Source organism: Peromyscus eremicus, chromosome 12, assembly GCF_949786415.1.
Source record: "Peromyscus eremicus chromosome 12, PerEre_H2_v1, whole genome shotgun sequence".
Classification (NCBI taxonomy): Eukaryota; Metazoa; Chordata; class Mammalia; order Rodentia; family Cricetidae; genus Peromyscus; species Peromyscus eremicus.
Window position 1 is genome coordinate 38,707,171 of NC_081428.1, and position 72,089 is coordinate 38,779,259.

The following is a 72,089-nucleotide window of genomic DNA, read 5'->3' on the forward strand; positions in this document are numbered from 1 at the left end:
TGCAGTAGCTCCCTTTCTGCACGTACTCTGACTGCTCAAAGTTCAGCCAGATGTTTACTCTCTGGGGCCCCTCACCAACTTAGAGTTATGTGCAGTACGTGCTTGGCCAGCCAGCCCCCATGGTGGCTCAAGGACAAAGCCTGGGACTTGTGCTGGACTGCCCCCAAAGCAATAAATTGTAACCACCAACCAGTAAATTCAAAGGTTACATACCCTCACCCAATTAAAAGAGAACAGAGATAGAAATAAACCAATCCGAGTTGCACCCGTGCAAAACTCCCCCAACCCCCCTGAAGGGCTTGTGGATTTTGCCTTTAAAAAGCTAGCCACACAAAGAAAAAGCAAGTTCCTCCTGGCCTCACGTCTACGAGTGAGTGCTTTGGATCGAGCTTCCCTGCCCGCGGCTTGTAAACAAACAGAAATAAACCATGCTGTTGCATTCTGAACCTAAGGTCTGTGGTGAAGTCTTTGGGGTCCCTATCTGGGCATAACATTCAAGACCATGTATTTCTTCACTCTGTGAATGAAGCCATTACCATACAGTAAATGGAGTTATTGAAATTATCACTACAATGTGGAAGTCTATTACAGGGCCTGGGGCTTTGTTGTCTGGTTGCTAGGAGAACCACGGGAGCTTCTAGTTGTGGTTCATATTCAGCTTCTGGTACATTTCTACCCTCATCTGACCATCTCCTTTCAGAGATCTGAGAACAGAAAGGGAAGGAATGAGAGTGAGCACCTGAGCATGGAGACGAGTCCCCACAAGAATGTACAGAGAAGAAGAAACGCCACCAAGGAAGAACACTGAGAAGTGTGAATGGCTCGCCTGGTTGAGTAAGGGCAGGAACAGTATCATGTTCTACATCTGGATGATGGGTGCCACCAGTTGTTTGGTGCCCCAGTTCCCGTCCTGTCAGCAGGAGGACAGGATGGTAACGGAAAAAAAGGCATCTGCAGATGCTAAGTGACTGGAGTAGGCGGTTGGGATGACTGGATCTCAGGATGACTAGCGTCACATTCTAATTGTTCCTGGCATCATACTTGAGAGTATAACCTGCTTTATCACCCCCTCTATGTGAATAAAAAGACAAAAGGTATTTAAATAGACTTTCTGAAAATGTTTTTTAAAAAAGATTTTTAGGGAGCTACCTCCACATCTTCAGCAAATGTTTTTCTGCATCAGCTCTGTGAATCTGTCTATTATTGATCTTGTGATGTGCCTCTTTAGGCTATCTTCCTTTTTGAAGTAATTATTTAAAGATGTTTCATAGATATACTTAGTAAGAACTGATAATCAATATGCTATGTGTTATCCTGGATGTCTTAGGCAGTACTAAAATAATCTTTCTTACACAGAAATGAGCCTCGCAATAGTCAGGGTTCGCCTGAAAGAATCAAAAGGATGCAAACATGTGAGAGGGGATTTACTAAGGAAGTTGGTGTACATGATCACAAACCTAGAAGTCCATGTCATCTGCAAGGTGGAGAACCAGGGAAATCAGTATTGTGGCTTAGGCCAAGTCCAAAGGTTTTGGAACCAGGGCAATTACTAGTGTAAATTTCATTCCAAGGCTGAAGACACAAGAGTCTGCAGGCAGGGGGCCAAGTCCAAACAAGACTCAAGTCCAAAGGCTGAAAGAACAGGATATTCCGGCCCGAGAAGGGTAACGGGGTTTGGAGGCCAACAAAGGTTTTCTAGTGAGATCTGAGCTTGCTTTGCCCTGCAGAGCTGCATTAGAGGATTGCTTGACCATGTGCATGGTTACTAGGTGATTGGAAGGGTCTACACTTGGCTGAGCTAGGGGGAGGTCTTTTGCTCCACCCCTTGGCATTCCTATAAATAGCCCTTTAGAAGAGACAGGAGGGACTGGTAGATAATGATCCAGGCCCTCCCAAGGCTATCATATGTTTCTATCTGTTTCTGTCCCCTCTATTCTTCTATTTAAATCTCTTATCCTCACTCCTCAAGAGTACTCTGTTATAAAATGTGGGAGCTGGTTTCCCAGCTAGGCTCCCACAAGGGGACTTCCCTTTTCTCTCTGCCTGCTTGTGTTATCTGGAGCCTCAGATGATTGCATCATGCCTTCCTACAAGCTCATGCCAAATCTTATAGCTCAACTCAGTTACTCAACTCTGTTGTGGGTTCAGTCTATCTGAAACTCATCTTGGAAAAGGGAACTTAGTATTTGTTGCCCTGTCTGCCTTCTATTTATTTTCTGCCAATATATTTTGTAGTAAAAGTTGCCTGCCTCAGTGGATAGTAGCAACACTTAGCCGTTGCTTACATACATACTTGCTTGGTTTGAAGCTGCTTGAATTTCTTTTATTCTCTGTCCAGTTAATCATTAATGTCTTTAAAGTCATTAAAGTGCCTTTAAATGACACTTGAACTTACTCAGTATAATCTCATGCTGTTTCTGACAGAAGGAGCAATAAAAGTCAGATATGGTGGCTCACACTTGTGACCTCAGCACATGGGAGACTGAGGCATGAAGACTGCCAAATATCTGAGGCCAATCTAGAATCCATCGTGATTCCAGGTCAGCCTAGATTACATAACAAAAAAGAAGCAATACTGTTTTAGACACATTTCCTGCAATCAATTAGATTATTAAAATAGTCTACCCTATTCTCTTTTAAAAATGTGGCTACTATAAAATGAATCTTTTTTTTTGTTTTTTTGAGACAGGGTTTCTCTGTGTAATTTTGCGCCTTTCCTGGATCTTGCTCTGTAGACCAGGCTGGCCTTGAACTCCCAAAGATCTGCCTGCCTCTGCCTCCTGAGTGCTGGGATTAAAGGCGTGCGCCGCCGCCGCCGCCGCCGCCGCCGCCGCCGCCGCCGCCGCCACCACCACCACCACCACCACCTGGCTTATAAAATGAATCTTAACGTGTATCTTACACAGTATTTCTACTAGACAGCTCCAAGCTATCTCCTGATTAACTTCCAAGACTCTCTATTGCTTAAATTTTATTTTGTATATTTTATTAGACATAAATGTATTGTAATTTAATTATCCTAGGTGTTACTTTGGTATAAATGGTGTTATACAGCCATTTCCTCTAAATGAAAGCATTCCTTCCTGGAGAGGAAAAGAAGGTGTCTCAGACTTAGGGTATAAGTAAAACTAGCAAGTCCCAGGAAATGAATGAAACTTACGAAGTTCACAAAGTTCCTGAAAGTTACAACATTAACAAGGCCTGTCTAAGATTATGTATGCATATATGCAGTAACAGTTGGGAGAATGAAAGGGAGGATGGGAGGGAGAAAGAGAGCCAGAGCCAGAGAGAGAGAGAGAGAGAGAGAGAGAGAGAGAGAGAGAGAGAGAGAGAGAGAGAGAGAGAGAGAGAGAGAGAGAGAGCGCGAGAAGCTGGCCTCTGCAAGTCGTACAGAGAGCTCCTGGGATGTAGCCTCTGTACGTTAACACTTGTGTCAGGGTGGGCCTTTTGTTGATACAGCTGCCTTTCAGCCATTCATCCACCCTCAGTCGTGCTTCAGTTGATCTACAAAAACCACTCACAAAACAAAGCAACCTATTTGCTTTCTTGAATCCTGGACGTTGCTTATCCACTGAACATGTATTTATAATCACTTCCATTTTGACAAGCACGCAGTTGTGGACCAATAAACTCCCCGGTTCACTAAATTAGACATGGGTGGAAGAAAAGAGCCAGAGCCCAAGGACTTTGTCTAATCTTGCCTATTTTATGCAAGCCATTATCATATATTACTCTTAGAATGAGAAATTTTATTTACTTTTGGTTGTGAGCCCAGCCTTTAACAGCTGAGCCATCTCTCCAGCCCGAGAAATTGTACTTATCGATAACATTTCCTTCATAAGGTGAAGACTTTAGTTGCTCACAGAAGAAGTCTTTGATATGCTTCCAAGTAATGCAGAAGCATCTGGAATGTAAAATGACAATCTTGCAGGAAGGTTTAGGAAGACAGCCCAGCATTGGAGTCAAAACACTCTAGTGACTGAACTCCAGGGAGCAGACTTGAGCTAAGTGTTGGCCAGCTCCTGGGCCTAAATCTCTGTGTTTCCCTACAGGAAAAATGGCCACTAACACTTTCAAATACAAAGAACAGCACTGTTAACATCTCCTATGAAAACTCTCACACATTTATTAAGCAAAGTAAATATTCAGCAATATTTGTGGCCTTCTAGTGTATTTAAAGGGAAATATGCAGGAAGATGACAACCTGGCCTTTGGACACCAAAAGACAAAGCTTAAAATACAGTGCAGGTGACTGACATTTGGTATGATGGGAAATTTTGACTGGCAAAGCAAATGACTGAAATTTTAACTTTGTACCTTTTGTTTCTTTTATTAATTATTTGAAGATTTCATAACCTACTCTTTAATCCCCTTCCCCTGCACTTCTCTCAGATTCATCCTCACCCCATTTCCTACCATCCAACTTTGTGTCCTCATCAAAACTCCTTCAAACGCATCAAGTCCAATTCATGCTGCTTATATACTGTTGGTGTGTAGGCATCTACTGGAGCACGCTAGACCCACTAGGGGCCACACCTATAAAGAAAACTTTATATGATTCTTCTCTTCCTAGCGGCTATCAATTACCAATAGCTCCTCAGCTAGAGGCGGGACTTTATGCTCCCTTTGGCCCCCTCTGTGCCAGTATTTTGTTTGGCTTGAGCTGGCGTAAGTCGTGTGCAGGCTGTCACAACTTCTATGAGTTCATTTGTGCAATTGTCCTACCATGCCAGGAAAAGTTTCCTTGTAAGTCATGCATCACCTATGACACTTACATTCTTTCTTCTTCCTCTTCTGCAATGGTCCCTGAGCCTTGGGAGGGTGTGGCACAGAGGACAGAGCGTTCTGAATTCACTGACTCTCTGCACTAGACCAGGTATGGGCATCTGAGTTAATGGCCTTGTACTGCAGAAAGAAGCTTTGCAAACGCCACATACATACAATAAACACCACAAAAAAGGTTGACGCACGATCCTAGTTATCCTTATTAAATAAAATCCCGGAGTCAGATGTGGTGGAAGCTGACAGATCAGAAAGCAGAGCAGCAGCCACCAGAGACTTCATAACTCTTGGAAATTGAAATCTCAGACCGAATGGGCGCTCCTGTCTCTATGAATGAATCCTCAGACTGAATGGGGGCTGAGATCCTGTCTCCACCCACCTTATATTCCTGTCTCCACCTCTCTAGTGCTGGGATTAAAGGCGTGTGACACCACGGCCTGGTTCTGTTTCTCTTTTAGACTGCTTCAATCTCAGGTAGCTCAGGGTGGCCTTGATCTCCTGGTCTTCCTGCTTCCTCCTCCCAAGTGCTGGGTTTAAAGGTGTGTGCCCCCATGGTCTAGTGTGGCTAGCTCCACCCTCTGATCTCCAGGCAAGCTTTATTTGTCAGAACACAAACAAAATATCATACAACATGTGGTGACGAGTGGTATAGAGAGAAACTGTATGTCACCCTCTGGTGAGGTCCACCTACACAAGTGTGCACACATCCACATCTGAACATTTCACATTCATACAACAACACACACACGTTTTTGACAATATCCTATATATGTGTGTACATACATATATGTACACAGTGCACTGTTTATATTTACCCTACAAAATCTTCTCTTATTCCCCTCCCACTCCTCCCTTTGAATCCCCCTTTTTCCCCTTACCAACTAATTTCCCTTCTACACTATTGGCTTTTGTTCTAATCCACTGTGTTTAATTAAAATTGTTGGTATGAAAATGGGTAGGGAGTTGTTACCAGATTCTTGTATAACATTAGAGGGACCAGCCTTAATATTATACACCCCAGGGGCTCAGGAGAGAAACTACTAACGGTGAGGACTATTTTCGGGAAAATAGAATCCCAGCACACCAAGCTCATTAGTCCATTCACTTTAATTCACCATTCCGTCTCTAGCTTTTCAGTTATATAACCAAACAATCACAATCCTCCCCTCCAGCCAGTCACCAGGTCTGAATTCCTGCAAGGTCATAAAGGCAAGTAAGAGTTTCCTCAGGCAGTGATTGTCAGGCTTTCTTTTATGACCAGAAAATGGAGTGGTTAAGGGAGGAGGTCAGGTGAGAGCTAATATCAGTTAGTATATCAAAAAGGAAATTTCCGTGCTTAATCTATATTCCTAGGAGTGGTTAGATAAGAAGTTAGGGGTCTATAAAGTTAGTAAGGCTGTAAGAAAGGAGGGTCTGAGCTAAATTGTGTAAAGCAATTGTGTAAATTACTTAAGGTCCACCTGACCTAGGTGGTGTCTCCTTGTGGAATTTACCTTAAATGGGGAGACTAGCACATGGACTGTTATTTCTGTTAGTCCTTGAAAGTGGCTAAGGGAGATATCTGATTCCAGTGCTGAAAGGGGAGAAACAGATGAGCTGGGTGGAAGGAAGCCTTTCCTGAGGATGTTCTCCAAATACCTTGAATGTGTATGTCCAGAGAGTGACCAGTCTACACTGTTAGCCCTTCTTAGGGGAAAAATCAATTGGGAAAACTGTGAAGGCACACATGATTTTCATAACAGAAGACAGCTGAGATATAACAAGCCAAGTAACACCAAAAGCTCCTTGGAATTTGCCTTCCTCTGAAGGAATTCCTTGATCCCTTCAGGTAGTGACTTTGCCATAACCAGTTGAGTTCTTACAATATTTTCCTGCAGCCTGTAGCAGTTCCCATTTTCTTGTTTAGTTAAAAAAAAGGAGAATGTTTAATTTTCTCTAGGGCTGTGAATATGTAGATAAACTTAAATTTGGAGATGGCTTGAAAAATAATAAGTAATGTTTAATTAATATTGACATGTATCAATATTGTACCAATAATATATATATATATATATATATATATATATATATATATATATAATCAATAGTCTATATAGATGGCAGGCTGAGCATTATTTTAACCATCTAATAGGTATAGTTGCATATAATTAGAATATCTCTGTCCTAAAAAGGGAGTAGAGCAGTAACATAAAAAAAACTATCATTAGCTAATATGGCATAATATGGTCAAAAGTGTATGAATATTATGATTGTGACTTATCAAAAAGAAATGGTTAGTTTGGAACATTAACTCTATCTATTAATCTTTGGTTAGTGGTATTAATTTGGTTAACCTGTATTTTAAGGAGGCATAGCTAAAGAGTTACCTGAGTCATGAGCATCTGTGGGACCAAGGCTGCAGCTGTAGCTTACCTAGTTTAAATTTGTAATCAATGCAATATTAAACCATTAGCTATGAGAAAACAGCAATAACCTGTGTCAAGGTATACATAGCAAAGCTTACATACAGACCAATTGTCATAAGTACATAAAGAGAATGTCTGGTGGTACATACAATTCAGGATCATGGGCAGAACTTACAAAATTAATAACAGAGCATTTTTAAAGGGCAGTCCAGACCCTAAGCTGGAGAGTTCAGTTCAGAAAAAGGGGTACATGACAAAGGGGGCTGTAGAAATTTCTCATGGTTACTGGAAGTTGGTTCCTGATATGGGAGCGAAGCTGGGGCTCTTGAGGCCTGGGATGCAGGGGAAACCAGGAAGCATAGGCTGTTTCAGGCTCTGTGAGACACATACAGCAGGCTTTCTTGTCTGTGCTGGAGGGCATGATGCAGGGCTGAGCCGGACAGCACATTGGTATGGGCTGGAGGGTGGGTGCAGACGTGCAGCTAGACAGCATGTCTGTGGTCCAGAGAACGACAACCTGTAACTCTTTAGATGGTTAGAATTTCTGCTGGAAAAAAAAAAAATATGTATTAATGGTAGAACATGCAGCCGAGGAGTTTTAAAGAGGAAACTTTTTCTCTTAGGTGTACCTGTGAAATTAAATGCATGGTTAGCAGATGAGAGAAGGGGATACTAGGCCAGGGAGTTGGGTACCCAGTCTCAGGAAGAGTAATCTACCAAGCACACTCAAAAAGCAGTGGTGTTGCTTGGCGGAGGCTGTCCAGAGAAGAGGCAGTCTCTCCAGGAGAGTTGTAAAGGTGACCCCTGAAGTGCCGCCTACCGACAGACCTCACCAAAGGTACTACAGACCTGGAGGAATGCAGGCCTCTTTGTGGTGAGTAGTTGAATAACCCCCTTCCCTATTAAGAATCCTTCTTGCACCATGAGTCAGAACCAGTCTAAAGAGAATCAGCTTTTGATGGAAGTTACAGGACACAGGCTTAAGACGAAAGGCATTTCAGTCAGCTCCAGTCTGTTTACAGGCTTAGCGAAGGAAGCAACAGACTGTCTGAACCCCATAAGGCCTCCTAAAAAACGTAAGGAAAGATTTAGGAGACCCCTAAAAGCCGCCGACCTTATGAAGTTGATTTACCGGCAGACTATGATAAACAACAGAGATTCTAACCCCTCCCTTTTAGGGAGAACACTGCTGTTATTTCATTTGGGGTCTTACAAGGAGGTAACACAATATTATCACACTACCAGACCTCCTGAGAGTGTAAACCAGAGCTAATGAAGTTCACTATGTTCTCTGTAGCCGCAGCATCCCTACTACAAACAGTTGTGGGGTTTTTTGTTGTTGTTGTTGTTTTTTTTTTTGTTTGTTTGTTTTTGCTAAAACTAACTGGATCTAAAGGCTAACTTGAGCTGTAAACTTCTAAATCACTAACTAGGAGCTCTGCTCCAGCAGCCTTCCTTTAAATAATAATGCAAGCCTCACAGGCCTGACAGTACCGGTTGGTTTAAAAACTAATGGCAACTCCCAGCTCTCCTAAAATAGTGTTCTTTTCTCACTCTTTCCTCGTTATGGGTTGACTTTTAAGTTCTTAGTAATTTACAAAAATCTTGGCCAAGTACAAGAACTTCAGCTAACCCGTTGCAAAAAAAAAACAAAACAAAACAAAAACAAAAACAGGTCCTGGTGACGGGGTGCCCTACTAAGACTGTATGGATTCATCAGACCCCTGAAGATGTTTGGGGGGTGGAATCCTAAACATCTGCCTTCTCTCTGAACCTAACTATCTGCTATCTGTATCTCAGCTCACTTCCGCCTATGTCTCCACCCCCTCCCCTCATCCTGCCATTCTGGGCAGCTATCTGGCTATCTGATAAACCCCTGGCTGCAGCTGCAAAAAAAAAAAAAAAAAAAAGAAAAAGAAAAATACTCCTCCATTTTAGTTTGGATTTTTTACTGTACTTACCTTATGTCATAATACACCATAAAGGATTTTTTAAATTGTTACTCTCCTTATATACTAGATTTTTGAATAAGAATTCCTGTTTTGCCGGGCGGTGGTGGCGCACGCCTTTAATCCCAGCACTCGGGAGGCAGAGCCAGGCGGATCTCTGTGAGTTCGAGGCCAGCCTGGTCTACCAAGTGAGTTCCAGGAAAAGGCGCAAAGCTACACAGAGAAACCCTGTCTCGAAAAACCAAAAAAAAAAAAAAAAAATTCCTGTTTCTATATTAAAATAACTTCAGTACAAACAATATTTTTAAGGCTAAACCTGACAGGTATAAAACTTAAGTCCTAAGCTTATAAAGATAACTAACTTATAAATTGTTAGGAATAAGTTTACCTTAATTAAGGATAATTAAGAAATAAAACTTGTTGATTGATTGGCCGACCTGAACTGTAAACTGTTAAGGATAAGTTGTACCTAAGCTACAAGCTATTAGAGATCATTACTAGGATACAAATTAAAGCTTGATCATCTTATGAATGATCAAATTCTCTAATGTATACAAAATCATATTTATATGCATGCTAAGTATGCTATATTTTATATAATCAATTCATTACTTAGCCCCCTAACATTTAAAAAGTTTAAGCTTTGGACAAAACTGCCATACCCCTTATTGCCAGGGTTTTGTCCAAACTATGCTTTGAGATCATTTAGATTATATTTTCATTTACCAGGCTTAAAGATAATTTGCTTTACTATCCAATCTCAAGTAAAAGATAGCTCACCTAACAGATTTCAAAATGACCTTTTACTGTTCCTTTATTAAAAAAATTCACTTTACATTGGCTATTCTCAATAATCAATCACTTATTTCTCCTGATGAATTTAATACATAGATGTTTTTGGATGTAAAGTTTTTATAGGGATATAAAGGTTTAGATATAGGAAATGTTTAGAAAGTTTAAAAAAAACTTATGATATGAATTGCCATTTATTGGGATAGAAAAATATAACATATAAACATCTAGATATGTTATAAATGATACATAAATCTCAGTAAATAACCTAGAGATACTGAGGATGTATGCTTAAGTTAGATTTATGGATAAAGTTTTTATTTAGGTCTGATATATATATATATATATATATATATATATATATATATATATATATATATATATATATATATATATCAGATATTAGGTAGCTCCTCTGCTGTACAAGGTATAAAAACTGTCCTAGGAAATGTTGATCCTGACTTGACTAAAGAGATTAAGATTATTGTACAACCCCCTACAAAACAATTCAGATTCATGCAGGGCAGCACTTAAGGGAGCTAGCTGCTGGTGTGGATTCTACTGATATGGCCTTCTGGGCTCAGGAAACTAAATATTCCAAACCAACTAAACACTTGAAATACAGGGAAAGAAAATAATTGGCTTACTAGACATAAGCACGGATGTTTCTTGTATTTCAGGAAAAGATTGGCAAGTATAAACTTATGGCATATTCTGCCCATATGCCATCCCCTTTATACCTAACACTCTCTGAGGAAGAGACATGCTGTAACTAATGGGTGTATCATCAAGCTCTGCTATGGACTGACATCAACTCTAATGCTATAGATGGGTTTTAAACTAAAACGAAGTTGGGTAAATAAACCCAAGGCACAAATGAGCCCATTATTCCAAAAATTATAAATGACAGATGTGGCCTAAAGTATCAAAATTTATCCCAGGGGCCACTGTCTACTGTTGACCCCATTACTTGTAAATCTGATGCTCCTATCTGGGTTAAACAATGGCCTTTGAATACTGAAAGAATTGTAACTGCGACCTGTCTGGTGGAGGAGAGACTTAAAAATAGGACATATAAAGCTTCCCACCAACCCTTGAGTCACCCCCCAATATTTGTTGTTTAAGGAACATCAGGTTTTATAGACTGTTACAAGATCTTAAGAAATTAAATAAAATTTATTAAAGCCAAGGGGAAATCTCACAACCCGACTGGCTCAGTTGGTAGAGCATGAGACTCTTAATCTCGGGGTCATGGTTTTGTGCCCCATGTTTGGCACCAGGTCTTGTATAGTGTTAGAGGGACCAGCCTTAATATTATACACCCCAGGGGCTCAGGGGAGAAACTACTAACGGTGAGGACTATTTTCGGCAAAATAGAATCCCAGCACACCAAGCTCATTAGTCCATTCACTTTAATTCACCATTCCGTCTCTAGCTTTTCAGTTATATAACCAAACAATCACAATCCTCCCCTCCAGCCAGTCACCAGGTCTGAATTCCTGCAAGGTCATAAAGGCAGGTAAGAGTTTCCTCAGGCAGTGATTGTCAGGCTTTCTTTTATGACCAGAAAATGGAGTGGTTAAAGGGAGGAGGTCAGATGAGAGCTAATATCAGTATATCAAAAAGGAAATTTATGTGCACAATCTATATTCCTAGGAGTGGTTAGATAAGAAGTTAGGGGTCTGTAAAGTTAGTAAGGCTGTAAGAAAGGAGGGTCCGACCTAAATTGTGTAAAGCTATTACTTAAGGTCCACCTGACCTAGGTGGTGTCTCCTTGTGGAATTTACCTTAAATGGGGAGACTAGCATGTGGACTGTTATTTCTGTTAGTCCTTGAAAGTGGCTAAGGGAGATATCTGATTCCAGTGCAGAAAGGGGAGAAACAGATGAGCTGAGGGGAAGGAAGCCTTTCCTGAGGATGTTCTCCAAATACCTGGAGTGTGTATGTCCAGAGAGTGACCAGGCCACACTGTTAGCCCTTCTTAGGGAAAAATTAACTGGGAAAACTATGGAGGCACACGTGATTTTCATAACAGAAGACAGCTGAGATATAACAAGCCAAGTAACACCAAAAGCTCCTTGGAATTTGGCTCTCTCTGAAGGAATTCCTTGATATTTTCAGGTAGTAACTTTGCCATAACCAGCTGAGTTCTTATATTTTCCTGCATCCCGTAGCACCATATCACAGGCGAATTAGCAGTGGTTACAACACTTAAAAAAAAAATAACACTCCTTTCTTTGGCAACTGATAATTGCCAATAGCTCCTCAGCTGGAGGTGGGACCTCATAAACACATTTCTTCATCTATGGTAGAATGTTGAAGGTCCCAATCTTGTGCATATCTGTGTAGGTATCTGAAGCAGCTGTGTATTTATGATTGCCTTGACTATGAGATATCAGGATGTGTTCCAAAACAGTCATCCTCAACCTCCAGCTCCTACAAATTTTCAGCCATCTCTCCTGTGATTTTCTGTGGACATTAGCAGGGATAATATAGGTGTCTTATCTAGGGAGACCACCAAACAGTCACTTAGTCTCAGGACCTTAATCAGTTATGAATCTCTTCATTAACTGCTGCCCTTACAGAAAGAAGCTTCTCTGTTCAAAGCCGGGAGCACCAGAAGTTTAAGGGCATGAACATACATAGTATGAAGGCAGCTTGGCAACATGTCTATTCAGCAAAGCGTCAGTAGTAGACTCCTGCTTAGAGCCTGTGAGCCCCTAAGCCATAGGCATTTGACCAGTCTTGCAGTACCAGGCATGTAGGAGTATACATCAAATCTAATCAGAAAGTGGTTGGTTACCACCCAAATAGTCATTCCCCAATTGCACCACTGGGCATAACTTGACTGGTATGTCGGTATTGTTATGCAGGTCCCACAGCTGGTTAATATCTGTACTAGCTGGTTTTATGTGTCAACTTGACACACACGATAGAGTCATCAGAGAGGAAGGAGCCTCACTTGAGGAAATGCCTCCATGAGATCCAGCTGTAGGGCATTTTCTCATTAGTTATCAATGAGGAAGGGCCCAGCCCATGGTGGGTGGTACCATGACTGGGTTGTTGGTGGGCTGAGTAGGTCATGGGAAGCAAGCTAGGAAGCAGCACCCTTCCATGGCCTCTGCATCAGCTCCTGCCTTCAGGATCCTGCTCTGTTTGAATTCCTCTCTGGACTTCCTTCAGTGATGAACAGCAATGCTGAAGTGTAAGCCAAATAAACCCTTTCCTCCTCAACTTGCTTTTTGGTCCTGGTGTTTCATCGACGCAATAGAAATCCTAACTAAGACTGTCTATGATGCCTTTTTTTCCCTTAATGGCCCACTCAACACCTAAGGCAATATGAATGCTATTCAGAGGTGCAAGCGCTCAGAGCTCAGTCCCGGACTGATTTCTCTGTATTCTGTAAACAAAGTTTGTAATGCTTTCAGCAATAGGGACAAAGTATCAGAAACAAGGAAACTTCACACAAAAAAGAGCTCAGGTACCTGTACAGGGACCCCTTGAAGATTCGTCATCATACTGATCAGCATGAGTATTTGAGGATACTACTAGAAGCAGATTTGGGACCGGCTATGATTTGAATATGTCCCCTAGAGTTCATGTGTCCAGTCTTAACCACCAACTCCATATACTGATGTGTATGGAGGCAGAACCTTCAGGAAATCACGAGAATTAAGGAGGTCATGAGGGAAGGGCCTCAAAGACGGCACTTGGTGCTTTATCAGAGGAGTAAGGGATCTGAGCTGCCTGTATCCCATGCCTTATTGATTATCATGCAGCAGGACATCCTTCACGTTGGACAGATGCTGTTGACTTCCCAGAATTCTCAGACTTCCCAGCCTCCAAACTATAAAAAGTTTTTATCTTTATAAATTACTCAGTGTTAAGAATTCAGTTACAGCAACATATCTAGTAATCCAGAATAATTAACACCAGACTGTGTACTTTTCAAAATGTTCCCCATAATTCACAAAATTCATATTTTTTTTTATTTTCTTTCCTTCATACGTTTGTCTAATTTTGTTTACATGTTTTTCTCATTATCGGGCCATCTTTTCCTCTTTTCATTTTTTTCTCTTTAGAACAGTGTTCAAAACTATTCGTAAGAGGCTAGATGGAGAAAATTTGTAATCCAAGTACTAGGGAGACTGATGCAGTAGGGGTCAGAAGTTGAGTGTCAGCTGGAGCTATGTGGTCAAACTGCCCTCCCCCCTGCAAAAGACAAGAGAGTGTTTTATATGCATGTGCATGTATGCATTTATATATATAATCACACACTTGTAGTAATAAAGAAAACCCAGTACTCAAGCAGAAAAACATCCACCATGTCTGCCTTCTCAAAACAGTAAAGTGGTTATATTTACTATGCTGCTTAAATGCACACTGCTAAACGGACTGCTAGTGACTTATCATTGTATCATAGATCAACGCATCTCTCAACTCTCACATGAGACCCTTCTATTTGCAGTGGATGGTGATTAATGCAGAGATCCATAACTGGTCAAGGTGCAGAGAATAAGAGACCGCAGAAAGCTCAGCCCCAAAGTGAACATATAGACTTCATCCCCACAACTTCCAAGGTCCAGGGACCATTGCAAGAAAGAGGTAAGGATGAAAGGCGGTGGATGACTACGTGTAAACAGTGTCTTCTAGACAGACCAGGGAAGCTGCACGTGTGACCTCACAGTGGCTGTGACACTTTGCACTAGGCTGCATGAGTCTAAACCGGACAGCATGGAGAGGGGAGTCAGGTGCACAATTCCACCCCTAACCATAGAGCTATTTGGCAGTTGCTAGATGTTGGGAGAAGAAAAGATAGTTTTCTCCAAGAGTGTAGCCCCCAGTATGCCGAACATGGGAGACTACACATCTAAAAACATTGGGCGTCACAAGTTGGTCTTGAATGGTATATAAAGAAAGGAAAGAAGGCACAAATTAGGTAAGTAAAGAGTGTGGGCCTGGGAAGAGTTCCGGGAGAGGCATGAATATGCTCAAAACACATTGCATGAAGCCTCAAAGTGCTGTGGGATGTCCTGTATGTTGTGAATAAATAAAACTCTGATTGGCCAGTAGCCAGGCAGGAAGGATAGGGTAGGCAGGACAAGGAGGAGAAGAATTCTTGGAGGTGGAAGGTTGAGGCAGAGAGATGCTGCCAGCCACCGCCATGACAACCAAGATGTAAGGTACCGGTAAGCTACGAGCCATGTGGCAACTTATAGACTAATAGAAATGGGTTAATTTAAGATATAAGAACAGTTAACAAGAAGCCTGAGCCATTAGGCCAAACAGTTTAAATAATATAAGTGTCTGTGTGTTTATTTTATAAGTGGGACTTATAAAATAAGGGCTTGGCAGGACCCAGAGAGAAAACTCCAGCTACATCAAAGAACTAATAAAAACTGGATAAAAAATAAAATGGAAGTATATTACCCCCAGCTGTTCTGGAGAAATATTTCCACATGCATTCTTAATAACACCTCCAGTATAATATTTTGTTCATAATAAACCATCTGTGCTGATACTTCTTTGGCTTCGTAGGGGGTCATTGATATTCATTACTATTTAAGCATTTTTTTTTTTAATGTTTGGTCCCTCCATATTACAAGAAGCTGAGCCAAGCTACAATATTATCCAGTAACTTGATGTTTGCTAGTGGAATTCAGATTAAGGGATAGTAAAGGTACTAACTTTCTGAGGCTAATGAATGACTCAAAATTAAAAAAGGTCTTAGAGGGCGGTAAGGGCCACACCAGAGAGACAAGATCTCAGACAGGTTGAAGAACTGGATATGCCAAGGTCCAGAGCTGGAAGCCTTTGAGTAACCATGAAATATGTGCTAAGAGTGAAGGGAGCCACGTTCACCTGCAGAGTCTGAAGGTCCCGATGTTGTTTATCACCAGAGGCTGGAGGTGAGGTCAGAGGCTATGCGGGACTGTGCATGGACAATGGCTCCTGCAGTCCACTCCTGAGCTCTGCACTTGGAGCCTGGCTGTCTCTTCTGTGATTCTGACAGTTTTTAATGTGCTCCCTAGGTATGTTTATCTGCCTCTCCCCCCCCCCCAATACTTTACCCTATTCTCAGGTGTGACTACTATAGGTTGGGTGACTAAATGAAGGAATGTGAGGTAGATATTAATTAGTATCATCCTGGTCATCATTTTAAGTTCCAAGATCAGGTTAGCTTATAGTATTTCATAATGACAAATAGCAACCACCAAAACCCACATAGCAGATAAAAGAATACATAGCAGATAAAAGAATACTTTTCTGGTGCCCACACAAACTGGAGAGGGTTCAGTTCTGAATTTTCCAGTGAGGCAGACACAGAGGAGGTTGAGAAATGCAGGTGACTTGTTGACATTTGATGGCTGCCAGGATGGGAAGTATCAGTTTTCTTTAAGGGTGTGATCCCTGGTAGATCAAACATGCTCTGGGGCAGGATTCACACCTGGGAGAATTTGTGCAACAGAAATTGGACATAATGGGCTAAAAAAAAAAAAAGAAGAAGAACAACATAAAGTTGAGTGGTTAGTGAGATAGAAGTGGAGGGGTGGGTCTTGAAGTAGTTGGGGGTGTGCATCTGGTCAAAATACATTGTACGCAATTCCGAAATAAAAATATTACTTCACAAGTAAATGAGAGAAATGCAGGTGAGAAATTGACACTTGTGTCTCAAGAGCTCAGGACTGTCTCTGTAGTTCTGGCTAGTTCTTGGTTCATGAGCCCACCAGGAAGATTTAGGCAAGGTCAAGATGATGGTTTGGGGAGAGAAATTCAGTGAAATGCAGGTGAGGCTAACGTGGGAAGAGCCGTTGGTTTTACTTTATATTTATACTGACTTTATATCTGTAGCTATTTGATTACATGAGGGCAATGTGGAAAGAGGTGGTGTGGGGAGATTGGGAAATCCCTTCTGTGACATGATAAAGAGAATGTTCTTGTCATGGTTTTCACATGAGATACACCTTTCCTACTAGAAGATTGTTAGCCCGACAACATGAAACTGTTACAGCCCAGTCAAGTGCATTCTAGTGTCTCAGTCACAGTATCTTTTACCTCTCTATGATCTCCTGTTTCCTACATTCTCAGGCCAGGTTCTAATACCTTTCAGGGTCCTCTGTCAGCTCCCCTGAGGGTCCTTACTGGCACAGAAATTTCACATGACTCTGAAGAAGCTTTCATGGGGTTGTTTCCTTGTTTTAGTGGATCTCATATTTGACATGAAAACAGAATTTATGTAATACTGTAAGCATTCTTCAGTTTCCAAAAAATTAGTAGAGCTCCCCCTTTTTTCATAATGCTTTTTTAAAGGAAGAGTTTTTGAAAAGTGAGGAATGAAATGAGGTTAACAGAGGGATTTTTTTGTTTTGTTTTGTTTTTTGAGACAGGGTTTCTCTGTGTAGTTTTGGGGCGTGTCCTGGAACTTGCTCTGTAGACCAGGCTGGTCTCATGCTTACAGAGATCCGCCTGCCTCTGCCTCCTGAGTGCTGGGATTAAAAGCGTGCGCCACCACCGCCCCCAGTGGCCAGAGGGAATATTTTGAGGCATCATAACTATGGCATGAATTGAATGCAATTATTTTGTTTCTTTGTTTTGCTTTTTTTTTTTTTTTGAGACAGGGTTTGTCTATGTAGCCCTGGCTGTCCTGGAACTAGCTCCTAGACCAGGCTAGCCTTTCACTCACAAAGATCCACCTGCCTCTGTCTCCCAAGTGCTGGGATTAAAGGATGTGCCACCACTGCCTGGCTGAATTTAATTCTTAAGAGAAAAGAAGGTTGTGGTGCCCACTCCTATGCCCAGTGAGCTTGGTCTCCTGTGTTATGGAAAATAAGAATGACTGTCATATGAGGACTGAGCCTCATTAGACCTCCCAGTGTTCAATCCGGGGTTCACCAGTCACTTACGGTGCTGACTGATGGGACGTATTTCCAGATTTGGGGATGGAATATTCCAATGAGTTTTTAGCAAAGTCTACGTGCTGGAAGCATACTATCTTTCCCTCACTAAGACACTACCAGTTCCTCTCCTTAGTTAACAAATGGCATTTATAGCTAGTCTCATGTACACTATCCTCAAACTAAAGCTAAGACTTTTTTGTATTCTCCTCTTCCCCACGGTTCAAGGAATATTTGAGCATAATAAGCTGGCATTCTTTATTACTGCTGTGTATACTATCTTAGAAGCAATTTATGGGAGCCAGTTCTGTGGCCATTAGACAGAAAAGAGGATGAGACGAATCTGTGTGCCGCTGCCCTGGTGCTCTAAGTACAACTGAAGAAACCATGAGCCTGTGGACTTGTTTACTGAGCTAAAGCTCCGCATGACAAGAATGGCCCAGGTCTTCACAACATGTATCAGCACTGTTCCTTGAAAAGAAGACGTTTCTTGCTTTCCTCCCTCCCTCCCTCCCTGAGCATCTCACCCCGGTATCCTAATGCTGGTGACCATAGGAAGCATATCTTTCGTGTCATCCATTTTTGTTTCACCTGGTTTAAAGGAACATCTTTTTGTCCTTCCCTTTGGGTTTACCTCCCCTTTTAATCTACACACCGCCATTAACTACTCCTTGAAAATCGATGTGGCAGATGAGAGGTTTGACGGAGAAGTTAGGGGACATTGGCTGAGGTGTTGGGGGCAGTGTTAGGGTAAGGTCTCCTGGTTAGTTCCACTGAGCCCCTGAACAATATGAAGAGGAAAGCTGCTCAAGAAGAAGGGGTCAGAGAGGAGGCTTTGTGGGTAAAGGTACTTGCTGCCGGACCTGCCTGACTACCCGAGTTTGATCCCTGGGACCCATGTGGTAGAAGAACCAACTGCTGCAAATTATCCTCTGGTTCCAAGGTATTTATGACTTGACAGAAAGCTTGGGGAGGTGGTTTTTCCTCTTCTAGAATGCCTTCATACTGATCCAGATCTTCAAGTTTAAGGGATGACTAAGGTCTTGACAACGTGTGTTACAGATGTCTTTCGAAAAGAAGACATTCCTTGTCTCCCTCTCTCCCTTCATCTCCCCTTCCAGCCCCATCTCTTCCCCTAACTGCCTCTCCCCCTTCCCCCCTCTGTTATTCCTCCCTTCCTCTCTCTTCCTTCTTTCATTTATTTTGGCTGTTTGAAACTTGATCTCTCTAAGTAGCCTAGGCTGACTTCAAACTCATTGTGTCGTCTGGTCTGACATTGAACTTGTAATAGTCACCCCAACACATATACACACCCTCTTCAGTGCTGAGATTATTGACATAGAAAACCATAATTGTTTGAGAAGCTATTTTCTAATGATCTTCCTTTTCCCAGAGCTGGGCTTTGAATTAAGGGCCCTGTACATGCTATATATATGCTCTTCTACTGAGCTACAGCAAAGCCCTGAAAAGAAATCGTTTTCTAATATCCTTGGACTGTTTTGGATTTGGGTACTATGACAACACACCCTTAAATTTCATTCATGTACTCCATATTCACTCCATTTGGGCTTTCCTGTCTGTTTGCTTTTGTTTTGCTTTGTTTTGTTGAGACAGGGTCTCACTCTGTAGCCTGGGGTTGGGATGGCACTCACAATACAGACCAGAGTGACCTCAAGTGAACTCACAAAGACCTGCCTCTGTCCCCCACTCACAGAGTGCTAGAATTAAAGGCCTCTGCCACAATGTCCCCCTCCAACAGGGCTTATTTCTGAAGGAAGGACAAACAGGTAGTCTCATTGGCTTCCTAAATTTAATCCTTATAGGGACAGCTCAGATGAGGGAGGTATTCTTCAGTATTTTCCTGCTCTGCTGATGGTGTTGGAGTAAATGTGGACGCTTGGGTAGCAGGTTGACTTAGCCAGGAGAAGCAAGGTTATGGGTGGACCAACTCCCCATGGGAGTCTTATACCCTGGGCAGCAGTGTTGCACTACCGCCACCCGTTCACCATGCCCAAGCGAGGGGCTGTGGATTAAAAAATAGACAAGAAACAGTGAGTCATTTGCCACAGCAGAATGCCAAATGCCCTTTATTGAAGGAGGGAGGAAACCTTAAATACAGGCTTACAGCACAATGGAGGAACCCCGGAGGGCAGAAGTTCGCTACCCAATGTTCTACTTTCTTGCATCTAAGCTGTGTACACCAAATGCAGGATACATGAACAAAGAACCTCCGGTGATCATTCAGTGAGAAGGAAACCGGCAGGGAATCAGCATAGGGAGGGCATCTGGTCAAGGCTGGCAAGCAGGCAACAGTTTACTCAATATGGGAAGGCCAGGGCCCACACAGCAGAGTTGGCAGGTTGAACAAAGGCACAGTAATGACAGATCAGGTGTTGGGGTTAGTGAGAGTAAAAATAAACAAATAAATTTACCACACAATTATGGAAAAAGCCCCTGATGTTAATAACTACGTAGTGCTTCCCCAACTGTACAGGATAGTGAAGTAATCTGAGCCCTTGCTTAATGAGTAGACAATAAGACGCTTATGCTTAATAATATTAATTTGCAAGCCTGGACTTTTTATAGGTTGGGTGGAGGCCCCAGGAAGTGAATAAAACCTCCAGGGAGAAAGGTAAGTAGGAGGAGGGCATGCCATTTTTCTGGGCTGTTGTAAGGCTGATGTTGGTTAAACAGATTCCTCTTGAGCTGTGAGCAGCATCTGGCAGGATTGTGAGCAACAGCGTAGCACATCTTCAGCAAATATGAGTATTGAGGACTTGGGCAAGTATAAAATTGTGGTGAATTTTAATATTGGGTTAAGGTAAAAGATGGATAAGTTTTGATATTGTATGCTAGTTGCTTTTGACACGTCTGTATACAGATGCATGGCTGTGTAAAACTGTCTGTGAGGTATCAAGTTTCAGCTTATTGTTTTCTTCTTTATTCTAGAAAATTTCAGCTTTAAGTAAGGAACAAAGCTGCAGTTGTAGCTGGTTCTTTCTTTTCCCTGTTGTGTCAATTCTAAAGTGCTGGATCTATTGACACTGAGCAAGATGAATGTCTCAGAAGCAAGAACTGACCTCAAACACCTAAAGGTTAGTTTTCTATCTCTGGAGTAACTTTTAGTTTGATAAAAGTTTCCTGTAGCCTACCACCTCCCTTTTTGAGATGAGTCTCATGTAGCTCAGGCTAGCCTTAAGACCACTGTATTGTGAGGCTAGCCTTGTACTCTTGATCCCACTGTCTCTCTCCCTTCCAAGTGCTGGGATTACAGATTCATATTTGATTCTAGACTGGACTGTGTATTTGAGATGCAGTACAAATAATCTAATTTCTCTGAAAGTCAGTTCTGTTTCAGAAAACGGGTATAATAATAACATTAATTTCTTGGAGTGGTAAGGGTTTTAGGAGATAATGTTGAGGAAGAGTGCTTGTCAGGCTGGGGATATAGCTCAGTTGATAGAATGCTCACTTAACATGCATAAAGCCCTTTGGTGTACTCCTCAGCACCAGGGGGGGAAATGAGGAAAAATTTGGCTCAGAGTAAAAATCGGTTACGTTCACACTTATCTGCAGATCTTGTAACTGTGTAACGTGTATGTGCCTATCCATAAGTGGTTATCCATGTGGTTAAAGCCTAAAAAGCTGTAAAAGGGCCAAGGAGAGTGTCCGAAGAGGAGCAAGCAGAGGGGCGAGGGCAAAAGGACACAGGTCACATGAACGCAGAGAGAAGAGAAGGACAAGCTGCAAACGAGAGCAGGGATGGGGAGAAAAGAAGCACAGTCTCCACTGAGACACACTTGGTTGACAACGTCGGAATGATACCTAACGCTTCACACAATGGCTAGAAATGGAGCGCCTGTCACATGGCAGAGCGCAATGAAAGCTGGTTATCTTTTTTTCCAGTCCCCGTCCTTGGCACTGGAGACATGGATGGCCGCACTGATGACTCTTGGAACCACAGGTCTCTTCCTAGAAAGCTTATGGGTTGTGCCCGACTGCAGCGAAGTAGAAAGTAGCATAGAGAATGTGATTTGTAGTTGTGTGGAGCTGACTTGTGGATGGCTGTTGTGATTTTAAGAGATGAGAAGGGAGACTGCACTCTGAATCTTTCTTTTACTCCAAGGATAATGTGATCATGTGTAAGCTTCCTGACAACTTCACATACACATCTACTGATGAAGGTGGTTCTCATGCTTCCTTCCCTTGTGAGATGTGAGAATGAGATGGAATAACTCTTGTGAAGGAACAGAACAGTATGTGTTTAAAAGGTGCTAGCTTCTCTGCTCCCCCTTTTCTCTTATTCAAGTCTTTGGTAAATATGTAAGGCATACCGGAACCCCCCTGTAAGAGCTGTAAGCAACCACTACCCCCATGTACCTACTAAGTGAACGTTTGAAATGTGACATCTCATCTGAGGTGTGTTCCCAGTGTGAAATAACTCTGCCTCATCCCCAAACCATTATTCCCATGGAATTTCTTCCTAAAACCAGAATAATAGAACACTTTTGAGTCTGTGGAGAATTTTTCTATAGAAAGTCAGAGTTGGGTGAGTTCTGAGGTGGTTTTCAGTCTCTGGCTGGTGAGCATTTTTTTTTTTTTCAAATTTGCAGTGATGTTTTTATGAATGAGAATTTTGTTTTGAATTTACTACTCTGTGATCATATTTTTCATAGTAGTTTGGAAATGTTGAATAAAAAGAAAACAAAAGAAAGGAATAAAAACTATTCTATGGTAATATTTAAATATATTTGGTTACAAAAATGTTAAACTTAACTTCACAGTTCATAAAAGAAAGCCTTTACTTTTAGGAATGTGGTGACTGGGGAATTTAATTTTCATTTTATTTATTTCGTGTGTGTGTGTGTGTGTGTGTGCGCGTGTGTGTGTGCGTGCGCGCGCCGCGCGCGTGCGTGCGCACACATGCACACCTTAATGTGCATGGTGCATGTGTGTAGCAGTCAGAGGACAACTTCTGGGACCTTCTCTTTCTACCATGTTAGTTCCTAGGACGGCCGTCAGGTGACGAGGCTTGGCTGCAAACTCCTGTACTCGCTGAGCCATCTTACTAGCTGGGTTACCGAGAAGTTAAGTTTGCGTTTTGCTTCTGCTGGGGACTGCGGGTCTGGCTGCTGGGAATTCCGCAGTGAAAATAGGTGAGCTCAGCAGTCTTGCAGAGGAAGGGTAGAAAAACAACAGAAGTTAAAGAAAAACCATAAAATTCCGCATTATGATATATACTGTGAAGATAAGTTTCTATGGATATTAAATAGAACAACGTAATTTAAAACATCTCAGAAAGGAAAGCCTCTTGAGGCAGTCACACCAGTGCAGAGCCTTGAGAGAGCCTCTTCCCATGTGGAGTATCCAGGAAAGTGGAGACAGGCTGCCAGATACTGCCTACCGATTCGCCCAGCACCAAACCCTTGGTCAACAATGAGAAAACCTGTGGGACTGACGGACCCATGAAGGGTTCCTGACTCCTTGGAGTGTGTGTTCTGAAGAAACAGGCAGGTGAGGCAAATACCTTGGAGAGCAGGGAGGGTCACTGACGTGCCCTGGCAGTGCACGTACCCTTTTCTTTTTTCCCTCTTCAGAGCCATCAAAGACCACAGCCTTGACCACACAGGTCCCTGGGGGCGGGGCTGTTCTTCCTTTAAGCTTGGTATTAAGTGTCACTCATGTTTGTCACTTTACTTTCTGTTCCCATCATGCTGTTCTGACTCAGACTGAGCATTTGTAATAGCCTCCTGATTGCATCTTTGCCTGCAGGCTCTTTCTCCCTGCCCCTTGTATTCTGGGCACGGCTGACAGGTTTAATCTTGATGAAATGCCATTTGGACCACGTAGCTTCTCTGCTCTGAAGCTTTTCTTAACACCTTCGTGGCTGAGGAGCAGCTCCATGGGAGGTGATTTACCTCTTTCATTTTCTTCTTTTTGCTGTTTCTTTCATTAGTTTGTAGAGAAACACACCCTGCAGCCAAGATGTTTAGCAGAGATGCAGAAGACTTTCAGTCCCAACCTCTAGCCACTCTGGCCTATTTCTGCCTTTATTCTGCATTGCCCGGGCATGATAGTCATCCTTGTCCCAGAAAGCTGACTGCTCTGTCTCTGTGGAATGTGTGAGAACATATGGAAAAGAGCTTAGGCTCTGGAGTCGTCAGACCAGATTCAAGTCTCCACTCTGCCATTAAATGAGCCATGAGAACTTTCCTCAGAATTTATTGTTTCATCATCTCTGAAGAGCAGGAGGCAAATAGAAATTTGTATCCTTTCAAGACGGACAGAGAAGACATTGCACATAAAACATTTTGTAAGTGCCTAGTCCACAGTGAGTTCTTAGTCCTTAACCTCTGTTTAAATAAGCATCAAACACCCTGTATATTGATTAATAGATGTGCATCCGGGGACCTCTGGCTTTCTTCTGCATCCCTAATCTCAGTTAGCCATTTTCTTAATTATTATTGGGCTGTGGCCCAATTTTTGAACAGTGGGGCTCTTGCCTGGAAATACTGGGTACAGACACTAAATAGTGGAGCTGGATGGAACTTCTAGATACCATTCTGTGTAGGATCTCTGAGTTCCCTTAGGGTGTGTACTGTAGACACAGGGAATGATTTGAAAATCTTGTAGCTCTTTGTGGGTCATCTATTTTTATTGTTCAGGCAGTTCTCTGATCCATCGTTAAGTCATGGAACTGACTGCATATCACTTGCCCTTTGTCATTCTTAATTAAATGTCTATTGTTTATTAATTTATCCACTTGTCAGTGAAGTATAGTAAAAAGGGATTGAAGCTGAGGACATAGATTCATCTAGTTACATCTCAGCTTTTCTCATATTCCTAGTCATCCCTCATAAGGTTCTCCATAGAGTTCAATCTTCACAGAGGTGGAAATGTTAAAATTGCATACAGGTTTCTTGTCTACACCCAAAAGTGTTGAAATGGGCATCGCCCCATGGAAATCCTCTTGTGGGTTGCCAGATAAAATATAGAACGAATCATGAAATTTGAATGTCAAATAATGCATAATGTATATGGACCACAATTACCCTAATTATTAATTGCTTACATGAAGCACAAAATGACCAAGTTTCCTATACTCTTATAGCCCTCTTGTTCCTCAGCTCACTCCAGCTTCAGGTAGTGACATAAATTCCTGTGCAGATGTCACATTTATTCTGGCACATATCGGAATTTTCCCAGGGGCCTGCCCTGAGAAGATTCCTCCCAGGGTCCTGGGGAAGACACTATGGCTGGCATGGGGGTTTCTGAGGGAAAGGAATCTAAGTACACCGGGTTCTTTTGTCTGTTCACTTTATTTCTCTAAGACAAAATTCTTTTTTTTATTTTTTTTTATTTTTTATTTATTTATTTTTTTAATTTTTATTTTGCAATACAATTCAGTTCTACATATCAGCCACGGATTCCCTTGTTCTCCCCCCTCCCGCCCCCCTCACCTTCCCCCCAGCCTGCCCCCCATTCCCATCTCCTCCAGGGCAAAGCCTTCCCCGCAGACTGAGATCAACCTGGTAGACTCAGTCCAGGTAGGTCCAGTCCCCTCCTCCCAGGCCGAGCCAAGCGGCCCTGCATAGGCCCCAGGTTTCAAACAGCCAACTCATGCAATGAGCACAGGACCCGGTCCCACTGCCTGGATGCCTCCCAAACAGATCAGGCCAATCAACTGTCTCACCCACTCAGAGGGCCTGATCCAGTTGGTGACCCCTCAGCCATTGGTTCATATTTCATGTGTTTCCGTTCGTTTGGCTATTTGTCCCTGTGCTTTATCCAACCTTGGTCTCAACAATTCTCGCTCATATAAACCCTCCTCATTCTTGCTAATTGGACTCCCAGAGATCCACCTGGGGCCTAGTCATGGATCTCTGCATCCAGATCCCTCAGTAGTTGGATGAGGTTTCTAGCACGACAATTAGGGTGTTTGGCCATCCCATCACCAGAGTAGGTCAGTTCGGGCTGTCTCTCGACCATTGCCAGCAGTCTGTTGTGGGGGTATCTTTGTAGATTTCTGTGGGCCTCTCTAGCACTTTGCTTCTTCCTATTCTCATGTGGTCTTCATTTACCATGGTCTCCTATTCCTTGTTCTCCCTCTCTGTTGTTGATCCAGCTGGGATCTCCCGCTCCCCCAAGCTCTCTTTCCCTCGACCCTCGCCCTTCACTACCCCCACTCATGTCCAGGCTGTTCATGTAGATCTCATTCCATTTCTCTGTCATTGGGCGATCTCCGTGTCTTTCTTGGGGTCCTGTTTTCCAGGTAGCCTACCTGGTGATGTGAGTAGCAGTCTAGTCATCCTTGTTCCACATCTAGTATCCTGCTATGAGTGAGTACATACCATGTTTGTCTTTCTGAGTCTGGGTTACCTCACTCAGGATGATTTTTTCTAGATCCATCCATTTGTCTGCAAACCTCATGATGTCATTGTTTTTCTCTGCTGAGTAGTATTCCATTGTATATATGTACCACATTTTGTTTATCCATTCTTCAGTTGAAGGGCATCTAGGTTGTTTCCACGTTCTGGCTATTACAAACAATGCTGATATGAACATAGCTGAACAAGTGCTCTTGTGGTGTGGTTGAGCATTCCTTGGGTATATGCCCAAGAGTGGTATAGCTGGATCTTGGAGGAGATGGATTCTCAATTTTCTAAGAAAGTGCCATATTGATTTCCAAAGTGGTTGTACAAGCTTGCATTCCCACCAGCAGTGGAGGAGAGTTCCCCTAGCTCCACATCCTCTCCAGCATAAGGTGTCTTCAGTGTTTTTGATCTTAGCCATTCTGACAGGTGTAAGATGGTATCTCAGAGTTGTTTTGATTTGCATTTTCCTAATGACTAAGGATGTTGAGCAATTCCTTAAATGTCTTTCAGCCATTTGAGTTTCCTCTGTTGAGAATTCTCTGTTTAGTTCTATAGCCCATTTCTTAATTGGACTGTTGGGCATTTTGATGTCTAATTTCTTGAGTTCCTTATATATTCTGGATATCAGTCCTCTGTCAGATGTGGGGTTGGTGAAGATCTTTTCCCATTCTGTAGGCTGTCGCTTTGCCTTGTTGACCGTATCCTTTGCTCTACAAAAGCTTCTCAGTTTCAAGAGGTCCCATTGATTGATTGTTTCTCTCAGTGTCTGTGCTACTGATGTTCTATTTAGGAAGTGGTCTCCTATGCCAATGCGTTCAAGACTACTTCCTACTTTCTCTTCTAGCAGGTTCAGAGTAGCTGGATTTATGTTGAGGTCCTTGATCCACTTGGACTTAAGTTTTGTGCACGGTGATAGATATGGATCTATTTGCAGCCTTCTACATGTTGATATCCAGTTTTGCCAGCACCATTTGTTGAAGATGCTTTCTTTTTTCCATTGTGCACTTTTGGCTTCTTTGTCAAAAATTATATGTTCATAGGTGTGCGGATTAATGTCAGGGTCTTCAATTCGATTCCATTGGTCCACATGTCGGTTTTTATGCCAGTACCAAGCTGTTTTTATTACTGTAGCTCTATAATACAGCTTGAAGTCAGGGATCGTGATGCCTCAGAGGTTGTGTTATTGTACAGGATTCTTTTGGCTATCCTGGGTTTTTTGTTTTTCCATATGAAGTTGAGTATTATTCTTTCCAGGTCTGTGAAAAATTGTGTTGGTATTTTGATGGGGATTGCATTGAATCTGTAGATTGCTTTTGGTAAGATTGCCATTTTTTCTATGTTAGGCCTGCCTATTTATGAGCATGGGAGATCTTTCCATTTTCTGACATCTTCTTCAATTTCTTTTTTCAGGTACTTAAAGTTCTTGTCATATAGGTCCTTCACTTGCTTGGTTAGTGTTACCCCAAGGTATTTTATGTCATTTGTGGCTATAGTAAAGGGTGATGTATCTCTGATTTCCTTCTCCGCTTCTTTGTCCATTGTACGTAGGAGGGCTACGGATTTTTTTGAGTTGATCTTGTATCCTACTATGTTGCTGAAGGTATTTATAAGCTGTATCAGTTCTTTGGTGGAATATTTGGGGTTGCTCAAGTATACTATCATGTCATCTGCAAATAGGGGAAGCTTGACTTCTTCCTTTCCAATTTGTATCCCCTTAATCTCCTTATGTTGTCTTATTGCTCTGGCTAGAACTTCAAGTACTATATTGAATAAGTATGGGGAGAGCGGACAGCCTTGCCTTGTTCCTGATTTTAGTGGAATTGCTTTGAGTTTCTCTTCATTTAATTTGATGTTGGCTATTGGCTTGCTGTAAATTGCCTTTATTATGTTTAGGTATGTTCCCTGTATTCCTGATCGCTCTAAGACCTTTATCATGAAGGGGTGTTGGATTTTGTCAAATGCCTTTTCAGCATCTAGTGAGATGATCATGTGTTTTTTTCTTTGAGTTTGTTTATATGGTGTATTACATTGACAGACTTTTGTATGTTGAACCATCCTTGCATCCCTGGAATGAATCCTACTTGATCATGGTGGATAATTGTTTTGATGTGTTCTTGGAGTCTGTTTGCCAGTATTTTATTGAGTATTTTTGCATCAATGTTCATGAGGGAGATCGGTCTAAGACAAAATTCTATCTACACAGCTTCAGTTCCATTCTGACACTCAGTTCCTCTCTGTCCCTTCTTTTTCTGTCCTCTCATAGCTCTAGTAATAACTAAGCTCTTATGCTCTTGAGCTCATCCTCATCCTCCATTCCTCTGTCTTCCATCTTTCCTTCCTCTTCTCCTGATCTGACCCAATCCCTACTCATCCAAAAACTCTGCCCTGTACTCCCTTCTCCAACCACACAACTCTGCTCAGACCAGGAATTCTGCCCCAGCCTTCACTTGCACCTGGTTGTGCAAAAACCCTTTTGTCCTGAGTCAACAGCTCTGGAATGTCACTAAGCCTGAAGGAAAGGTATGGTCTGAGCTTCATTTGCACAAGAAACAAAGCTATATATCTGTCCAGGAGACAGGCATTGTCTCTGTAGGGGTGTTACCTAGTTCAGATGAGCAGTAGATCTGAGAAGCTTATACTGTTTGCCCTTATGACCTAGGAATTAAGGGCACACAAGAAATTGATAGTAGGAAACAGCTGATATATTAAAAGCCAAATAACATCAAATATTCCCTGATATTTGATTTTCTTCTTAAAGAATTCCTTGACTCTTCTGGGTTTAGCTTTATCGTATACAGCTGAATGTTTATTTTATATTGTTGTGCCCAGATCGTGACCCCCAGAGAGACCACCAAAGACGAGCAAGCCAGAATGCAAAAGCAAGGTTTAATTCTGGATATCCAATACAAGCCTAGGCAGGGACTTCGTGCAATACATCCAACACAGTGGAGGCTGGAGGAAGTACCCGCCTGTCCGCAAGCTCAGTTTTTAAAGGGAAAAATCACAAGATTACATCATTTAGGGGTGCTAGTATGGGTACAATTCTGATTGGCTCGCTTCTAGGGGCTTTCTAGAAATCATGGCTTAATCTTACTTCTAAGGGAGTGGTTACCCGCCACCATTTCTCATTGGCTGCCCTCAGGTGGGGGCATTTTTATGGTCAGTTACCCTGGAAACCAGGGAGAGGACATTCCATAGTCCGGCAGGCATTACCTCGTGACTACCTTGTGACTCTGTACTTTTACACTTCCTGGTTTCTGGAATCTGGACTGACTTGTTTCAGTAACTATTGGCCTATCCCTAGAAGAAGAAATCTTAGGTTTTAGTTTTTGGGTGAAAGCATTTTGGTCTTATTTCTAAGATGGCTCAATTTGGTCTCACAATATACTTGCAGCCCGCAGCAGGCCCATTTCTGAGAACTTTGCAGATCTCTATATTAGGTATTCTTGGAGACCCTTGCTTTTCCTCATAGACATGCAGCCAGGTTGGAAATGCCCAGAGGACAGTTTGTATAATGGCAGACAAGAGATGGTTACTGATTCCTTTTGGTTCCCTTTGTTCATTTGCATGGACCTTGACGTTTTTTGTCATGAATTTATGTATTTGACCTTTTATACAGTAGGAAAAGAATCACAGGTGGGGATTTGGTAGGGCTGAAATAATGACTTTAAGTATTGTATCAGGGAATGGAAAAGATGGTTGGTCAATCCACATGGCCTTTGTTTTCCTGTACTTGGGTCAGCCATTTTTCATGGAGCTGTTTATCTTTTCATAGCTGAAATTGAGGCGTGCACCCACACATCTGTCCCTTTTTATTTTTGTTTTCTATATGGTTTTGTGTGTGTGTGTGTGTGTGTGTGTGTGTGTGTGTGTAATCTTGATTTCAAAGGAAAGATGGCATTGGAGTAATTTTTCCATGTGTTCAATTTATAAACAAGATATCCTAGGATTCTGTAGTCTAACTGAAAAATTAAAGATTTTATTCAAATCATGCAGTACAGTTTACATACAGACTGGGAGCATTGATGATTAAGGAACTCTAGTTGGAGAGAAGAGCTGGACCATGAGAGAGATTGTTTCAGTGTGATGTGTGTAAATGCTAAGGGCAGTGGAAGTGGAGGTAATATGGTCCTAGTAAGACTGGAAGTTCAAGGTCAAGAGAAGAGTTACTTCCAAGATCAGCATTAGCAGCCTTAACTGCTCCCTTGTAAGCTTTGGGGTTAAAGCTTTTTATCTCATGATGACCTTGGTTTCTGATACTTTGCTTTGTCGTCAGGCCTTATGCAGAAAAAAAGACCTCTTTATTTTTCCATCTTCTTATTTTTCTTTCAAAGGAAAATTTTAAGCAAATTTAAAAATACAGCAAATAATATAGTTGGTCCACTAACTAACTCAACACTAATGTTACCTATCCTCTCACCCACTTCTTTTCCCCCCACTTTTGTTTAAGTCTGTGTTTAGTGAAACACAACTAAGCCCTCTGCAATATCCACAAACGTCTACAAATAATTCTGAAGTTATGATGGCTGCACTTGAAATTTTTTGACTTTTGGATTGTATGAAGCGACATACATTCTATAGGTACATTACTTTGAATTTCCTCAATGTCAATATACATTGTGATACTATCTGATGCGATAGAATGCAAAATCTATGTGATCTCAAAATTTTCTCTGTAGTGCACTGTGCTACTGAGTTGTTATGTTAGTAGGTTAGGTGTTTGTTATTGGTTGTTTTTGCTCTTTTGGGGGCCCACCACCCAGCTCCCAAATAAATCACACATGGAGGCTTATTATTACTTATAAATGCCCGGCCTTAGCTTGGCTTGTTTCTATCAGCATCTCTTAACTTAAATTATCCCATCTGTCTTTTGCCTCTGGGCTTTTACCTTTTCTTCTGTAAGTTTACTTTGTTTCTTACTCTGTGGCTGGCTGTGTAGCTGGGTGGCTGGCTTCTGATGTCCTCCTCCTTTTCTGGCTACTTTCTCCTTTCCCCAGATTTCTCCTTCTGTATATTCTCTCTGCCTACCAGGCCTGCCTATCCTTTCTCCTACCTTGCTGTTGGGCGTTCAGTTCTTTATTAGACTGTCAGGTGTTTTAGACAGGCAAAGTAACACAGCTTCACAGAGTTAAACAAATGTAACATAAACAAAAGTAACACACCTTAAAATAATATTCTACAACAGGTGTTACTATGGTTTGAATGAATTTTGAGCCCTAAGTATTAAAGTATTAAAAACCTAGTACCCAGTGTTGAGAAGTTATGGACCTAGTGCAAAGATGTTTGATCATTGTGGGTACTGCTCTCTGCAGAGTTCGATGTAACATCATGGAATTCCAGCACTTTCTGAGATATGTGTTATTATAAAAGGATTGTGTCCCTCTTAATCTTTCCCTCCTACACACACTTCACTTTACCTGTGAGCCATATGTAACAAGCCCCTCATGGACCTCACTAGAGTCTGAACAAATGGGACTGACTGATACTATCTTTACCTTAAAAACATGTGAGCTTGTGTGAATTCTTTCTGAGGAGACCTAAACAGACATCTATTTACCTCACATAGGGCACCAAAAGGATTATAGAAACAAGTTTACCTGTGTAGCCTGTGATCCAAGGAGTTTGATTGGAGTTACTTACAGGAGGATTGGCAACTTATGAGTGGCTATACCAACAGAGAAAACATCTTTCTTTCTCCCCACAATAACTTTGGGATTGTGACCATAGAACTTTTGGGAGTGGCCCACCAACGTGTGTTTTAACTTGAGGTCCACACCCTGAGAGGGATCCATACCTAACACTTCCTGGATGGCCAGGAACTGGAGACTGGATAGCCCTCTCAGGCCTGGCCAAAAAAAAAAAAAATCAAGGAAATGATTCCTACCAACTGTTAACTGTCTATGTATCCTTGGGGAGAGAAGGGACCTGTGATATCCTACCCCTTCCATGGATGGGCCAAATCTTGTTCAGTTATCTGTTGGGTAACCATAAGTGAGAAGGCCATGCCATACCCAAAAGCCAGCAGTCCATAAAGGGCTGAGTAAGTGCTTCTCTTTATTTCATCATAACAATAGAAAACAGATTATTTTTAAAAATTTAAATAGAATATGTATGGTTATCTCCATAAAATAAAAAAAATTGAATGATTTTTGTTTTATTCAATAGTATTCTCAGTCTCTCTAATTCCTATAAACTCATAGTTATCTAGACAGATTGGGTCTAAAGTTAAGTTCCTTCCTGGAAGAATACTTTGTCCACATTTTGTTTGATTGTCTCTCTTTTATAGCCTGACAACTGTTGATTAACATTGTCACAAATTAAGGATTTGCTAAGTTCTACATTCTACAATTTTGTCTCATATTTATTAGTTGAAATATTCCTATAAAAGGAATTTTCTCTCATTAGCAGTCTGGACACATTCCTTCCTAATTGTTTTTATCTCAGTGTTTCCCAAATTGAAGTCAATAATTTCCAGGGAGTCTGCTGATATGGTCTTATATTATGGGTGGCAGATATATACAGGGTTTTAATTATGATAAAAAAACCTCTGTATTAGTACTTAAACAATGATTAAGGAATATTATAGGCATATCTAGTTCATTTAGATGATATCTAGTTCATTTCAATGGGATTCTTATGTTCTTGGAGTTCAACCAGTAATCTGTGCTACAACTGGCATTTGTATTTAGCACCACGGTAGGTGCAAACTGTGCTGCTTTAATTAACAAGGTTAATTAGAGAAAATACCATAATGTACCAGGTAACAATTCAGTGGATTTTGGTTTGAATAAAAGTCCTTCTATTGAGGCTAGACAAGGCAACCCAATAGGAGGAAAAGAGTCCCAAGAGCAGGCAAAAGAGTCAGAGACACATCTGCTCCCACTGTTAGAAGTCCCACAAAACCACTAAGCTAACAGCCATAACATACATGCAGAAGACCTGGTGCAGACCCATGCAGGCCCAGTGCTTGCAGCTTCAGTCTCTGTGAGCTCGTGTGAGCCCTGCCTGCTTAGTTGATTCTGAGGGCCTTGTTCTCCTAGTGTCCTCACCCCTCTGCTATAGAGATGGCATTCAATAAGTATCCACTATAATTATTACAATGAGTTTCTGTAGTATGGGAAAGAGTAAAATGATGGGAGAGATTATGAGGATCTAAAGACAGACACATCTCTACCTTGCTGGTGATAAATTAGTTGACCTGAGCAGGTTGCTTAGTCTATCTGAATTTCTCATGTCAAACGTAAAAATGGAGAGAAAATTGTAACCTCATGGAATTGAGTGGTAGGTGCTCAAAAATACCAATTTCCTTCCTTCGTCTATTTTGGACACACACTTAGGTTGTCACTTAGTTTTGTCACAATACACTTGTGAAATGTGTGGTGAAAGTTATGATATGCAGGCCTGCATCATTATCTTTAAGGTAAGGACAATAATTATAAGGATGAAATTAATTAGTACATGTAAAACCTGTTGACAATAAGAGCCTCGTGTGCTGGTGAGTTTTCTGTCAAGTTACCACAAGCTACAGTCATGTGGGAAGAGGGAACCTCAAATGAGAAATGGCCTCCATCAGATTGGCCTGTAAAAAAGTCTATGTGGCATTTTCTTAATTAATGATTGATGTAGGAGGGCCCAGATCACCTGGAATGGTACCACCCCTGGGCAAGTCGTCCTAAGTTATAAATACAGTGAGCTGAGCACAAGCTTTGAGAAGCAAGCCAGGAAGCAATATTCCTCCATGGGCCCTGCTTTGTTTCCTGTCTTGAGTTCCTGCCCTAACTTCCCTCAATGATGGACTATGATCAGGATGGATGAGCTAAATAAATGCTTTTTTCCTCACCTTGCTTTGGGCTATGGTGTTTATCACATCAATAGAAAACAAACCAAGATGGTTGCTATCCAGTCACCTTGTTTCCCCTCATTTAATGATGCAGCTGGCAAAACCAACTAAACTTAGAAAAGAGGTGTAATATAGGTAATATAGATGCATACCTATAATCTAAGCTATTGGAAGGTGGAAGCAGGAGGATCAAGAGTTCAAGGCCAATATTGGCTATACAGCAAGTTTGAGGAAAGCCTGGGCTATATGAAACTGTCCGAAGAAAAAGACACAAGAGTATTAGTACTGGGGGACTTGGACTGGGAGAAGAAAGAAAAGAAGGAAGGAAGGGAGGGAGGAAGGAAGGAAGGAAGGAAGGAAGGAAGGAAGAGAAGGAAGGAAGAAAGAGTGAGTAAGTTAGTCAGTCCTAGGTTTCACTCCTAGAAATTGATTTACTAGGCTGTGGGTGAAGATTAGATATCATAAATACTTTTATGGCTTTCTGGATATTTTGTGCATGGCTCAAAATATAGTTTTCCCAGGCTGAGAATTAGTGCTCTAAGAATTAAACTTTGATCAGTATTAAATTACACAACACACCAGAACTTTCCACTGGCAGTTTCAGCCTTGCCAGTTTCTTACCATTCCTCTGATTCTGGACTCAAGAATTAGAACTTGGCTCACAATGCTACCCTCTCCCCCTTTTCACACTGGGGAAAACACGCTGCGCCCTATCTCAATGAGGCTCAGCGGAGTAGGTTGCCCTCAGTGTCTCTCAGGTCCTCCAGTTGTACCCTAGTCACAGAAACCATCTCAATCTCTGCCTGGGAGCGAATGAGGCAACCTCCTGGAGAGCTTTGGGTTTGAAGCAGAAACAGCCTCTGATGTTAGGCAGTCCCTCCTATGGTGCAAGAACGTGTATTATGCCTGCTTATCCTTAGCTTTGTAACTGAGGAAGAGATGACCCTAGTATATAAATATTATTCTAGACAGCACCTTAACAGATTCCTTGGAGGGATTTGGTGGTGTTCATGTTTGTGCCTGTCTAGACTAATTGAAGCAGAATCTCTGAGGATTGTGGTCTTGGTGTTTGTGTGTGTATTAATGCTAACCATTAACTTTTTTGGCTTAGAATTTCATACATGAGTACTATACTTACATCATTTCTCTTCCTTCCTCTTCTCCAGCTCTTCCTATGTCTGCACCACTGCCTCTAAAATTCAATACCACTTCTTTGTTATTATTGTTACATATATATTAATGTATATGTATATATAAATTCAACCTTCTGAATGACATTTAGTGTCACTCATTCGTGTATGTGTTTCGGTCTGACCACTTGTGCAGGGGTCTCTGTGACCTTCACAGGCAGCAGAGTGGTGACCAAGGGGGGGCAAAAAGGTGATTCAGCACCACACGACTTGGTACCCAGTGTTGGTTCAAACTTTGGGAGTCTGATCCCAAGTGGCTTATTTTAGACATATTTAAACACAGCATAATCTGGTGAAAACTATTCTTGTGATGATGAACTCAATCCTGCATGTACAACAAAGCATGCCTAATCTTTGTATTTGTAAGCTAAACACAGATCAGATGTGACTACATCCGAAGTCTTTGTAAAGTATATGTAACACTATCCATAAAGGTAGGTTCTAGAGATTGACTGAGAAAAACAAGCTTACCAGAAGGGTCTAGAGGAGGGTCTGGTGCCAGAAAATCTCTCCAGCTACCCATGTTACACAAGGATCACCAGGCTAGAAGGCACATCAGCTCCAGCCTTCTGGGTGGAAAGCAGGTTTTGCATTCCTTCCCTTGAAGGAACAATCATGTGTGCTTAACATTCCAGGTTCCCCTGGTACATGTCTGTGAGCATAGAGACCTCTGTGCCCCATACACACTTGGGATTGGATAGTCCATTAGGTGGCTCCTCCCTGGAGAGGACTGATTCTTCCTCTCTTGGCAGCCTTTTATTTCCTGTAGCTCTTCATCTGGGATGGGATGGACCTTGTGAGATTTCCCTCATCTACACTGGCATGTCAACCGGTGTTGTCACTGTGCTGGTGTTCTTTAGGTGACCACATTGTTAAGATTTTCTGGGTATACCTACTGTGCCATACACAGAAAACAACATCTAATAGCAGACCTCCCGATCCTCTTTCTCTTGGGACATTTCAGCTCTTACAATTTTCCACAGTGTTCCATGAGCCTTAGGTATAGGAATTGTGCTGTACATGCATCAGTTGAGGGGGGGGGGCTCCCAAGGACAGTTCTCTGCATTTCAATCAGTTGTTGCTTTCTGTTGTTATCTCCATCTGCTGCCAAAAGAACTATCCATCTCTTTAGAGTCTCTTATTCCCCTCATTGGTTCTTTTTAATTTCCATGTTTCTGTGATTACTCCAGTTGGTATACTCATGTATCAAGATTCATAGAGAGGATCCGCAAATAAAAGAGAACACATGGCATTTGCAATTCTGGGTCTGGGTTACCTCAATAAGTATAATATCTTCTAGGTCCACTTACCTGCAAATATCATTATATCATTTTCTACAGCTTAATACTATTCCGTTGTATAGATGTAGCACATTTTCATTATCCAGGCATCAGCTGAATGATGTTTAGGTTGTTTCCACTCTCCAGCTATTGTGAATAGAGTACCAATAAACATAGTTGAGGAAATATCTGTGGAGCAGTATGTTGAGTCCTTTGGGCACAGGCCAAGGGGTGTTATAGCTATGGGTCATATGGGTCATATGGGTCATAGGGTAGCTTGATTTTTAGCCATTTGAGAATTCAATACATGGATTTCCAGAGTAGCTGTGGCAGTTTGTAATTCCACCAACAGTGAATGTAGGTTCTTCTTTCCCATATCCCCTCCAGCATCTGTTGTCAGTTGTTTTCTTGACCTTATCCATGCTGACTGGGGTGAGATGATATAGAGTTTTCATTTACACTTTCTCAGTTGTAGGGGATGTTGGACACTTTTTAAGACTTTTGTTGGACACTTTTTCTTTTGAGAACTCTATGTTCAGATAGGTTGGGTCATTTGTTTTAACTTTTTTTTTTTTTTGGTTTCTTAGTATATTCTGGATATTAATCCCCTGTCAGATATATAGCTGGCAAAGATTCTCTCCTGTTCTATGGGCTTCCTTTTCATTTGGTTGACTGTTTCCTTTGCTCTACAAAGTTTTTTAGTTTTATGAATTCCCACCTGCCAATTGCTGACCTTAATTCTTTGACAAATGGAGTCCTATTCCGAAAGCTCTTTCCTATACCCACATCTTGTAGGCATTGCCTGTGTTTTCTTCTAGTTTTAGCATTGCAGGTTTCATAGTGAGGTCTTTGATCCATTTGGAGTTAATTACTGTGAATGATGATAGATTCAGGTCTAATTTCACTATATTACACTTTCCCTAGCACCATTTGATGTTATTTTTTTCCAGTGTTTGTTTTGGCATCTTTGTTAAATATCTGATTGCTATAGATATATGTACTCCTATCTGGGTCTTCTAGTTTGTTCTGTTGTCTGTTGCTTTTGCCAGTATCGTGTTATTCCTACTATAAGTGTAATGCAACTTGAAACCTGGTAATCTCTAGAGTATTGTTATTTCTGTTCAGGATTGGCTTGGCTCTCTGAGGTATTTTGTGGTTCTATATGATTTTTTTTTTCTGTTTCTGTGAAGAATGTCATGGTGATTTTGATTTGGGTTGTGGTTGAATCTGTTAAGTTGCTTTTTGTACATTGGCCATTTTCACAATGTTAGTTCTACCAATCCCTCAGCATTGGGGAGTCTTTCTATCTTCTGGTATATTCCTTAATTTCTTTCTTCAGAGATTTAAAGTTTTTTCTTGTAGAGGTCCTTCACCTTCTTGGTTAGGCTTATTCCCAGATATGTTATTGTCTTTGATGCTACTGAGAATGGGAGTGTTTTCATGATCTCTTTCTTAGTATGTTTGTTATTAGATATTTGTTGTTTAAGGTTGCTTTCATTTTGTTGGTTGTTTTCAGCACATAGTTACCACCTCTCTCTCTCTCTCTCTCTCTCTCTCTCTCTCTCTCTCTCTCTCTCTCTCTCTCTTTCTCTTTCCCGTCTCTCTCTTTCTTCTGGGTCACGGCATGGGAGAGTACATAGTTTGAAATTACAGTTATATGACAGGAAATCCACGGATTACTGAATAATGAATCTATTTACAGAGAAATAATATGGAGCAAACAACTCACTAACTCAGAATAAGGCTAATCTGTCACAGATTCCTGGAAGGCTGAGGACTGGTCCCGAGTTGCTTCATGCCACCAGATTCAGTCACCACTATGCAAGAGCGCACAAGAGAGAAGGGCCCTGAGTTCATGCTCTTCAGGTCTTAAACTAGTCAAGAGGCCACGCTCTAGGGGCTGTTACCCTAAGGTCATAAATGGAACAAATATCCACTACAGAGTTATGCTTTTTCCTGTTTTTTTTTCAAGACAGTTTCTCTGTGTAATAGCCCTGGTTCTCACTCAAACAGAATTGCTGTACTATGGGGTGAGTGGACTCTTAACTACTCTATTAACTGTCAAATTAATGGGCAAAGAAATGATGCCAATTTTCACTTATATTATCAGGGGATAACTTCTCTTTTTATTTATTAAGAACTAGTGCTCAGAGAAGCCAAAAGATGGGGCCCAAACCATTCCATAGAGTTAGGACAAGAACCTATGCTTACTGCCGTGAGATATACTGAATCTGACTCTTAGATGATTTAGATGTTTTAAGGGTAGACTGAAGCATCTGGGGTCTTTTTTGGATGCTATGGTCCATGGCATATTACAGCAGATGGCAATTAATAATTCAGATGTCAATCCATCAGATGAGTAAGTCTCTGATGGAGGAACCTCATCAAGCAAGGCTTATGAGGACATAGAATCTGAAAACTGGTTGTTTCTGTCTGTAATTTTTTCATGTACTATTACAACTCAGCCTGGATTGGTAGTGTATTTTTGCCATGGTATATTGGGCATATTTATCTGTGGATAGTCAGGCAGATGATTTCTTCTTAAATTGTATAATTTTGATGAATAGAAATAGTATGATATTTTTCATAGCTCAGGCTGACATAGGAAAATAACAGTATTTTCAGTTATAAAGATAGCTTTTTACACAATTAGCTGACTTAAGACCTCAGCAAATTCAAAGTAGACCAGTTGCCCCTGAAAATGAATCACACAAGGACAGATTCCCAGGTGTCTGGTTGTTGAACCAAGGTCAGGCATGAAGCAACTTTAGTGCCAGTTCTTCACTTGCAAACATCTGGCTGAGAACATTAAAGACATAACTCCCTGCACAGATTCTCTCAGCAACTGACTCTCTACATAAACTTTTTTCTTTTTCTTTTTAAATTTTTTTAAAAATTCTTTTTCATTTTTATTTTTTTAAGAAATTTTCTACTCATTCTACATATCACCCACAGATCCTATCTCCTCCCTCCTCTCATCCCAGCCCTCCCTCCCAAGCCATCCCACATCCCCACATCCCCCAAATCAAGGTCTCCCATGAGGAATCAGCAGATCCCAGCACACTGAGCCTAGGTAGGTCCAAGCCCCTCCTCACTGCACCAAGGCTGCACAAAGCATCACACCACAGGCACTAGGCTCCCAAAAGCCTGCCCATGCACCAGGGGCAGATCCTGATCCCCCTGTCTGGGTGCCCCCCAAACAGTTCGAACCAAACATCCGTCTTCTGTATCCAGAGGGCCGAGTCCAGTCCCATGGGGGCTCCATAGCCACTAGTCTACGGTTCATGGGCTTCCACTAGTGTGGCCAGTCATCTCTGTACGTCCTCCCATCATGATCTCGATGTCCCTCGCCTGCAGAATCCCTCCTCTCTCTCATCGATTAGATTCCTGGAGCTCAGCCTGGTGCCTAGCCGTAGATCTCTGCATCTGCCTCCATCAGTCATTGGACAAAGGCTCTATGATGGCGGTTAGGGTATTCACTAGACTGGTTACCAGAGTAGACCAGTCCAGGTACCCTCTAGACCACACTGCCTGCACTCCCAGGTGGGGTCATCCTTGTGGATTCCAAACTTCTAATCTCAGTTTTATGATACAAGACTCAAGGTTCAGCCAACTAACTTTATGTTTAGGTCCTAGGATGCTTTTAAGGTCATTGTCCCCTGAGAAGATGTGGAGCACTCAAGTGCTATGTGCCTTCCATGTGCTCACCAGGGAGCTTGCCTGACAGCCATTCCCAGCCATGCTGACTACCCGATCAGCATAACATTTCAAATCTGAGAGAAACTGTGTGACTTCATGTGTGTTATTAGAATGACTCTGTTTCTTATTGTTTACTCAAGAAATGTAATGTGACCCTCAAAAAGAGCTTTCTGCTGGGAATGTATATAACTTTGTAAAGACAAAGAAAAAAAAAGAAGAGAGAATTTTCAAGTTGAAGTAAAAAAGAAAGAACAAGATGCCATGGTCCATGGCATATTACAATAAAAAGCTGTTTTTGAGGGTCATTTGTAGGGACAATTAGTCTACTTTGAATTTGCTCTGAGGTCTTAAGTCAATTAATTGTATAAAAAGCTGTCTTTATAACTGAGAATACTATTGCTTTCCTATGTCAGACTGAGCTATAACAAATATCCTAGCATTATTTCCATTCATCAAAATTATAGAGCTTAAAAAGAAATCATCTTCCTGACCATCCACAGATAAGTGTACCCAGTATATTCATGGAGAAAATACACTACCAATCCAGGCTGAGTTAGAATATCACATGAAAAAATTACAGATGGAAACAACCAGTTTTCAGATTCTATGGCCTCATAAGCCTTGCTTGACAAGGTTCCTCCATCAAAGAGGAGGACCCATCTGATGGGTCATGTCTGAAGTATTAATTGCCATCTACTATAATATGCTGTGGACCATGGCAATTGGAGATATGATACTTCACAGTATTTGTGTCAGCTTTACAGTTTCTCCCAGAGCTTCCTTTAAATCACAGAGGAATAACCCACAAGGTCTGCCCTGAACTGGGGAACTCTAGTTTTCTGATCAGAGGATATCCTGAAATCCTCTTTCGTAATTGTGCTTAGCTCTTACCTAGTATTAGGCCCATAGAATGATTCTAGATTGTGTCATCATTGTTCAATTGATGGCACAATATATTTGAACAAAGGGCTGCACACAAAATAAAAAGAAAATCACACTGTTCAAGACCATCTTTCCTACAGCACTGACCAACAAAAGGTTATTTCTTTGGAAATCTGCAGTAGCATGTTGACAGTCTTCTGTGTTGCAGTCAGGGCATGCCAAAGTTGCCAATGCAGAAGAGAGAGCTGAGGGAATCATGTAGACTTCAGTGACTCAACCTAGAAGTGATATGTGCCAATTCCTAACTCAGTCAGCTAGCTAGAACTAGAACAATGGTTTCCATCTACCTGCATGAGAGGGTGAGAAGGTGTGTGGCAAAACATACAAATGTTAGATGAATGCTAACAATCTCTCTCACACACTTGGTCCTTGATACTTTGAAATCACATATGTGGAAAAAATTCATAGGCAATTTCACATCATTTCAAACTCTAAACAATCAGGTCAGGGTTTCATATTACTTTCTTCTATATTTAAAGAAGAAGTGGTTAATGAAGTGCATACTGTCTTCTTAAGAAACCATTTTGAGGTTTGTGTTAAAAACCAACAAAATATTGCTTAATAGTCGTGAGATCTGGGGAAGTCATTTAACTCCTGTAAATATATATCTCAATTGAAAATGGAATATTAATCCCTTATTCATGAGTATGCTGTGAAGGTTAGGCTAGAGATATCATTTAAAACATCTCACACAATGTACACTATCAAGTGTCAAAGTGAGTTTTAATTTTATCAGCATATCTGATACTATAATATGATCTACTATGTGCTAATAACCACCAGAAGCTAGCTAGTCTGCTTGTTTGGGGATGAGAAATGATTTGGTGATGTTCCAGAAATGAAATATCTATCATCTGAATATTCTTTTCTTTGTAGGTCCCAGGGGATTCCCAAGGTCATTTCCTTGCTGGAACACTTTTCCTTATCATAGCTCTTTGGTGGAGTACAAAGAGTATTCTGAAGCATGTTTGTAAACAGCAAAAGAGGTCTTCCTCCCTTATTACCAAAGAATTCTTCTTTCGAGCAGAACTTTTGGAGGGAATTGTGATTATTGGCATGGCATCAGTAGGTGAGTTGACTTACTGTGTTGTATTTTCTCAATTTGGTATTTTTATATGCATAGACAAGTTTTTTCTTTTTTTCTTTTTTTTTACATAATCTAGAGCTGAATATTTTATTCAAATATTTATTAAATATTTTAATTACAATTTCCATATGATATAATTTGTTAGCAATATGGTATTGGGGTTTATATGAAGGCCTATTTCTTAATAAAATAATTGTAGTATTTAATTTACCTACTCAATCATGATGAATTTCCTTTGTGGAATTGGTTGGATCTTCTGAAATAATTTCATATTAATTTTTTTCTAATCCTTGAAAGAATAAACCCTATTAGAAACCATTTGCAGATGATGCAAAATAATCAATGATTATTGGAAAGTTTCAATAAATCATTGCAAGAAGGTTATGGAGAAGGGTCAGGGCTGAGGAAAGCCTTGCTTCATGATCTCATCCTTTTTTTTTTTTTTTCTAATTTCTTGAGTTAAACAAAGCAGTTTGGCCAGATAATTTACAAAGCCTTTCCATTGCTTTAGAGAATTCCATTAAAATGGTCTGTTTTTAGTTTCACTGTTATAAAAGATAAAGCTTTCTGTTTTTTGTGCTTTATTCATGGAAAGAGATTTTTGATAAGACTCACACTAATTGTTTCCCAAGAGAAGAATTTATCTGCAAACTTCTATATGTTAGTAAGTAAGCCAACATCTCTATGAAAGTTGAAGCGCTTGTTAAACTGACTATACCACATGCTGCATCCATTGGGGATTCTTGCTTATCCTTATGCTGGAGGAAGCTGAATCTTAAGAATTTTTGTTTTGAACCCAGGAACCAAGGCCAAAGGTCTGGTAGTTAGGAAATGAAGAGTCAGCCTCTAGAGGACAGTCTCATAAGCCTTGGACATTAGGTTGGAATAGACACTTGAACCAAAATGATCAGCTGCCCGGAGCCATTCCCCAGTGGTAGATGGGTCCTGCAGAGGGTGTAAGGAGTCGGCGGGAGAAAGAAGTGAGCCAGGCCATGGTGGTCAGGAGAATCTTGCAGGCTGACTGACTAGCAGCCAGAGTGTTTCTTTATTTATACAGAATTTAGTTATCAGGGATACATTCATGATGTTCCAAAACATAGATCATATCATTTTGTTTTTGGACATGTCTTTCACTTCCTTTTGCTCATCTTTTAGTCATCATTAATAAACTATGACAGAACAGAATTATCATTTCCAATCATTTTGTCTCAAGTTTTGACATCATTAAACAGAGTTATCATTCTTACTCATTAACCCCATAACCCAATTTTTGAGAATCTAGAGGCATATGACAGCCTATGCTCAGGCTGGTTGTTTTGGTTGCTTCAAGGACATTAGACCAAAACAAAATCTTCAACCACCCTGGGCATTTTGCCATGTCCCAAGCAGTGTATTATTAACTCTTAGTGGTCAGAGTGCCCAGGAAAAATCCTCAGGCTAAAGCTGCTGCAGTTATTACAACAATGTTCACATTTATATTCTTATAGAATTTGTCTATATGTCTAATCCTGGCATTCTGTTGTTCCTTGGTCATATGACATTATAGTGGCTCTACATGAGCTAACTTCTAAGAGAGGGAGGTCCTAACACCTCATACTTTTATCACCTTTCCACTCCACGCTTTGCTCATCAATATGTCTTTGTGTAGGGCAGTTGTATGCCATATAATTGAGTGTACAGTGGGAAGAGCCTTGTAATCTGAACTGTGGACAATTCCTCTAGCCCACTGAATCTTGTTGACCTTTTAAAATTTACTTTGTTTTGAATATCTTGTTCCAGTGTAAGTAGAGGGACAGACGTTTCAAGAATGTCTCATAGCCTCATGAAGAGACCTTTGGCTTCTTCTTTATGTGTCACAACCTCCAAGGCATAAGGAAGACCTTCAAGTAGATAAGGATATCTCCCTCAAAGTGTGTGTGGGGGGATAGTATGTTCAGGACTTTCCTGGGTAAGCTTAGAAGCAGCATTCCTTGGAGAAGGCATAAATGATTCATATGGAATTTTCCAATAATCTAACATCCCCAAATTATACAAATATTGAAAGTGCCCCAAGGATCTAACAGGTGGAGATGAGAACCAAAGGTGGCATGGCAGCCATCATGTGGCTCAGCTTTGCTGGATCTTTGTCAAGTAGCTGTGCTGGCTTTATGACTTCTGCCATTCCATTCAGATATGGCTGTGCATTGGTTGTGACTATAAAATTGGTTATCTCAACTAGCATTTGAACCTCTAAGAAAGTCTAAAGTGTCACTACAAAACTGTTAGAGAACCACCCAAAGAGGAAGTAATGTTATAAGAAGACATAGTAGATTGAAATAAGCAATGGTCATATCTTCCTGCATGTGTGTGCTAGGTAAAACCATGTAGAGTGTTGCTAAACTGTGTTATGCTTTTCTGCAGGAATAATTGGTCTATACATTGCCCTTCCAAAGATACATCAGTTCTCAGATAAAGACTACAAGTTGGCCCTAATCCTGCACTGGCATCATCTTGCCATGTATGTCTTCTTTGCGATACTAGGTGGGACCAAGATCTTATGTTTCATCATTAGTTCACTTCCAGTCTCTTTGGTCAAGTTAGCATTATCAAATGCCTTCTTTGTGGAAGGTAAGTATGGGGGAGTAGAGTTTTCTTTTCTTTTTCTCTCTGTATTTGTCTCAAAGTAAGCATCTGGGTAGCCCTGTAAAATAAAATAACTTTGCTTTCTTAGTGCTGTCCTGGTTGACAGGGCAAAGTATCTGGGGCATACTGAGACATCTATCTATTCCCTGTAGGATGCCAAGGATGGTTCTTCTCTGACTCATTCTCAAGACTGGGCAGATACAACCATTTAATGTGATTTATTCATGTTTCACATCTGTCCTGAAGAATCACCTTCTTTCTTTGTTTTCTTAGCAATTATCTTCTTTATACTTTTAATAATGAAAATTAAACTCAGAGAGTAATGGAAGTATGAATGCTCAACTGGGATAGGTAGCTGTTAGTAGCAGAATAGATTCTGCCTCCTGACAACCAGCTTTAAATCACTGATACAGTGAAACTTTGCCAGGATGTGGAAAGTTGAATCTGCAAATTTCAATCACATTAGAAGTGGAAATCCTAATTTTGAGAAATTAATGAAAAATAAAACATATATTGTGTTCGTTTTCTCCAAGATTACTGAGGTGGGTGAGAAAAAGGTCTTTAATGATTCTTCTTCATTTATTATACACGTGAAAAAGTAGATTAATTATGGAGCTCTGAGAGCTACAAGTGGTTAGGGGCACCTGTTCTTCACTTCCGTGTGAAGAAAGTAGTGCTTGATGGTTTCTTTTTAAGGACAAGGGCCAGAAAAAAAAAGAAGAATTGCAACAGCTAATAGTCTGGTTCTTATATCTTTAATGAGCATCCTTCTCTTTTAGTTTAGTGAAAACTATTAAGGTGAAACTGGAATATGTTTATGTAATGAAACATTATAGTTATTATATATGTTTCCTATATAGATAATAGATTGTGACTGTTATCACATCTGGTTATCTATTATGTAGAAACTCTGAATTGATATTAGTCATCAGTTCTGGAAGATAGCACTGGCACATTTCTCAAGGTGTGAATTATGGGGCACTGAATTCCTTAAGGCAAGGCTTTGGCTTCATCTTATTCATCTGCATATTCATGTGAATTGTAGCTCCCTGCCCTGTCATGTTTATTATTCACCAGCGTGCATAATAATGCCTTTAAATACCGTTAGTTGAAAATGTCATGTTAGAGGAGAAAATAAAGGCTGGAGAAGGAAAAGGAAGGTTGAATTTCAATGATTCCATTCTAAATAGGCAGTGATAATGGACAGAAGCTGCAAAGCTGCCCTCTGTGAGACCCAGTGGGACCTCATCCTTTGATCAGTTGTATAGGTGTATAAAATTCTGTGGCTCCAGAGGGAAAGAAGGTGGGAGAGAGAACTGGTGAGTTGGTTATCTTTGTTTTTAAAAAACAAAACAAAACTTTTTTTTCTACCCTATTAGCTTTTATTTTCTACAATCACACACATGGCCGGTCATTGGTGGACATCTTTGGGCACCAGCTGTTGAGCTTTGCTATATTTTTGGCAGGTCTGGTTGCCTTCATAGAATTCCTCACAAAGAGCAATGTAGTTCTGGAGCTCCTGAGGTCAAGCCTCATCATGCTACATGGGATGTGGTTCTATCAGGTGAGTTGAAGCCTCCGGCTGGCTCTATTTTGTTTCTACCTGTGGCTTCTCTCCTTTGTTGATGAGATAGTTTCTTATGGAGTCCAGAGACTTTCCTGTGACATGCTGTCTATAGTGAAACTGTTGGTCTTTAAGAGGTAATGTCTTTAAGTGACCTCAGGTTTCCTAGTGGGAACACTGGAAGAGCAGCTGAGCAGGAACTAGAATGTGACTATTATCACATCTGGTTATCCATTATGTAGAAACTCTGAATTGATATTAGTCATCATCAGTTCTTGATAATTAGATGGCTTATAGCCTAATCAGTAGTAAGCTCCAGAAACATATGGAAAGTGAGCAAGGGAGGAACCTTTTATTTATTGAGAAATAAGTGTATAGTTGCCATTGTACTGAAAAAAAAAACATTCTTTTGAGAGAGTGTCTAACTAATTATCCCAGGTTGGTCTTGAACTCAACATCCTAGAATTCAAGGCTTCAGCATCCTTAATGTTGTGATTATAGGTGTATGCTATATGTAGGTTTATGTATGTTTATCTTTTATTGTATTTCTATTAACATTGTATTTCACTTTGTTTATGATAATGTAACAGTTAAGTATTATCATCTTTAACTTATCAATAGGAAGACTCTATAAGATTAAACTGTTTTGCAAGTCTTACACCATAATGAAACTAGGCAATTCTCTGCTAAGTATTTCCATATAAACTTAGCTTAACAGGCAGGCATCCATATTAGTGGAGATAATGCCACAACATACAGGAGATTATGGGAATTCAAACAGGAATCCTGGATGAGTACAGACCAAGAGGTGAATATGTTTGACACATGGTAGAAACAACACATATGCCCCCTGCCAAAACCAGCATCTTCACCCTATCCCTTTGCCAAATTCCATTGATAGATGTGGGGCCTGGAAAACTGTTAAATGTTGAAGATGAAAGCAGTGACATGCATTTTTCTGTTTTGAATGAAATCTGTACTAGGCTCAGACTTCGGCCATCAGACTAATGTGAAAGTCAAGCAGCCTCTTATCTCTACCTAAGATCACTTACTGGCTCTAGGACAGTGGTTCCCAATCTTCCTAATGTTGCAACACTTTAATGCAAGTCCTCATGTTGTGTTACTGCTCTCGTTCATATACAGCTGTGATTCTCAACCTTCCTAATGCTATGACCCTTTAATATAGTTCCTCAGGCTGTGGTGACTCCCAACCATAAAACTATTTCCATTGTGACCTCATAACTGTAATTTTGCTGCTGTTATAAATGATAATGTAAATATCTGATATGCAGGATGGTCTTAGGTGACCCCTGTGCAAAGGTCATTTGACCCCAAAGGGGTTGTAACCCACAGGTTGAGAACTACTGCTTTAGGGCTTACGTTGTTTCACAAAGGACCAAAAATAAACAACCAAAAAAACTTGAACGAGGATCTAAGTCTGGATTTGTTTGATCTCAACTCTCGGCCTCTTTCCATTTGATGATATCAACTCTCTAACATCAATATTATGTTGAAAGTAGAATTTCAATCAATGATTACATGTTTTATGATGTCTGAGAAATTGTACTTTGATATGCACTTAAAGATTTAAACAATATCTGGGATGGAAGCAGTATGTTGCTTAAATAGGGTGTTCTAGTGATTTTTAGCCACCAGAAAGCAGATATTTGGGTAGTGAGGCTATTTCAAGTATTTCAAGTATCATGATCAACAGAGTAGGAAATATGTGTTTTAGGGGTAATATACTGACATGTATTCATGGGACCAACTTCCTTCTTAGCTGTGATTGTTCAAACTGCTGAGATGCCTCAGACTGACCTGGTGGTTCAGTCCACTATGTTTCCATATTGACCAATATAAAGAGGATGGATACTGATGAAGAGTGTGCAGTAGAGACAGAAGGCAGGCACTCCCACTGAGGAATACTGCCTGGGTCACTCACAAGTTTTTGATCATTGTCAAAATTATGGAAGTTTCTGAACTCCAGACTTCCCTTTATATTAGGAGAGACAATTAAACCTCCCTATTGAAGTTATTTTTTAAGACTAAAGATTATTGCAAAGAGCTCATGCATAAATGAGGATAAACTGCATAGCACATGGTGTATATCACTTGATCAGATATATGAGATAACAAAAGTTGTAGTTCTCATTCCAACCACAGGGAATCCATACATGGGACAACTGATTAAAGCAAAAAATCTCAGTTTCTACGGATTAACTCAGACTATTTGAAATTTAAGGAAGAAATGAAATTAAGGCTTTACTCAATATAGAGTAAGTGCCTATTTTTTTCTGTAAAAAAATTCATTATTTGGGAAATGAAGATAACAGATTAAAGATGATAATGAGTTCTGAAAAGGACATTGGAAGGAACTTGTAGGCACTGCAATGGATACATGACCAACTTACCATATCATTTATATAATTATCCAAATACCTATATTTCATTTTATTCTAGAGACCTGAAATTATTCAATCAATCACTCATCTATCATTTTATTGGGATAAAGTTCACAGAATACACAACTTTAAAGGATAAAATTCAGCAGTATTTATTCTATTCATAATGTCATGCATTACTACCTCTAATGACTTCTCAAACATTATCATCCATGCAAAGAAAACTGTAGCATGAATCTTAAATTAATAAAAAACAAACCCAGAGCCAGGTATTGGGGTGAATGTTGGAAGATCATACAAGCAGAACAAGCCACAGCCACCTCACCTCGCCAATTCCTCAGCTGATCCTGTTTCCTCAGACTGGAAGCTTCTGTTCTCATCCAAATTGATCTCAGCTGAACTGCTACTCAAAAGCCTAAAAGCTTAACCAGGATGTAGTTCCTCATCCTTACGCCTTAAATACCTTTCTGCTTCCCGCCATCACTTCCTGGGATTAAAGGCGTGAGTCACCATGCTTAGCTGTTTCCAGCGTGGCTATGAACTCACAGAGATCCAGAGGGATCTCTGCCTCTGGAATGCTAGGATTAAAGGCGTGTGTGCCACCATTTTCTGGCTTCTATATCTAGTGGCTGTTCTGTTCTCTGACCCCAGATAAGTTTATTAGGGTGCACAATATTTTGGGGAACACAATATCACCACAGAAAACCCTGCACCAAACTAACAGTTATTCTCCTTTTCTTTGGTGCCAGGATCTGCCAATTACTAATTTGTTTTCTAACTCCACCTATTATGTTTTACATGAAAGTGAATAGGACAATACATGGCCTATTGTTTCTGCTCATTGTCACTCAACACAATATCTTCAAGTTTTATCCATGTTATCACATGTTAATATTTCATTTCTTTTTCATCTTTGGGTAGTCATAATGCTGTTATGAACATTTATGCACACATTTTTTTTGAATACTTGGAGGCATTCCTAGGAGTAGAATGCTAATCATATGGCAATTCGAAATTTTACTTTCTCAGAAACTGTCAATCTTTTTCACCAAACAGTTTCATTTTACAGGCTTAAGGATTCCAGTTCCTCTACACTCTCACCAATATTTGCTATTTTTTAATTTACTATGATGATTGCCCTTCTAGTGAGTAGCAAGTTATATCCCACTGCCATTTTGATTTACCTTTCTCCAATGATGTCGTTCATCTTCCATTTGTTTATTGATCATTTACATATTAAAAACAACTTTCTTCATTCATGAGAATTTCATTTATGTACACAATGAATTATGATCATATAATTTATCATATATTCATATCATTATCCTATTTCATCCCTCTTAGTCCCTGAATCCCTCCCCAGCCCATCTCTCTCCCAACTTCACATTTTCTCTTTTTTGAAAACTTACTGAGTCAAATTAGTGCTTCCCATAAATGCACAGGCATGGGATCATCCACTGCAATGTGGGGAATCTACTGGTGGCCACACCCTCTAAAGAGAATGATTCTTCTCTCACAACTATCAACTCCTCAGTAAATGTTAGGGCCTGGAAAGCACTTCCTCCATATATACCAGAATTTTGCTTGGCTTGATTTTGTGGCTAGTTTAGGACAAACAACCATATCTTTTGTGAGTTTATGAGTGGGATAGCCATGTCATATTCAGATGACAGCATTTCATAGCATTCCTCCCTATCCTCTGGCTCTTATATTCCTTCTGCCTCCTCTCCTGAGATGTTCCCTGAGCCTTGGAACTGGTACAAGTGAGGGGATTAATAACAATGGTACATTTAGGGGTTAGCACTCTTTTGAGATAGTTTAGAAAGACAACTAGGTAAATATTGTCTGTTATTAAAATAGGTAGAAAATATGATTTATGTTTGCTATCTCTAACACTGACACTCATCTCGTTATCAAGTACACTGAATAAATGTTTTTGATACTGTGTCTGATTATTCTATGTGCTTTTTTTTTTTGAAACACAGATTTCTTTTGTCCTGTATCCCAAAAATAGAAACTATGCATGGGACCTGTCTGATCATAACAATGTTATGTTTCTCACCATATGCTTTTGCTTCTATTATGCATTGACCTGTGCCATCATTGGAATTAATTATGCTCTTGTTACCTGGTAAGTTAATGACTTTCATTCATCAGATATGATCATTAAGACTCAACTGAGTTAATCTTAAAGTTCAAATCTTTTTCATGAATTAATTTCTTCTACTACTGTCCCACAAGACAAAGTAGTATAGTATAAAATTATCTGGAAACACAGAAATTGCCAGCAAAACAGTAAATGGTGATTCATACTTAGAATAGCTGTCTGTGATGTCCCTCTGACACATGCATCATCCTGCAGCACATTCACCTGCACCTCCCTGGTAGGAGGTTTGAAAGGCCCCCAGAAAAGTTCCCTCTGATGGAAAAAGGCCCACCAAGTCTTTGTCTTGGAGAAGGAGAAAAAATAGGAAGTCTTTCATCTTAAATATTTAAGTGGAAAGTACATTCATCCACTAAAGCATCTTTTTCCTGTCTGTCTTCCTGATGGGAATCTGTTTGAGACAGGTCCAAACTTCACCAAAAGATAGAAGGCAGAAAGTTAAAATAAAAATGTAGGTCATTAGAGAAGTTTCTCATAAAGTGAGAATGATTTTGGTAATTTCATTTACCAAATTTGTTTGCATATATCTCATAATTTATGGAAATTATGTTCTACTTACATGGTCGCAGTATACAATGCCCTTATGGTAATCATATATAGGAAAAAACTGTGCATGGTTCACATAAATATTTCTCACATCATAGACGTAGAGAACTGGCTCAGCTTTGGCCACTAGGAAGCTTTAGCTCTTCTAGAGTTAGTCACTGCAATCACCACTTCTTCTAAGCCTCCACTTGAGTTTATTTCAAAGTATTCCAACAAGCATAGGTTGGAGAGTACTTCTGTGTACTTTAAAAACAGATTGATTCTTTGAGAATTTCATATGTATATATAATACATTTTGATCATTGCCACCCCCATTTTTCCACTTCTAATTCTTCCAAAACCTCTTCAGACACATCCCTCTTCCAACTACATGTCTTCTTTTTTTTTTTTTTAATCATCACTGATTTAAAATTATTATTTTAAATTATTGCTAATTATTGCTTCATGTGCCCATGGATTAGAGGGTTGGCCATCTACTGGAAAGGAGCTTGCCACCTCTCTCAACTTCTTAATTTATTGTGTATATGAGTGTCACCTATAGTTTAACAGCCAGCGCCCTGCTTACAAAAGCACTTCTTTGAAGTTATAAGGAAGAGCTGAAATCTAGCCCAGACTTGTGGGATTTAAGTTAAATTGGGCTATCAGCTATATGGAAGGTAATGGCTCCATGTACATTCTTTGGAGAAAAAGCCATCTTCTTGTAATATACAGACTGTTGTGGTACTAATGTGGGAACTCCACTGATGTTAGATTCATTTGGGCTCGCACAGATTATAGATTTTCCTGTTTGTTTTAGAAATAATCAAAATTATGTTCTGATGTGATAAATTTGAAAACCCATATTTTATCTGTTTACTTATACCTTACTTTAATCTACATAATTTTTCGATAGCTCAAAGCTAAATAGAAATTATTTTCCTTTTAGAGTTGTGTCTCCAGGTATACAAATAATCTGAAGTTGTTTTTACTGTAGATTTACATTGCCTTAAGGTTTAATTTTAGATTTCATCTAACCAGAGATCGTTTTCTTTCTACTCAGTTTGGTTAAGTGGAGACTTAGCAAGCTCTGCACCTCAGAAACTCAACTTCTGAAAAATCATGAACAGCAAGAAGAATCAGAAGATGAAATATGATTTTTTTTGACTGGCATCTAGTCTCTCTAAATAAACCTTCTTATTTTTTGCATTGTCTTTGCTCATGGTTTTGTTTAGTGAATGGTCTGGAAAGAAGCCATGACCACAAGCCTGTAATTTTGCAAGTTTAGAGCCAAATTACCATGGGCCGTCTTTTGTCAATTTATAGCAGATTATTACCCAACTCTGTATGTAACCTAACATCTCTGTGATTATAAGTAAATCCTTGGGAATGTACAGACAGAACCTTAGGCTATACCCAGTAGAAATCTATGAATATAGATAAGAGAGCATCAGAGAAGTGGAGTTGAAGTTTCCCCCTTTTCTGTAACCTGCCTACCTGATGTTTCTACTAATGTCTTTGAAAAGTGTTTTGAACATCGTTTTCTTTGTTCTGTTATTATAAAAGTTTATGAAGTTGTTACCATGTTGGAACATAGAATTTGGGGTAACTCACGTCTATGTTCCTGGGCTATGGTCACTCACATCTGACTCTAGATGAAATTATTTTTTAATCCCCTTGGAGATGACAATAGTTTCTAGTGTTGACAGTTTCTTAACGTTTTTATGTAGAATAGCTGGCTGAGGATGACTCTGTAGTGGTGTTCCAATTTTGTTAAGGCATTTGCATTTACATGTTTTATTCTTAGCTTGTAACATCATTTGAGATAAGTTCATTTTATATATCATGTAGAGTGATTATTCTGATGTTATATGCTCACACTATGACAAATATTTGTTTAAATTATCTGATACATATGTATATGGTTTGTGATATTGCTGCTACTGAAATCTACTAAATATTACATTATACTTATCCTGTTGCTGCAATGAGAAATAAGTGAATGCATGCTCCACAGTGCAGAAGTCTGAAGAGGAAACTGCAGAAATTCCTTTTTGTGCCCAATTGCTTCAGTTCTCTGAGAGGAAGAAGATGACCAGAAGTTATCCTGAACTTTCCAAAGGATAAAAGGGATGTTCTCAGGGTACACAGTTACAAAGTTATGAGACTGGGAAAGGAGAATTGTGGTAGTACCTGTAAGAAGAGAATGCTACCATCACATTGTAAGCCACCAAAATCGTCCTGTTAAAGCAGGTGAAGGAGTAACACAGGAAAACCCTATCGTGTAACACTAGACTCTCAGTACCTCAAGATTCTATGTCTTTGCAAGTTAGAGTTGTAATGTAATAAGTAAACTGTCACCTACAGTAACTTGAAGCCAGCATTCTATGTCTAGTTCTGGGCAGACATGTGGGAATAAGTAGCACGAGTCAGATTTAAAATATATTTGAAAACTGTTAAGTGCAAATACTCTGCAGTCTTCATGAAAGAGCAGAAATGTCTATGTGTTTAGTGTGGTAGAAGGCAAGCCTCTGAGAAAAACAGCTGCCATCTTCTTCAAATCAGCTGGACCTGTTGACTATTGAAGATCCATCAGAGGAGGACTGTGGAGGGAAACTTTGATCAATAGAATTTTTTTATGGTTGATAATTTTGCTTTGTGAAAAAACTGTATTATAACAAGTTTTCTGAAATAATGCCAAGTACTTTATAGCATAAATGTTGAATATTTTAAATTATAAAACATTGGCTGAGGAAATTTGGCTTTAGGCTATGCTTCTCAACATGCACACACCAATGGAATCTTTTAAAATTTATTGGGTGTGTCAGTGTGAAGCATGCTAAAAGTGTGATGGTGAACATTATGATAATTTACTGTGTTGAAAGACTTGTAAAAACAAATTTTTTTTAGCCTGTAGGCCATGAGGAAGTTGCTCTTATCTTGAATGTATCATGTCAGCTAACTTGCCCAAGATGGATGACTTCTTGCTGTAGCTGGGCTATTCTTAAAAACTGCTGATTGTTGAAAAAGCTTTCACTGCCTCAGCTATTCTTACAAGGTAAGAGGTTACAAGATTAACATGCTAACAGCTAAGTTTAGCTTTTGTATGAAACACTCTCTTGCTTGCTTGGATGGCTGAGGCATTTGTTGGACATCTGTTATAAAATCAAGCTTTCTCCGCCCTTAGACAGGATATGCATTAACTTGCCTCCCCCAAATTATAATGTTGTGGATTTCGCCTTTAAAATACTTGGACTAACAATAGCTGGGGCCTTACCTAGAGAACTCACTGGTTTGGCTCTGGCCAGGTTTTTAAATAAAAGCCCTCTATTTTACTAAAATTAAAACTTGAGTCAGACTGGTGAATTGGTAGATGACCCCAGACCCATAACAAAATCAGAGTCATCCTCAAAGCAAAGTTCTTGTTTCAATATAACTTGAATGACTAGAGGTGAGATGGATATATATCTAGAGAGAGAGAGAGAGAGAGAGAGAGAGAGAGAGACAGAGACAGACAGAGAGAGACACACACATAGAGAGATAGAGACAGACTAGAGTGAGAGAGAAATAGAATCTCATGATCAAGTGGGCTTCTTCCCAGAGATGCAGGGATGATTCAACGTATGAAAATCTGTCAATGCAATCCATCATATAAACAAACTGAAATAAAAAACCACATGATCATTTCACTAGATTCTGAAAAAGCCTTTGACAAAGTCCAGCACCCCTTCATGATAAAAGTCTTAGAAAGGTCAGAGATACAAGGGAAATACCTAAACATAATAAAAGCAGTATATATCAAGCTGATAGCCAACATCAAATTAAATGGAGAGAAATTTAAAGCAATCCACTAAAATCAGGGGCAAGACAAGGCTGTCCACTCTCTCCCTATTTACTCAATATACTACTTAAAATTTTAGCTAGAGCAATAAGACAGCTTAAGGACATCAAGAGGGTACAAATTAGAAAGGAAGAAGTCCAAGTATCACTATTTACAGATGATGTGATACTATATATAAATGACCCCAAAAATTGTACCAGGGAGCTCCTATAGCTGATAAACACCTTCAGAAAAGTGACTAGATACAAAATTAACTAAAAAAAATCATAAACCCTCCTATATACAAATGATAAATGGGCTCAGAAAGAAAGAAATGGAAATAACATCCTTTACAATAGCTACAAATAATATAAAATATCTTGGTGTAACTCTAACCAAACAAGTGAAAGACCTGTATGACAAGAACTTCAAGTCTTTGAAGAAAAGAATTGGAGATCAGAAGATGGAAAGATCTCCTATGTTCATGGATAGGTAGAATTAGCATAGTTAAAATGGCCAACTTACCAAAAGCAATCTACAGATTCAATGCAATCGCCATTAGAATTCCATCACAAGTCTTTAGAGACCTTGAAAGAACAATACTCAACTTCATATGGAAAAACAAAACACTTAGGATAGCTAAAACAATCCTGAACAATAAGAGAACTTCTGGGGGTATTATCATCCTTGATTTCAAGCTGTATTACAGAGCAATAGTAATAAGATCTTGTAGCTAAAGAGTTTTCTCTCCGGGTCTTGCCAAGCCCCAGCAGTCCGACAGCCCACTTATAAAATAAACACACAGATGCTTATATTATTTAAACTACTTGGCCTAATGGCTCAGGCTTCTTGTTAACTGTTTCTTCTATCTTAAATTAACCCATTTCTATAAATCTATACCTTGCCACATGGCTCATGGCTTACCAGCATCTTCACATGCTGCTTCATGGCAGCGGCTGGCAGTGTCTCTCTGACTCAGCCTTCCACTTCCCAGAATTCTTCTCCTCCTTGTCCCACCTATACTTCCTCCTGCCTGGCAACTGGCCAATCAGTGTTTTATTTATTAACCATTCAGAGCAACACATTTGACATCAGCAAGATCTGCATGGTATTGTCATACAAATAGACAGGTGGACCAATGGAATCAAATCGAAGACCCAGATATAAACCCACACACCTATGGACACTTGATTTTTTTTTTTTTTTTACAAAGAAGCCAAAATTGTACAATGGAAAAAAAGCATCTTCAATAAGTGGTGCTGCTCTAACTGGATGTCAGCCTGTAGAAGAATGAAAATAGACCCATATCTATTACCCTGCAGAAAACTCAAGTCCAAGTGTATCAAAGACCTCAACATTAACCCAGCACACTGAACCTGATAGAAGAGAAAGTGGGAAATAGCCTTGAACTTATTGGAACAGGAGACAACTTCCTGAATAGAACACTGGTAGCACAGACACAGATTGACAATTAACAAATGGGACCTCATGAAACTGAAAATCTTCTGTAAAGCAAAGGTCACTGTGAAAATGACCAAACAGCAGACCACAGAATGGGGAAAGATCTTCACCAACCCCACATCTGACAGAGAGCTGATCTCCAAAATATATAAAGAATTTTAGAAGCAGCTCTTAGGGGAAACTCATGGGCCGACTGTGTAGCATATCCTCATATTCATTTTTATTCATCAAAATTATACAGCTTATGAAGAAGTCATCTTCCTGGCAATCCACAGATTATAAATGCCCCATAGGATGGGATGTTTTCGTGAGATAAACACACTACAATACAGGCAGTGGAGAATCCCTCACACCCAGTTCAACCAATGTCAGATATCAGAGAGGGATAGCAACAGCAAAGACACAGCAGAAGCAAAAGACATTCTGGGGTCTGTATCCTTGCAAACCTTGCTTAAATGAAATATACCCATCAGAGAGTTTTTCTTCGGGTGGGCTGATACCTAAACTTCAATTGCCACCTGCTGTTTCTCTGACATGGCCACTGGCAGTGGCCATTTGGTGAGGGCCTTCTTATGTATCATATAGCAGAGTACATCACATGACAAGAGTTAGGGAACTGTAGGACTTCAGGTTTCTCTCAGAAAGTCACTTCACAATCAGGGCTGTCAGTCTAATAAGAGTAAATAAGAGAATAATGTTATTTTTGGGTGACTACTTTAATCTAGGTGTATCATAGTTCTTGCATTGTCAGGCAGACCAGTCATGATGGGATGGGGGTGGGGGAAATCTCAGTAACTCATCTAATTTCTTCCCAAAGGATCTAACTCCACCATACCATCAACAAATTAATTTGAGAAGTTTGTAACACATATGCTTTGGGGAACACAATCACAGTACACAGTTGGTTCAAAGCAAAATAAGAATCATATTGCCTTCTTCAATTAGTGGAGATACTGTAGATGCTGTGTGGAATTCACAAGAAAGATGCTGCTGCTTTGCATCTGCAGTTGTTGAGCTGAATTCATGGTGTTCCCTTTGCATGCACTCTCTTACAAAAAGGCAAAAGACTTACATAATTTGAAGACAAAAGAGGGGCTTTGTGTTGTTGCTGTTGTTAATGTATATTGGTGGGGAATTTTCTAAATCTCCGTGTTCGGCTCTTTTATGTTTAACCATTTCCTCTTTACTTCACTCACCTTTTTACTATCATCAGTAAGGAGACTCCAAGCCGCCCCTGTGATGTACACCTTAGCTTCTCTCCTCTGCTAAATTGCCAGTTTCATTTCTTCTAAGTTGTGTCTTGATAGTGCTACAACACAAACCAGCCATATTATTTTAATAAGGGCTGCTTTTAAAAACAAAAACATCTCTGAGATCGCAGCCCAATGGCTTTTTTACATCCATGTTTCTACCAACATTTGGCTCATGATTACTTTCATATTCTGTATGGTGGATGCTTTGTCTCTATGTCTCTTTTCCCCCCAGTCTTTACCAGGATTGTGTTTAAGGTCCATGTGTGTCACAACAGTCTATTCACCAGCAAGTAGTATTTTTATATTTTAGGAGACCTGACCCAGAGTACACACATAAAGAAAAAGGAACACGTGACAATACTATCAGAGATTTAAAAGCTAAGAATTAAAATACATTTTGCAAATGGGAGAAAAAGGTTTAAGAAAATTATCTTAAATAAACACAGGGGTGGGCAAACCAGAGTTCTGTGACAGGTACATGCGCTCCAGGGAAGCTGGCTAGGATGTCAGGTGGAATTCCGCTTAAGATACAGACGTAAGGATGACTGGATCCAGGGCCCTCGAAGAAAGTCTCTACTCCGAAAGCTTCCTAACAGACGCATCGCCTTTATAACTCCTGCAGCATGTGGTAACAATGCTTCAGGTCAATACATTCAGAACGAAGGAAGTAACTCAATTTGGGGAACACCACAGACCTACAGTTACAGGGCACAAGTGCTGATACCATGTCTCAAGTTCGCCTTTGTTTTTTTTTTTTTTTTTTTTTTTGGTTTTTCGAGACAGGGTTTCTCTGTGTAGCTTTGTGCCTCTCCTGGAACTTACTTGGTAGCCCAGGCTGGCCTCGAACTCACAGAGATCCGCCTGGCTCTGCCTCCCGAGTGCTGGGATTAAAGGTGTGCGTGCGCCGCCACCGCCGCCGCCGCCGCCGCCGCCGCCGCCGCTTCCGCCGCCGCCGCCACCACCACCACCACCGCCCGGCTCGCCTTTGTTTTTTGAGACAAAAGGTTTTACTGTGTAGCACGGGGCCGTCCTTGAACTTTAGATCCTCCTGCCTGAGCGTCGCAACAGCTGGGATTATGGGAATGGGTCAGTACCTCCAGCTTGACTATAACACTGCATGGAAAAACGGTAAAAATACGAGTAAGAAGAAATGTCTGGGAACAATACTGTGTCATCTTTTAAGTGAAAGAGGCTGAGAAGGCAAAAAGTGGTAGGAGTCAAATGACCAAAGGCAAATCCAAACCAGGTTTGTATCTCACTAGCATTGTTTCCACAACGTTACACACACAGTCTCCGCTGTTTTCCTTCTAAAGATGAGCACAAAAATAAATGCAAAGTTAAAGAATGAACATTTAGTTCCTTTTCTAAAAAAGGAAAGAAGCCCTTTCAGGACTATCATGCCAAACCAACCTACCTCCCTTCCCTCCCCCTCCACCCCCTCCACCCCATCCCTCCCTCCCTGTCTTCCTTCCTTCCTTCCTTCCTTCTTCCTTCCTTCCTGTCTCATTTGTGGTGGTTTGAATGAGAATGTCCTCCATAGGCTCATATATTTGAATGCTTGGTTCCCAGTTGCTGTACTGTCTAGGAAGGATTAGGAGGTGTGACCTTGTTGGAGGAAGTGTGTCACTGCGGGGCTTTGAGGTTTCAAAGCCCATGCCAAGCCCAGTCTTTTGCTCTCTCTCTGCCTTCATCATTTGAGAAAGATGGAAGCCTTCAGCTACTGCTCCAGTGTCAAGCTTGCCTGTCCCCCACAGTCTCTGAAATGATGGTCATAGACTAACCCTCTTAAACTGTAAGGATGGCCCCAAGTCCATGTTTTCTTTTATAAGCAGCCTTGGTCATGGTGTTTCATCACAGCGATGGGACAGTAATTAGGACACCATCCCCGCATTCCAAGAAGTACAGCAACTCCCAAGGCTTCTATTGCCCGGCTGCCAACTTACTTCTCCATCCATTCAGGGCAAGGTTTGAACCTCTAGAACAGACCAACAGAGGCAAAGATGGCAGTTGGATACTCTGTGACAAGCAGACAAGACCAGGCTCCCCACTGCCCATGTGGAAAATGAAACTTAGATTTTTTTTTTTACAACATTGGTGACTTTTGAATATCTAACCTCTTACCTAGGAGAGAAGCACTTGTCAATCCTAACCAGAGGAGTATGAAAATGTGATTATTTTTCTCATCAATAACACCCTCAAGATAGTGTTGCCTTGCAAGCGAAATGAAGAGAAAGGCATTGCTGTTGTTATTCAGAGACACAAACATTTGCAGAAAGTAACAGTGACTTCTAAAATGCAGCATCGTATTAGAGGTAAAGACTGTTCAAACATGTACACACTGGCTAAAACAAGGACCACAGTGCCCCCAACTTCATGTGTAATGAAAGGCACCTGTTACCTTGGTAAAAACAATCTGCTTGGTTCCACCAAGGCTTCCCAACCCCCCAAGCACTACACAGAAGGATCCTACATTCATCCTCCCCTTGCTGATCACACACAGGTGAGGGGTGATGAAGATCAGGCGGCATCCCAGGCAGAGTGTGTTACGGTTCTAAGGGGTAAGGTATCCTGGCAATCTGGAGCCAAGGAATACCACAAAGTCACACTTCTTTTTTTTTTTTTTTTTTTTTTAATTTTTATTTTGCAATACAATTCAGTTCTACATATCAGCCACAGATTCCCTTGTTCTCCCCCCTCCCGCCCCCCTCACCTTCCCCCCAGCCCGCCCCCCATTCCAATCTCCTCCAGGGCAAAGCCTTCCCCACAGACTGAGATCAACCTGGTAGACTCACTCCAGGCAGGTCCAGTCCCCTCCTCCCAGGCCGAGCCAAGGGACCCTGCATAGGCCCCAGGTTTCAAACAGCCAACTCATGCAGTGAGCACAGGACCCAGTGCCAGTGCCTGGATGCCTCCCAAACAGATCAGGCCAATCAACTGTCTCACCCACTCAGAGGGCCTGATCCAGTTGGTGACCCCTCAGCCATTGGTTCATATTTCATGTGTTTCCGTTTGTTTGGCTATTTGTCTCTGTGCTTTATCCGACCTTGGTCTCAACAATTCTCGCTCCTCACACAAAAGATTTATTGGGAAAAACTCAAGAGGGTGACTGCCTTTGCTTGGCAAGAAACAGCAAAGAACTAAGCAGGAGGCACACTTTATATAGGGTTTCTTGGGGGTGGGAGGAGCTTTCCCTGGTGGCATGTGATTGGTTGGATTTTGTGGCCTGATCTGAGGTCAAGTTCAGGGATTGGTGCTATTCTGTGGCCTGATCTTGGGGCAAGCTTAGGGATTGGTGGGATTCTGTGGCCTGATATTGGACTTTTTTTCTATAGAGTGGAGCTTGGCCACCTGTGTCTCAAAGGGCTGGAAATGGCTATTAAGATCATTAGAGCAAGCCAGGCGGTGGTGGCGGCGGTGCACGCACGCCTTTAATCCCAGCACTAGGGAGGCAGAGGCAGGTGGATCTCTGTGAGTTCGAGGCCAGCCTGGACTAAAGAGGGAGTTCCCAGAAAGGCCCAAAGCTACACAGAGAAACCCTGTCTCGGGGGAAAAAAAAACCATTAGAGCAGTCTTCAGGGACTGGCCGCTTGCCCCTCAAGAGGCTTACACAAACCACTTGCCTCACTGGACCAATATCAAAATCAGTTTAAAAAAATGTGCAAATGAGTTTACAGACACTTGAAATGTCTTAGGCCAGAGTAAACAAACACTGCAAGACTGAGTACTCACAGATAATTGTTCTCAGTCTCAGAAAATGGAGAGTTTGGGCGTCAGGCTTCAGCCAAAGCTATTTCTTAGGAGAAAACTCAAGATTGTTTTGAGGCAATTTTCTGGGTCTACTTTTGAAAATAGGACTATACCTTTATCACCATCAGGAAGAGGAAGCAACTGGCAGGTATGAGATGCAAATTTGCTAATGAATGGTTCTCAACAAGAGGAAATAATTGTGAGCTTGTGTATTAAAGCATGGTGGAATTTTCTTATAGGCCCCTTCTAACAACAGATTGTGGTTTTGAGCATGTTTTAGGATGTTATCGCTGGTGGTTGTGCTGATCATCTACCAGAGCATGGCACAGCTGTGTGTGCCCAGGACATAGAGTGTGAGTGCTACCTATTTACAATGTTAGTGGAGGGCAGTCATTGGAGCTTTAGGCAGAAGGCTGTGTAATGGTGATGTTTTATTTTCTGATGTGCTTCACTCAGGATGGTGAAAGTTAGTGATGGTGCAAAAGTACCCTCCACAGGGCTTTGAGGGGATCCGGGCTCATGAGGATGGCCACTGAAATGTTCACAGGGCCTGAAGGACGGAGGTAGATGGTTGCTGTAACCTGCTTGCTTTGTTGGTGTTTCCAGCTGTGGTACAGTTGGAGAGATGCTTGGTGTCTGGCTTTCTGATACCTTCAATTCCAAATCATTAAAACATAGAATGAAAGTATTCCAGCCCTCTGCCACTTCTGGAGACTCATTCTAGCACAATTCTGCACCAAAGGCTCAGAGAACATTGAAGGAAAGACTAAGATCCAGAGGAACAGGACATCTGCTGTGAGATGACATCTCTTAGAGATGTCAGAAAGGCTCCACTCACATAGTCTGCTTGACTTTAAAGAAATAGTTCAGGATCAGGAAGCCTATGGCCATGACACTAATACTGATCTAAAGACAAGAGCACGTTGGCTACTGATGGCTTCAGAGTCTCCAGGGACTTGATGTTGAACATTATTCCAAGTTACTGTGTCCAACTGGGCAAGAGGAAGCAAAGTGGGCCCAGGGCTCCAGGCAAGATCTTCCTCACAGGGCTGGGGTTAGAGTCCAACTTCTCACAGTTGTAAAAGGACCAAAAGCCAGCTTGGAGTCACCCACAGTGAATAATACAAGCAGTCTACCATTTCAAATTTCCTTTTCTTTCATGCTACACGCATCCATGCATTCAATATACATTAAAAAACTGGTGCTACTGACAGAGAAGGTGAGGATGCCAGACTGTGCCTTTGACGAGCTGCACCCACATTCTAATGGAGTGGGGAGCCACTCAGAACAATTACCACATTCTTGATTGCAGATGTGCAAGCGTTTACACATGATAAATGAGAGTTCCTGGGAGAACATCTGTTAGGTAGGGATCTGCCGCGATCAGAGTGGCAGGCAAAGCCTTCTGAGGAGTTTCTGTTAGAGCTGGAAAGAAATGACAGAAAACGTATGAGTAAAAAGATTATGATGTAGGAAGTATGTCATGGCAGGCCAGAGGGACACAGGAAGAGGGAAGGGTGAGGAAAGCCTTTATTAATGAAAAGGAAGAATTTCACACACACTGCTGTTTTTTATACAGAGTCCATTGGCATTAGTGAGTATAGGTCGGAGTTGTCTAATGCCCATTGGCAGAGCTGTCATCTTGTCTGAGTTGTACAAAATGTGTCTGTGTGTGAGGCATGCAAAACATGTTTTTGTTTTGTTTTTTTGAAAGTCTGTGAGAGAGTTCTTAGTGTCGACAGGCAGAGTATGAACGCGTATTCCTCATGTTCTCCCTGGTTTGAATTTTGTCTGAGCTTGACAAGAGGGAGTTTGCCTTGGTATCAATGATTTTTCACAGCCATTGGGAAGGGAGAGGTGGTAGTGGCCAATTTGGTCCCAGTCCACAGAGCTCCTGTCTTAGTGCTTGGGCAGGAGAAATGAGCTGGAGGCCCTGACTGAAGGTAGTAAGGCTGTCATTGAGTGGAAGACATGCAAAATGATCAGGCAACAGGTATGAGTTTGTTGCCATTTTACCCATTTTGCCTGCTGTGAGAATCACAAAACTAATGGATCTGGCAGGTGGAGTGGATGCAGGATGTGCACTCCTGGGGAGGTGCTATTAGGAGTCCTGTCCTGAACCCAGTGAATGGTGATGCCATCCTCAGGGTAGAGACATGTAGTTGGCTTTAGTTTCAGTTTTAGAATTTGGCAGTATTTCAATCAATAAACAAAAACTATTATTTGATTGTAATAAACTATTAAAAATGATAGAGACAGAACACTAGCAAGAAGGATGTAAAGAAATAGAAAATGATATAATGCCATTACTGCATTTTTCACAATTTAAAGTTTTGTTTTTTTTTTTTTTTTCCCAAAACAGGGTTTCTCTGTGTAGCTCTGGCTATTCAGGAACTCACCTATAGACCAGGCTGGCCTCAAACTCAGAGATCCACCTGCCCCTGCCTCCCAAGTGCTGGGATTAAGGGTGTGCACCACCATTACCCAGCCACAATTTGAAGCTTTGATACACACCTTTCATGTCTCTTTCATGCTCTCACCTCCCCGTTTTCCTCCTTTCTCTTGTTTGAAACAAGGTTCTATATAGCTCACATTGGCCATGATTCTCTGTGGAGTGCAGGCTGGTCTCAAACTTAGGGTACTCCTGCTTGCAGCCTTCTTCATGCCACCACACCTGCCAATATCACCTGTTACTTTTTTTTTTCATGTTTCTTACTCTGACCATATTAATGTACTTGTGAGTCAATTGAATAATTACATCTGAGTTGGTTTGTTTTGGTTTTGTAATATTCTAAATATATGAGCTGTTTACACTCTATGCATACATCAGAGCAATCTGAATTCTTATAGTTAGTCTTACTAAAGTGTTTTTTTTAAACAATGGAATCTTCAACAGCCCAGATGTGATTGACTCAAGCTGAAATGGAGATGGAATTGAACAACTCAATAAACCAATTAGAAAACTCAGAAGTCTTACCAGTAGAATGGATTAAGTAAAAGAATATCAAGACTTATAGATAAAGTAGAGAGATTGGGCAACTCTATCAAAGAGAAATATACAAGAACTTTGGAACATCATGAAAAGACAAAAACTTATGGATTATGGGCATAGAAGGAGAAGAATCTCAGGTCAATAGCATAGACCAGACCTCCAAAGAGATTATAGAAAATTTCCCCAAATTAAGGAAAGACACACCCATACAGATACAAGAAGCACACAGAACACCAAACAGACGGGACCAGAAAAGAAACTCCCCACAGCTTATCATAGTTAAACGGTAAATATGTAAAACAAAGAGGAGATATTGAAAGCTTCAAGATAAAAAAAAATCACAAGTCACATATAAAGGAAAACACATCAAAATAACAGCTGTTTTCTCAGTGGAAACTTTAAAAGCCAAAAAGTCTAGAGCAACGTACTCCAAGCTCGAAAAGAACACAGATGGCAGAACAGACTACTTTACCCAGTAAAACTGCCTAAAATGATTGAAGGAAAAAGAACAACTTGCCATGATACGAAAGTACTAAAAGAAGTCATGCCCACCAAACCAGCTTGCCAGAGAATACAGAGGGTTTTTCTTTCTTTCTTTCTTTCTTTCTTTCTTTCTTTCTTTCTTTCTTTCTTTCTTTCTTTCATTCTTTCTTTCTTCTTTCTTTTTCTTTCTTTCTCTCTCTCCCTTCCTTTTTTATTTCTTTCTTTCCTTCCTTTTTTCTTTTCTTACTTATTTCTCTCACACAATACATCCCAACTGCAGCCTTCCCTCCTTCCCCTTTTCCCAATCATCCCGACCTCCCCTCTCTTTGAGATCCACTGAGATCTCTGAGAAAAGAGCAGGCCTCCCAGTGATACTAACTGAACTCAGCATAACAAGATGCAGTAAGACTAGGAATACACCCTCATATCAAGACAGGATGAAGCAACCCAGCAGGAGGAAATAGGTCCTGCGAGCAGGCAAATGAGTCAGAGACACTTGCACTCCCATTGTTAGGAGTCCACAAAAACCCCAAGCTAAAAAACCACAGCATTCACTCAGACCCATGTAGGCTCCCTAGTTGCCGCTTCAGTCTCTGTGAGCTCCTTGGATCCCTGCTTAGTTGATTCTGTTGGCCATATTTTCCTGATGTCCTTGACCCCTCTGGCTCCTACAATCATTTCTCCTCCTCTTCCTTTTGCCTTGGGGCTTCTTACCTTTCTTTCATTCTGCATGTTCTGCTTTCCTGCCACCTCTGTGTGTGTCTGGCTGGCCCCTGGCATCTTTTGGGCATCTCCCTGTTGTCTCTTTTTCTTTCTTCTTGAGCCTAAATTCCCCCTCCTACTTACTCTCCCTGCCGGGAAGTTCCATCTATACCTCCTCCCTTACTGTTGGCTGTTCAGCTTTTTATTAGGTGAATCAGGTGTTTTAGGCAGGCAAGGTAAAACAGCAATACATCTTTACATAGTTAAACCAATGCAACACATCTTTACTTAGTTAAACTAATGCAACACATCTTTGCATAGTTAAACAAATATTCCACAACATTTCCCCTTTTTTGTCTAAATAAAAAGAAAGTTTTAGCTTTAACACAGTACAACTATATACAACAAGAACAATTATCAAGTAAGAATTACATTTACAATATCTAGCCCATTTGCATTTGGCAAATTCAGAGAAAATACTCCATTATCTGTCCTATCTTGGTGAGTCCAAAGTTGTGTACCTAGTTTGCTTTCTATCCTAACTTGTATTACCAGCCCAAAATTATCTTTTTAGACCCCAAAGCATTTTCTTAGATAAACAATTTAAGCTTTTATGTTTCTCAACCTTATAAACTTTACATCTCTTATGTAAGTTTCTTTTCTGAATTTAGTAACAAAATAAACTATGACTTCAATTCCATCAGATACCTGAGAAGAATAAAATATTACCTGAGTAAACAGAAAGTGCAGAGCAAACAACTTCTAAAACTATAGAAATGACAGAAGCAGCTGGCTGCTTGGACAGTCACCCAAGGTTCCTCTGCAACATTGGGGTATCCATTTTCAGCCTACAGGCCTAGAATATCTGACAGACTTTTCTGTAAAGCAGGAATTTTAAAGGACTGTCCCACCTTGTCTTGGCAAAGTTTGGCAATCTTTTCCCTTTGTGTCCTGCTTGTCCAGTTTGTATAGTATACTGTCAGCAGTCGAGGTAAGGGCAGTTTCTTGCCCAAATGGCTAGCTTTGCCACAGTGAAAGCAAACTACATATGGAGGTTCTTTGATATCCATCGTTCTTTTATGAAGTAGACTGGTGCTTCCAGAAGCAAATGTTTCTTACTGTCATGAAAAGTCCTAGGTCATTAAGCATCTTAAATGTCATATTCTGTGGGTCTCTGAATCATTTGAAGGTCACATAATATTTAAAATATATTTGTTTAACCTTGAAAACACACCTAACATAACTACAAATTTGAGTGCTATAGATGACTATTAACCTGAATTTTTGAATTATCCTAAACAGTTTGTAATAATAGCTTTCAAGGACTAGAACTTTATATTACATTTTTAAATGAGTTACATAGGTACAATACCTTAAACAAGAATAGAAACATATGTACAATATAGCAAAAAATAAGCTTAAATTTGTATCAATATACAAAAATCCATACCAATGTAAAACATTTTAGATAAATGGTTGTCTTTTTATCCTGTATTCCTATATGCCCACTAAATAATGGCAAAATATCCATAACTCACCAAATGACCAAAAACTATGCACATCACCTCTTGGGAATGTGGGCATTGTGTTATCTAGACTGTTTCCTATTGTCTGGGAGTGATGGCATCCTTAGGGGACCCTGAGAAAATTGAGATAATGGTCAAGTCCTAAGAAAACTGGCTATAACATTTGTGGTCCAGTCTCTGCATAATGAAAAAGTACAAGGCCCATCTGAAGTCCTGCCTAGAGTAGCCTATGAAGTTGAACCATCTCAACTAGTAACCTTAAAGTTTTTCTGAATGCAGAACTCTAAGGAAACTGCAACAGAGGTACTCTGAAAGGCTGGATCACCTGGACCACACATGTTCATTGGTGTCTGGTCCCCTTGCTCTGAAAACACACAACTTTCAAAGGTAACATACATCTCTTCATTAACATAAATATGGACTGTGCATTGTACACAAGCCAACCAAAGATGATTTTTTTGTTTTATGCTTGAGCAGGTAAAAGATATCTGTCAACTTCATAAGTTTGTTTGGACTGTAAAAGCAAACCTCTATCTATGCCATATGAAATGATGGCATGTAATAATAAGTCTGCAACCATGAAGATTTATCATGTCTCATCCAGAGCTATTCCCATATCATAAGATCAGCATATATGTCACTTGTCTTGTAGTTTTTCTAGGTTTATTTCTTTATGTCTGTAGCCAACATTTTCAGATGGTCCCCCCCATCAAATCTGGTCTCTATTAATTTTGAAGGTATCCACAGCCTTTCATTTCCTGTGGAAAAAAAACATAGACTATCCCCCACTGCAATACATTTTATGAATTCCATTTTAAAGTTAAGATATCCCTAAAGTATCTAGGCTGGTTTAATTCAGCAGTTCCTTTTACAATCCCATGTCTCTCAGCAGCTGTCATTCACTCATCAGCATTCAAAAGTACCATACAGAATCCCTGTGTATTTCCCATCTTTATGTAGCTTACTTTTTCTTTATTACTTTAGTCTTTCATTAAAGACTTTACATAATGATTTGAAAACTATTTTATTTTTCCTTAGATAAGCTATACCCATTTTTTTTTCTTTCTTAAGCACCTACACACACTGTAACCTGTTCAAAGGTTGTTATTGGGTGGGTGGGGGCTGGACATTTTTTTAACTGTTCACCTGTAGCATTCTCTGACCACACGAGCCAAACCTTAAACTGCTAAGTGGAAGCTAGAGCCTCTGCCATGCAACTCTGGTGGTTGGCTCTGTCCCTTTCTTGGGTCCATAAAAGCCAAGCCTTAAGCCCTTGGACTTGGCCCACAGCTTCCCATTTTCTCAATTACCTTTATTCTGTGTTGCCAACTCTGTCTTTGAAGCTCTTCAAAATGGGCTGCGATGGAATTCCCTGAAGATGAGTTTCTCTCCAGCCTCTGCTGCGTCTAAGGGTTTGTGATCAAGACAGCCATTTTTGCTTATGGAAATGTGGCCAATGGCCTGGTCCTAGGGGAGATGCTTCCAGTCACAACTGTGCTCATCCCCTAAAAATAGGAGGCATGAACCCTGCTTGGAGTATGTCCTGGAGTATGAGCATGAGCAAAGCAAAAGCAGATTGGAAAGTAGGAAGCTGAGAGTTGTGGATATTCCTGACTGGGGGCTTAAAATCCTACTAGAAATTTAATGGTCTCTGCCTTTGAAGAATTAGTCACCTAAAAGCCTTACATGGGCTGACAAACTGGGACAGGAAAGTGTTGCACAAATCCTAAATGGTTTTATAATAAAAATCTGGAGCCAGATATCAGGGTGAAAGCTGAAAGATCAGAGAAGCAGAGCAAGCCACAGCCCCCACCTTTTACCTCACCAACTCCTCAGCCTGAAAGCCAGTGAGTTCCTGTCTCCTCTTGCCTTATATTCCTTTCTCTGACCAGCCATATCACTTCCTGTCTCAATCTTCCTAGTGCTGGAATTAAAGGTGTGTGCCACCACTGCCTAGCTCTGTTTCTCTTTTAGACTGGATTAATCTTGTGTATCCCTGTGTGGCCTTGAACTCACAGAAATCCAGATGGATCTCTGCCTCTGCCTCTCAGTGCTGGGATTAAAGGTGTGTGCCACCACTGCCTGATCTCTATGGCTAACTCTGTGGCTGTCTTCCGATCTTCAGGCAAGCTTTATTTCTTAGATTACAAATATATCACCACAGGAAAGGTATCTCAACTGCAAACACCTTCAGACTGTCAGGATCCAGGAAACTTCTGACAAGAAAATCAACATAACAACCCCTTCATCTCCTCATGGCAGTGCTGAAGAAGATCTGTGTCACGTCACCTATCTTGTTACAGGCAAAGAACACAGAAACAGAGACCTTGGAATTAAGGTGAATCAGAAAGACTTCAGGGAACAACAGAGTAAGTACAATCATAGAGCAAAGAAAAATATTCAATAAATACATCTCAGCCTACCAGTTATGGCCTTGACCTCCAGGCCCCAGTAAACAAACAGGAGTGACTTCCATTGCAGATGGTGGAGTTAGACACGTATGTTAAGAAGGCTGTTTTCTGGTCTGATCTGAGAGGATGAGTCACACATACACTTTTCTTGAGAACAGAAGAGAGCTTTCCTTTAGTTCAGTGGACATTCTGGAACACAGCCTTCTTGATTTTGCCAATGAGTATACCTGTTGCTTCCTTCTCTTCTCATTCATTCACCATATTTGTTTTAGAAAAATAAAGTTTTTTGATTTCTTTGATTTTCCTTTAGTGCCATGTTAATAATAATGGATGCTAAGCATGAATAAAGGAAGTGAAAGTTCTTTTGGGTATCTCCTTCTGTGGTAGTTTGAATGGAATTGGCTCCCATAATCTCACAGAGAGTGGCACTATTAGAAGGGATGGCTTTGTTGGAGTAGGTATGGACTTGTTGGAGGAAGTGTGTCACTATGTGGGAGGACTCTGAGGTTTCATATGTTCAAGATATTGCCCAGTGTCACAGTCTTCTTCCTGTTGCCTGTAAGATGTAGGACTCTCAGTTACTTCTCCAGCACCATGTCTGCCTGCACATTGCCATGTCCCACCATGATGATAATGGATTTAACCTCTGAAACTGTAAGTCACCACTTCAATTAAATGTTTTCCTTTATAAGAGTTGCCATGATCATAGTGTTTCTTCATAGCAATAGACCATAACTATGACAGAAGTTGGTGCCAGGAATGGGGGTATTGCTGTGATAGGCCTGACCATGTTTTTGTTTGGAGGAATTTAGACTTTGGTACTTTGGGTTAGGAAACCAGTGGGATGCTTTAAGCACTTTTTAATGGGCCATACTAGTAGTAACATGGAAGACAATAGCACTGAGAATGATTTGAAGTGTGGGGGTCAAGAAGTTTCAGAGGAGGATAATTTTAGTATATTGCCTAGAGACCATTCTTGTGACATTTTGGTGGAGAATGTGGCTGCTTTTTGACCTTGCCTGAAGAGTCTGCCTAAGACTAAAGTGAAGAGTTTTGGATTAATTCCATTGGCAGAGGAAATCTCAAATCAGCCTAGTATAGACTCTATTGTGTGGTTATTGGCATTAACTCTAATGAAGATTTATAATGAAAAGGAGCAAATAAAAATACAAAATTTACAGATTAAGAAAAAGAACATCAGGAGTGGAATGGGGCTAAATCATAAGTTGAAGGAGATAAATGGATTAAGAAATGGAATAAAAGGAGTGATGATGTCAGGGCAATATCTCACTCAGCTAAGATTCCAATTTGTGAAAAGGAACTAAAGAAAAGCTTAGAGCTGGGTGTGGTGGGGCACACCTTTAATCCCAGCACTTGGAAGGCAGAGGCTGGTGGATCTCTGAGTTTGAGGCAAGCCTGGTCTAGAGATTTATTTTCAGGACAGCCAAGCCTAGGCAGTGAAGGACAGAAAGCTAGTGAAGATGTATTGAACAAGGAGGCCATGTTCCAGCTCCAGTAAGCAGCAGAACTTGGCTTTGGCCACATGATTATGGATTTAAAGTGAAGTATGGAAGAAAGGTGCTGTAGAATTTGCTCCTGAGACTAAGGAAAACTAATGAGGCCAGAGATGTGTCAGGGGTGTCCCTGAATGTAGGCCTAGAGAGGCCATTTAGTGAAGCTGTGAAGTTGAAGACTGAATTGACTTGGAGGATCCAACATAGTTGGAAGTTTCTCTGTGTCCTGTCTGGCCAGCAGTCAGGACAAATCTCTCCCACTTGTGTCCCCCAAGTAAACACACAGAGGCTTATGTTAATTATAACTGCTTGGCCAAATTGTTCAGGCTTATTACTGACTAGCTCTTACACTTAAATTAACCCATAATTCTTATCTATGTTTAGTCATGTGGCTTTGTACCTTTTTTCAGTTCTGCTTTCACATCTTGCTTCCTCTGTGTCTGGCTGGTGACTCCTGACTCAGCCTTCCTCTTCCCAGAATTCTCCTTGTCTGCTTATCCTACCTACACTTCCTGCCTGGCTACTGGCCAATCAGCATTTTATTTATCAACCAATTAGAGAAACATATTCACAGCATACAGAACAACATTCCATAGCACTTCCCCTTTTCTGTCTAATCAAAAAGGAAGATTTTAACTTTAACATAGTAAAATTACATGTAATAGAACAG

General features: G+C 40.6%; 1 protein-coding gene across 1 annotated transcript; it reads left to right on the top strand.

The window, feature by feature from the left end:
• Nucleotides 1-8,109: 8,109 nt before the first annotated feature.
• LOC131922889 (transmembrane protein 45A-like) lies at nucleotides 8,110-54,829 on the top strand. The gene is made up of 7 exons (XM_059277726.1): nucleotides 8,110-8,263; nucleotides 24,030-24,136; nucleotides 42,026-42,218; nucleotides 44,637-44,843; nucleotides 46,238-46,422; nucleotides 50,810-50,955; nucleotides 52,574-54,829. Exons 1-7 carry the CDS (start codon nucleotides 8,110-8,112, stop codon nucleotides 52,665-52,667), a joined length of 1,086 nt encoding a protein of 361 aa, XP_059133709.1. The 3' UTR covers nucleotides 52,668-54,829.
• The last annotated feature ends 17,260 nt before the right edge of the window (nucleotides 54,830-72,089 follow it).

Bases quoted from the DNA above. Each gene is read 5' to 3' on its own strand.
- LOC131922889 (XM_059277726.1), top strand. From the start codon at position 8,110: ATGAGTCAGAACCAGTCTAAAGAGAATCAGCTTTTGATGGAAGTTACA. The intron at 8,264-24,029 runs GTAAGGAAAGAT...ATGAGCCATGAG, and splicing joins CATAAGGCCTCCTAAAAAAC to AACTTTCCTCAGAATTTATT. The intron at 44,844-46,237 runs GTAAGTATGGGG...CTACCCTATTAG, and splicing joins AAATGCCTTCTTTGTGGAAG to CTTTTATTTTCTACAATCAC.